The sequence below is a fragment of the Schistocerca americana genome, chromosome 4, assembly GCF_021461395.2.
Source record: "Schistocerca americana isolate TAMUIC-IGC-003095 chromosome 4, iqSchAmer2.1, whole genome shotgun sequence".
In the NCBI taxonomy this organism is placed as follows: Eukaryota; Metazoa; Arthropoda; class Insecta; order Orthoptera; family Acrididae; genus Schistocerca; species Schistocerca americana.
This window is the reverse complement of record NC_060122.1, coordinates 251,183,519-251,255,607: the sequence shown is the minus strand read 5'-3', so window position 1 is coordinate 251,255,607 and position 72,089 is coordinate 251,183,519. Positions and strand designations below refer to the sequence as shown.

Sequence of the window (72,089 nt, the reverse complement as noted above, 5' to 3'; positions counted from 1 at the left end):
CTTTTGACAATGTTGACTGGAACACTCTCTTTCAAATTCTAAAGGTGACAGGTGTAAAATACAGGGAGCGAAAGGCTATTTACAATTTGCACAGTAACCAGATGGCAGTTATAAGAGTCGACGGGCATGAAAGAGAAGCAGTGGTTGGGAAGGGAGTGAGACAGGGTTGTAGCATCTCCCCGATGTTATTCAATCTGTATATTGAGCAAGCATAAAGGAAACAAAAGAAAAATTCGGAGTAGGTATCAAAATCCATGGAGAAGAAATTAAAAACTATGAGGTTCGCCGACGACATTGTAATTCTGTCAGAGACAGCAAGGGAACTGGAAGAGCAGCTGAACGGAATGGACAGTGTCTTGAATGGAGGATATAAGATGAACATCAACACAAGCAAAACGAGGAAAATGGAATGTAGTCCAATTAAGTCGGATGATGCTGAGGAAATGAGACACTTAAAGTAGTAAAGGAGTTTTGCTATTTGGGGAGCAAAATAACTGATGATGGTCGAAGTAAAGAGGATATAAAATGTAGACTGGCAAAGGCAAGGAAAGCGTTTCTGAAGAAGAGAAATTTGTTAACATTGAGTATAGATTTAAGTGTCAGGAATTCGTTTCTGAAAGTGTTTGTATGGAGTGTAGCCATGTACGGAAGTGAAACATGGATGATAAATAGTTCGGTCAAGAAGAGAAGAAAAGCTTTCGAAATGTGGTGCTACAGAAGGCTTTTGAAGATTAGATGGGTAGATCACATAACTAATGAGGAGGTACTGAATAGAATTGGAGAGAAGAGGAGTTTGTGGCTTAACTTGACAAGAGGAAGGGACCGGTTGGTAGGACTTGTCCTGAGGCATCAAGGGATCACAAATTTAGCATTGGAGGGCAGCATGGATGGTAAAAATCGCAGAGGGAGACCAAGAGATGAAAACACTAAGCAGATTCAGATTGATGTAGGTTGCAGTAAGTACTAGGAGATGAAGAAGCTTGCAGAGGATAGAGCAGCATGGAGAGCTGCATCAAACCAGTCTCAAGACTGAAGACCACAACAACAACAAGACAGGGATGTAGTCTTTCGCCCGTAATGTTCAATCTGTACATTAAAGAAGTAATCATGTTAATAAAAGAAAGATTCAAGAGTGAAATTCAATTTCAAGGTGAAAGGGTATCAATTAGACGATTCGCTGATGAGATTGCTATCCTGAGTGAAAGTGAAGAAGAATTACATGATCCGCTGAATGGAATGAACAGTGTAATGAGAACAGAGTATGGATTGAGAGTAAATCGAATAAAGACGAGGGCAATGAGAAGCAGTCGAAATGAGAACAGCGAGAGAATTTATATCAGTATCGATAGTCACGAAGTAGTTGAAGTTAAGGAATTCTGGAACCTAGGCAGTAAAATAACGAGTGACGGACAGAGCATGGACGACATCAAAAGCAGGCTAGCAATTGCAAAAATGGCATTCCTGGCCAAGAGAAGTCTTCTAATATCAAATATAGGTCGTAATTTGAGGAAGAAATTTCTGAGAATGTACGTTTGGAGCACAGCATTGTATGGTAGCGAAACATGGCCTGTGGGAAAACCGGAACAGAAGAGAATCGAAGCATTTAAGATGTGGTGCGAGATGACAGGACGTCTGTTAAGATATCCGTGGTATTAAAAGGAGCTGTAGAGGAAAGAACTGTAGAGGGAAACAAAGACTGGAATTCATCCACCAAATAATTGAGGACGTAGGTTGCAGGTGCTACTTTGATATGAAGAGGTTGCATAGGGGAGGAATTCGTGGCGAGCCACATCAAACACGTCAGAAGACTGATGACTCGTATATAGATAGGGTAGATTGCCGCAGTAAAACTCCCAGAACTAGGACTGACTGGTGTGGAGAACTGCGTTAAAACATTCTTCAGACTACAGAAGGAGGAGGGGGAGATTGGTGTTTAACGCTCTATCGACACGATGTCTTTGGAGGTGAAGCACAAGCTAAGAGTAGGGAAGGATGGGGAAGGAAATCGGCTGTGCCCTTTGAAAGGAACCACCCCGGCATCTGCACGCAACAATTTAGGGAAATCCCGGAAAACATAAATCAGGATGACCGGACGTGCGTTGGAACCGTCGTCCTTCGGAATGTGAGTCGAGTTGTGTTGACTACTGCGTCACATCAGTCGGTTCTTCGGGCTGTAGGCCACAACAAAAACAACAACGTCCCCATTGCCAGCCGATAGTTAACTTACCTCTATATTTGAATTTGTATGCAGTTAAATTCAGTGTTCCATTGTAGTAAATAGAACTGGTATTAATAACTCACAGTAAACAAGTAGTTTTACACACGCTTTAATAACTATTTTGCTTACTAAAGGCACCCTGGCCACATGTACCCTTATGTTCATTTCTTTCGCTGCTCATCCGGATGCAGTGTTCAAAACTTGGAAAAAGTAATAAACTGCGTTATTAATTTTTTCCCTTATTGGATATACTGAGAAGTAAACTCGTAAATCCTGCCGTTACTTTCAGTGGATGATGGAATATTATCGCCTTGTGACACTGGAATCAAAGTGTAGTTCATTGAGTTCCCATAGAAGTAAAAAGGAACTGCTGATATTTTCACAAAAACTGTAGTATCAGAAAAATCTTAAGTATACCGGTTTCACTTTCTGCAACTTGCGGGTGGGAAGTGATGCTTTCGATTAGAGTATGAATGAAAACAAAGACAGGAAACTGCGTGAAATCAGATCTTGTGGTGTTATAATGCGCATTGTTTGACGCCAATCAGAAAATAGAAATTGTTGTTGGAAATAAGAAGTAACTACCGGGTTACGGTGAATTACGAAAGAAGTTCGAGACCAAAAAAGAAAGAGGCTTCGCCTGCTGAACTTTCTCTGAATGAATCTCATTATTATGACATTACATTTGATGTTCCCTACAGACCAAATTAAGGTGGAAAGCTATAGTTATTTCAAATACTAGTTGACAATAAACACTGATCACAGAATCCTGACTTAACCCTTAATGAATAAATACCGTTCCATTACTTTCTTTCTCTCTTTCTTTCTCTTTCACCGGCCGCGGTGGTCTCGCGGTTCTAGGCGCGCAGTCCGGAACCGTGCGACTGCTACGGTCGCAGGTTCGAATCCTGCCTCGGGTATGGATGTGTGTGATGTCCTTAGGTTAGTTAGGTTTAAGTAGTTCTAAGTTCTAGGGGACTGATGACCACAGCAGTTGGGTCCCATAGTGCTCAGAGCCATTTGAACCATTTTGAACTTTCTCTTTCGCCGTAGTCCCGCAGCGATCGCAGGGTCGGTGTGGTTACAACGGATTTGGCAGTGTTAGTGTTAGGGATGGCCGGATGCTCTTCCTGTCGCCAACCCGTACCCCCCAGGAAGGAATCAGTGTACCCCAACTGTCTGCGATTAGTGTAAACGTGAAATAGTGCGGACGTGTTTCAAATGTCTGCGACGCGTGTAACTGAGGCGGAACGTGGGGACCAGCCCGGTATTCACCTGGCGGGATGTGGAAAACCGCCTAGAAACCACATCCAGGCTGGCCGGCACACCGGCCCGCGTCGATAATCCGCCGGGCGGATTCGATCCGGGGCCGGCGCGGCTACCCGAGTCCAGGAAGCAGCGTGTTAGCGCGCTCGGCTACCCTGGCGGGTAAATACCGTTCCATTACTCACCCTTGCTAAATTGGCAGCATCCACTAATACTTATCTCATAACAAAACAATATACTTATTGCAAACAGTATAATTGTTTCTCATGACCTTTCTTCCCTCTCACTTCTCCCCTTTTTGCTTGCTTCCTACAGTCAACCATTTTATTTCCTTATAACGTGTTAGTCTGTGGCAGTAATCGCTAGTCTACTTTCTTGGCCTTGACATTTACGTACTTTTTGTCTTTGATTATAATGCAATACGAAGTCCATAACTTCTTTGCGTACTTCGTTACGGTTGTTTTTCTCACGTAGCTATGCCGTATAGTTGTTAAAAGTTACATAACGCTGGAAACTATTATCTTTGTGCCACTATAAACTATTTCTGATGTTATGTGGACTATCTGTTTAGTACTGTATGAAGACGATATAACAAGCCCGAAGCCACTTCACGACGTGCCATAAAATAAATAATACTGTACAAAATTAACATTATTTTTTCAGTTTTGAACATTATTTATTGATTTAATTGAAGAAAATGAGTTTTTGTTTGAGTGTTACCTACAGACCAAATTGAGGTGGAAAGCTATTTTCCACTTAATACTATTACTTTCTGTTCAGTTTAAAGTTAGTTAGGCGCTATACTTTGTGGAAGGTACTAGCTGACATGTGCATTCATTCACGTCTTATGGTATCAGGAATTTTGGTAACCATTGACGTAGAGGTAACTGCAATTTGCTAAACAGTGTAGGGCGTCCGAAAAGTAACTTCCGCTGTTGAGTCCTGTCATCTCTCGCGTGCGTCACACAAAGATTATTATTTTGTTTTAAAATACGCCCACTTACGTGACAGCAGTATACGAGTCGTGGCAGGTGACACACAGATGAAAAATGATCGAAACGATAAGCGGATGTGAGAGCACTACGATGTCGCGCAGTGACACGATGCAAGAACTAATCCGGGAAAACCGCAGTAAACAGCGTTTCGTGCTTACCGAGAAGTTTCTTCTGACTCACGATAATTGCTAACCGCAGCACGACGATGAAAATAGACTTTGATCGGTATGCTTTTTACACTTCTATCTGCTTCTTAACAGAGTAACATGTGTTTGTGACAAAATTCAGTTCTTATTTGACAACTCACCCATAATGATGATGAAGTGAAAGGTCACAACCATGGTGGCTTAAAGTCTAACTATGAAGTTGTGACGTTAGTGTAGAGCAAAAGCGGATTCGAAACATTAGAGCAAGTACTGACAGCTGTGCTCTAGACTTATTAGGCTCGTCTGTAACACCAGGTTTCCAGAAGTGCTGTCTTAGTGACGAAATATGCAACATTACTTGAAATATTTCTTTTCTAATTGCTATACAGTAACATTTATACTCCGGTTAATTAAACTAAGAAATACATGTTGAAATCAATAATGATCATAATAATAGTAATTAATTATAGATATGCTCTCACAATTAATGAATAGAGGTTACATTACTAACTTATGTTCGGCGTAACTCAGTATGATAACATTTAGGAAATTTTCAGTTACTCCTAATACACATATTTATGGGTCGAATATTATGTACGTGGTCAGAGGCGGTGTGCCGTGCTACGAATAGAAGAACGATGTGAACCTTGTTGTATATCACACCTCTTCTTGTTGCGACATCACTCTTCGCTTTGTTTCGTGGTTTTATGTAGCGTTTCCGTCTTTATTCTTCTGTGAAGGTGTCTTGTATTATCAACAATGTGCTCACTTTAGCAATTTTATCTCTGGTGCCGTCTTATTTCCTGATGTCTTGAAGTAAGTCAAAAAAGGTGTGGCAGGTGCTATTTGACTTCTCCTGGGATTTGTGAAACTGAGCAACTGCTAAGAGAACTAATTGCGAGTTTCAAAATATTTGGCTTGGACTACATTATTCTTTAACCCGTCTAACCACTTTACATTTATGTTCGAGAAGGACAAAGAAACAGACCACATCAGCCAGTCTCAGTCGCAGTAGAAAAACTTACACGAAAGCCTCCAGGGTGGCTTAAAGGAGAAAGCGAAATCAAATCCTTTACGAAAGTGAGCATAGTTTGGATCCTGCATTATACTCAGGGATGCTATACTAAATGGCCCGTCCAACTCGTCCCACTAGACTGCCGCCCATTACGAAACTCAAAAGTGGATTAAATCTGTATCCTGTACGAGTCTCGGAACTGTAACTCTGGATTTTGCAGTCAGTTCCCTTAGTAACTGAGCTACCTAAACGCGGAACACGGCATACTTTCCGCCATAACAGACTTACTTCCAAGTTCTGTGTTCTAGTGTCAGCCCAACACACTGTTTTGATTTGAGAGTAAGTTTCAAAACAACACATGCTCCGGTGGAGAGTGAAAAATGCATTCCACTCCCATTAGGTTCCTCAGTAATGTCCCGTTAGGATGTGGTAAGACTGTAAGGTAGGGCGTCATAAATGCAGTAAACAAGAGAAACTGAAGGATTGGTCGTATAAATTTGAAAACTTTTTTTATTACTGCATATCGGTTTTTGTTACAAACTGATCATCTTCTGTGCTAAAAAAAAAAAACACAAAGTCAAACCTAAACGATCGATGCACAAACATATGTGTCATTTTACAATAGACACAACCGAGATTTTCATCGTAATACAGTTAGGGAGGGCTATATCACCATGGAGGGAATCAGTAAACTGATGGCACCTCCGAAGTTCAGCATGGAACCAGCGATAGATGTTAAGCTCAGCGGCAATAATACAGGTTAAAACACTTTCGAGTGAGCGCTTGTATGGTGACATGGTAGTTGCTCACAATATGAGAACGCTTTCCATGCAGTTTATCTGTACGCTCTTCTTTTGCTAACGTGGTCCTCACTGTACTTCCAAGGATTCATAACATGAACTATGTTACTGTATTTTTCATGATGTACATATGTTTGTATAATAAGGTTAATAAATATAAGTATTTTAAATGTGTGGTACAGTTTTCTTGGTGATATCATGGTTTCAATAACACATTTTTCTAGAAAAGGCTATTCTATTGGTCCATAAGCAATTTGATATTGCTTGTAATTCCATTCAACGTCCTCCTTAGCGATATTAAATGCATATTTTCTTGCACTATGTTTTTATGGCAATATATTTTAACTCTACAATTCTCTATTCTATTTCATATAAAGCTCTATACAGCGTATTGTTTTCGTTTGTACAGAGAGGGCGTGTCCACCAGCAACATAAGTTTGTGTAGGCAGTTGGCTAAGGTTGAATCTTACCTGCTAGTTCGCATGTTCTTCACGATGAACACCTGCTTCAAGTTACATTTTGTGTATGATTATATGAGTCCACAGGAGTCAGTCTTGGTAGGTATGATACGTTGTAAAACTCAATGTCTTCTATTGTAAAATGTGTGTGCATTAATAGTTTAGGTTTGACTCTGTGTGTTTTTATTTTATCTTAGCACTGAATATGATCATTTTCTGTTGGAAATCGATAGGCAATAAGAAATAAAATAAAACAATTTCAGTTTCATACGACCAATACTACAGTTTTCCTTGTTTACAATACTCGCCGTGTGGCCGTGGTGTACAGACTTTCTAATGGAATCCCATTCCATAAATGTTGAATCGGAATACTGTGAAGCGTTGATGGCTGTGACTGTAGGAGAGTCATTACGGAGCGCCGCTACAAGAACACCTCTGGTGGCCTCTAACGTGAGCAACAGAGAATCTCCTTCAGTGGCTGCTCTTGAGGTAATATGACACTGTCCAGGCATGTATATGAGGCTAGAACACCACTAAATTTAATTCAGAAACACAAAACGCGAGCATGTGTCAGGCTGAAATATTCTATGACTGTGCTCTGTATTGGACTCGATGACGAAATGACACACCATAATTCCAGAGGCTTGCGATCTGGACTCCTGGTGGTTCGCTATGGCAAAATTATAACTGTCATAATATGGGATCCTAACATTATTATGAAAGATGACATACAATCTATATAACTGCTTCTTTCAACTCTGTCAATCATTAGTGCACATGAAAAATGCACAGCTGCACCATTATTCGAATTCCATGTTAAAGCTTAGGTACTGCTATAAATGATCCTGTATTCGCTGTTCTCTTGAACACAAGAGCATACCAGTTGCAGTAGGATCTTGCATTAAAAATTATGATAGCTATTGAGCATCGTGAGAAATTCATGGGAGGTTTTTCCACTACCCTAAAAGTACTGAGGTGGCAAAAACGGATTCTGTCATCGCGTGTCTCCTCTATGAAGAGAGACAGTAGACAAACGCGTTGTCAAGTTTAAACCTTGCTTTAGCATGGAGCAGTAAACTAGCATAACGGGCGACATAATAATTTCACTATAAAATGATGTACAAAAACAATACTTGTTTGGAAGTAGCATAATGGAATTTGCAGCTGCAGTCGCCCTAGAAATTCTGATTCAGAATTGAAAGGGACGTACATTATAAGTCTGATGACACTTCATTAACTCTGAAAATAAAATCAATGATAAAAACAAAGTCACAAGCAAGCTGCTTCTTATGAGAGAATGGTACTCATGTTGTCCGCTCCATTTTTTTCTTTTCTGTATAGCATTCGATGTCTAGTACAATGTACCGAGATCTATTATTCTAATATTCACCGAGCCAGTCGTATTTGTGGAGATTGTGTTTTAGCTGTTAATCGACGGTATGGTATAACACCAAACTGAAAATCATGAGTATATCCACATGAAATCATGAAATATCCAGTTGTGGTTGATATCGGACGAAGCCAAAGTAGTCTGCTTATGAGAAGCGACATCACTTCTTGTGTAATCCATAGTACTTGACGAAGGAGATATTGAAGATATTCGCAGCTTCTCTTTCCATGGGAATGGATAGATCACGACATCATGACACTGAAATTTCCTAAGGAGGGAGTGGTCGGGTCGTTGACCACAAATAATCTCGTATCGCCATCTAAGGTGTCTGTCAAACGTTGACGGAAACAATTCAACAGTTGTGTAACATGGAAATATAAGAAACAGGAGTCGATAAAGGGGTTATGCAAGGGCAGTGAGGTATCCGTCAGCCTGCATAGAATAAGAGCTTAGGAGACCAACCATGAAAAGTAAATTCTAATATCATGACTGGCTAGGAGTCCCTCAAAAGTGGTGTTTAGCCCCCTGTTTACAAGTTGTTTGAGCACCACTTCGGCGACTTGGGTACACGTTAGCTACCCCAGGGAGGCAAAGACCACACAATTTTCGTGGAATCGAAACCACACGTCGTTCCTAGACTATCTTCACATCCCTGAGACGTGAAGACTATCGTAAGGGCAGACTGAAAATTTTCAGTGTGTAATCGGGATTGGAATCCACGGCTTTACAATCTACAGGATTGCACTTTACCGCCGCACCAACAAGCCCGACCCCACGGTGGAGCATGTCTTTCGGAACATGAAAACGATTTCTCCAAGTTCACGAAATCGCTTTTGAAACTCAGTCAAAGAAATTACAACTTTGAATTTCTTTCATAATGCTTACAAGGGAATGATGAAACAATCGGAGATGGTTTGGATAATTTCTATTCGAATTTCTCATCTTCTACAAGATTTTAGTACGTACTTACATGTAAAAAACGCTGCTGAGGTGTAGTCAGTATATCTAGAGTCGAAGAATTAAAGATGTTGCTCAACATAAAGGAGCGCCAGGTGTCAATCATCTGTGACAGTATCGGCTGTGGCCATGGATTCGTAGTCTACCCGTACTGCATTCGAATCTCTTCATTTTCTGCATTCTTTATTCTAATATTCAGCCAAACTTCTATATCTCTTCAGTGAATTTGGTTTCCTAGATATAGAACAACCATAATAATTATAATCATAGTAGTATATTCGTGGCTCGGAATAGTCGAGATACAGTTAACTGTATATTGATTTAGCGATGCGTTCGTTCATGCATCGCTGTGTTGGATCACTGCGATACGCCATGAATATACCGATGACTTACTATACCTCGCCACGAATATACTACTATGATTATCATTATCATTAATGTCATTTTCCAAATAAAAAAAATTCTTTGAAAAGATAGCAGTGTTTGATGGAAGATCTTGGGAAAAAAGCTGTCGCTCTCGTACGTTATTCAACAGTCCTGTTTGGTTCCACATTGGACCTATGTTTCCCACATTAACTGAGCTGACGTAGTGGGTAGTGAGGAACATTAATAGTGGACCGAACGAGCGCATTGCCGCTTGAAGTGGCGTGGTTCAGTGGACAATGAGGAACAGAGGCCAAGAAATAGGCATATTTTAGGACGTTATGCACGATAGCACCAAACAGTATCACACTAGCAGACATTCTGCGTCCGGATGACATTCCGTATTCCAGTATGAAAAAAATGCAATGAATTACCGTAGTAGACATAGGATGCTTTACATCCTGACAGAAGATATCAGATGCAAGGAAGATTTTTTGAATAAATTTCCTTTACTTCACGTCTATGGCTCCAGTATATGAGGATATGATTTTATAGAACAGATCTGAAGATGGTCACTGTAGACCGAAACCGGTAATCTGAAGACAAAAAATTTGTGATCATTGACGTGAAGTAAAGGAAATTTATTCTATATTCGAGTCACTGTTCAATTCGCGACCATGTCGCTGCTTGGGAAGATTTTATGCTACATCCTGCCACACAGCATCACAATGTGAACATGATCAATAAAGATATACAGATTTTTGTCAATTTTTAAAAAATAGTGTTGAGTAAAGCACTAGCGACAAAGCCTGAAGTGACATTGTGGGGAATTTAGTGGACAGAGTATTTTATTGACTTTTTCGTTAATTTTGGATTCATTACAAACTCTGGAAAAAAGGCAGCGAATTCAATGATGACAAAGTAGAAGTAATTCAGTTGGGTGTTACAACATACAACGCAAAATAAAAAAAGGACAATGTAGACACAACATGTTGACCGATTTACTTTAAAACATTAGTTCATTTTATAATTTTTCAACCAAAAGGGTGGCACTTATTGGTTTTATGGAAAGACTTTTAATTGTTAATTTATTTATTTCTTGTAGTTCTTCTTCGCTTCCTAATTTACCGATTACAAGAACGCAGATATAAATTAGAAATCGTAAAGGATGGCGCACAGTAACCTTTATATTGCCTGGAACATGGAAGAAGATACTCCGCTTTCCAGGAAAGTTGAATCCAACGCGGTAGATGGTGAATCTGGAGAGGGAAAGAAGGATTGAAGACGAACAACGAGGTCATTAAAAAAACCGACACAGTAGTAGAAAATCGAGCTCGTATCCAGTAGAGCGTAGTTTAAATCTTATTGGGAACATGTATTAACGTTTACAAGGTGAGAAATTTGAAGTGAGCGCTCAGGATAGTTTCCTAACAAACGTCGAAGACTTCATCGCTATCGTTGTCAAGTTCTAGGATGCGTTCCCAAGTATTTATGCGGTGACAAGACTCAACGTTCTGTAATTTTTGGTGCTGAAATCCTGATAGTTTATGTTCCTACTTGTTCATCTGCGAATGAAACGTTTTGTACACTCTTCTACTCTTTCTACTAATGGCTTTTTGTTTTATGCCATCTCACCCCTACTTCTACATAGACGCTGCTTTAGCGACTCGTACTGACCCCGTTCGGGATTTTGTGTCCTGTGCCATCCGCGTTTTGCGCGAGGGAAAAATGATAGTCCATATGTGAACCAATTTTATTGCTACTATTAGCCCCAAGCGCCTTCGTCCCTAAGATTCACATTTAAAATCTTATCCCATGAGGGCACATAGTGAAATTTTCTTACCAAAAAGCCGATATGATCACGGCTCGAGGCTCGAAACAATAACTTTTACGGGGGCAGCGGCTGTACTGATGGTTGTGCATGGAAACGGGAATTAGATGCTGAACCATTACATGGCCTCTGTTGTAATCAACACCGTTTCCGATAGGCCTCCACTACAGACATCATATTGTCTAGGTTGGGGTTGTCTGGGGGAAGAGACCTAACTACGAGGTCATCGGTCTCGTCAGATTAGGGAAGGGGGGGGAAGGAATTAATCCATTCCCTTTCAAAGGAACCATCCCGGCAGTTGCCTGGAGTGATTTGGGGATATCACGGAAAATCTAAATCAGGATGGCCGGACGCGGGATTGAACCTCGTCCTCCTGAATGCGAGTCAAGTGTGCTAACCACTGCGCCACCTCGCTCGGTATAATGTCTAGGCATAAGTCATGTCCCCATGATATAATTCGGTCAGTTTCATGTATGGGAGTACAATACAAGCTATTAGTACGACAGTTAACCAATGACAATGACGAAAGAGGAGCGCATAGATGGCTTGAGTTAACAAACAAATCTGACAAGTTGTAAGAAACCTGAGAAACAAACACTCCAGAATGTTGCCGTGAAACACTGCGCTGTAGTTCTTTGATCTATTCTCGTGTTCCATATAATACAGAGAAGAAACATCACAAGGCCGGATGAATAGTATGAAATCTCTAACGAACACTATGGAAGGACTGAGTTTCAAAAATGACCGGTATATTTGCAACGGCAATAAAAACTAAACGAGCAGCGATAGAAATACACCGTTTGTTGCAATATGCTTGGGACAACAGTTCATTTTCAGGCAGATAAACTTTCGAAATTACAGTAGTTACAATTTTCAACAAGAGATGGCGCTGAGGTCTGGGAAACTCTATAGTACGATATTTTCCACATATCCACCATGCGTAGCAATAATATGGCGTATTCTCTGAATAAAATTACCCGAAACCTTTGACAACGTGTCTGGTGGAATGGCTTCACATGCAGATGAGATGTACTGCTTCAGCGGTTTAATTGTTTCTGGATTCTGGCGGTACACCTGGTCTTTCAAGTGTCCCCACAGAAAGAAGTCACAGGGGTTCATGTCTGGCGAATAGGGAGGCCAATTCACGCCACCTCCTGTATGTTTCGGATAGCCCAAAGCAATCACACGATCATCGAAATATTCATTCAGGAAATTAAAGACGTCGGCCGTGCGATGTGGCCGGGCACCATCTTGCATAAACCACGAGGTGTTCGCAGTGTCGTCTAAGGCAGTTTGTACCGCCACAAATTCACGAAGTGTGTCCAGATAGCGTGATGCAGTAATCGTTTCGGATCTGAAAAATGGGCTAATGATTCCTTTGGAAGAAATGGCGGCCCAGAACAGTACTTTTTGAGGATGCAGGGACGATGGGACTGCAACATGGGGCTTTTTGGTTCCCCGTATGCGCCAGTTCTGTTTATTGACGAAGCCGTCCAGGTAAAAATAAGCTTCGTCAGTAAACCAAATGTTGCCCACATGCATATCGCCGTCATCAATCATGTGCACTATATCGTTAGCTAATGACTTTCGTGCAGCAATGGTAGCGGCGCTGAGGGGTTGCCGCGTTTGAATTTTGTATGGATAGAGGTGTAACCTCTGGCGCATGAGACGATACGTGGACGTTGGCGTCATTTGGACCGCAGCTGCAACACGGCGAACGGAAACACGAGGCCGCTGTTAGATCACCTGCTGCACTAGCTGCGCGTTGCCCTCTGTGGTTGCCGTACGCAGACGCTCTACCTTTCCAGCACGTTCATCCATCACGTTCCCAGTCCGTTGAAATTTTTCAAACAGATCCTTTATTGTATCGCTTTTCGGTCCTTTGGTTACATTAAACCTCCGTTGAAAACTTCGTCTTGTTGCAACAACACTGTGTTCTAGGCGGTGAAATTCCAACACCAGAAAAATCCTCTGTTCTAAGGAATAAACCATGTTGTCTACAGCACACTTGCACGTTGTGAACAGCACACGCTTACAGCAGAAAGACGACGTACAGAATGGCGCACCCACAGACTGCGTTGTCTTCTATATCTTTCACGTCACTTGCAGCGCCATCTGTTGTTGAAAATTGTAACTACTGTAATTTTGAAAGATTGTCCGCCTGAAAATGTACTGTTGTCCCAAGCATATTGCAACAAACGGTGTATTTCTATCGCTGCTCGTTTAGTTTTTATTGCCGTTTCAAATATACCGGTCATTTTTGAAACACCCTGTATATATATATATATATATATATATATATATATATATATATATATATATATATATATATCGAAAGAGGAAACTACTGAACTGAACCAGAAAGTTAGTGATATAATAAACGTATAAACTGTGGACACCATACTACAGGATGTGAAGGACTTCAACCATACCTGAAGCACAATTACACTTGACGGATAAAGCAAGGAGTATATGAGATACAGACTAGGAGAGGTGAAATCAATATTGTTAACCAATACAGATTATCAAACATAAGCCATAATTTGAAAAAAGTGGTTTCTCAGAATGTATGTCTGTACCTAAGAATGAAGTGTAACTGGAAATCCCAAACAGAAGAAAATTTAAGGCTTTGATGTGTGTTATAGAAGGAATGCACTGGTAAAGTAAATGGAGAGTTTCTTGATAGAACAAGAGACCTACCTGCAAAGGACGTCCGTTGGTAGGTCGTATTCTAAGCCACCAGGCAATATTTTACAAGGTAGTACAGGGAGGAAAGAGATCAGCACTGTTATAGGAAAAAGACACAGATTGAGATTATACAATCAATAAGTGCGGAAGTTGGATGCAAATGTTAATGTGTTGTTAAAAGGTCCGCCGGGTACGGGGTAGAGCTGGTGCAAATCATATTCCAGAAAAGTCTGGTGTGAATGTGAACTCGGAGCAGCGAGTGCGCTTGTCCTTGATGCTAAATTGTTGAGTGGTCCGCGATCCCTTAATACAAACAGAATGTCTAATAGCTGCTGCCTGTGTGTGCTGGGCCAATGTACTTGTACTTCATTTCTCTCCTAACTAAAGCAATACAGTCAATAAGAGTGGTTAGGGCCGAACAGAAAATGATTAATTATATTCAGTCACGTGAGGAACTAAACTGTTTCAAAGCCAGTACAAGAACCAATGACATTTCTACTGTTCTTTTCAGAACTCTACCGTGATGTGGACACTGTAAGGCAACATTACCTAGTGTCCCCCAGAGGATACGGGACGCAGCCTACATAGACGTGCGCCGAGTTGCCGACGAGTCAGACACTGCGTAGTTAGACTCCAGGGAGGGCACACAAGACATTAATTACGTTACATATCCGTTTTACTTCATACAAATGGATCTCATGTGGAAATGTCAAACGTAAATATACACTGATAGGCCAAAATATTATGACCAATGCCCAGCGCAACGGTGGATGCCGCGTAGTGGCGTTGCGGGCAAGTGAGGCACTAACAAAAGTATGTAAGTGGAACAGACAGGGATGGGGGTCACTCTAGCGAAGATATGGGCTGCAAATGGGGAAAACAGTTGAGATAAGCGACTTTCGTAATGGACAGATTATTTTTTACGCAGAGCTTGGAAACGCGTATCTCTAAAGTGGTGAAAGTGGTCGAATGTTCAAGTGCTACTGCCGCGAGCATTTACGAAACGAGGCAGAAGGACAATGAAATTACCACTAGGCGCTAAATGGTTGGATGTCTACGACTCTTCGAGAACAGGAGGTTCGGAGACTTGTCTGTAAAGTAGGATAGATGGTGATGTGCGGCATCTGTGCCGAAAGAGCACAATGCTGGTCACGCACAAGTGTTTCGGAGCACACCTTTCATCGTACATTGTATAACCTGGAGATCAGCGGCACAGCACCCCTACGTGTTGACGTGTTGACCCGAGGACATCATCAGCTACGATTGGAGTGGGCACGGGCCATCAGGATTTGACCGTTGACCAGTTAGGACATGTCGGCTCTTCGGTTGAATCACATTTTTGTTACACTAGGTCTGTAGTCGTCTCCACAACGCCGTCATCGAGGTGAACAGCGATTAGAAACGTGTAGCGCCCCACGGACGCAGGCTGGTGGGAGCAGTATTATGCTGTGGAGGACATTCTCACGCTCTGACATGGGACCTGTAGTAGTAGTCGAAGACACTCTGACAGCTGCGAACCACCTGCATCCATTCGTGCTTTATGTCTTCGCCCACGGCGATGTCATATTTGAGAAATACAATTGTCCGTGTCTCAGAGGTAGAAGCGTGCTACAACCGCTTGAGCAGCATTATCGTGAACTAACGCTGATGTCTTGCTGACTAAATTCGCCTTATGTAAATCCCACGGAACCCATCTGTGTCCGTTATTGGTGGCATCCCTGCGTACGCAAATCAGCGGCCCGCTATTTACACGAATTACATGACCTGCGCCTAGATATCTAATGCCACATACCTTCACAAACCTACCAACAAACTTTAGGGATCTCTGATACACATAAGTAAGGTATTTCATTTCAAAGTCGGACAGTCAAGCTACTGATCAGGTGATCATAATGTTTTGGCTCATCAGTGTAATCAGATGGAGGATTCCACCTACCTGTTAGTGCATCTAGATGATCGTCAAAAAGTGTCAGGATAGTGTATCAGCGAGCATCTCAGCACTCAGCTACAGTTGCCATCAAAGAGGGTGACACGAGGGATAATAACAGTGATGTCAGTTATCATTCAGTGTACCAATAGTTAAAGACAAACCAATACAGTGAACACCACAGTCCTAAGAGTGTAGTTAAGTATTACGAAACTTCTAGCAATAAATCTCTGTAAACTGTTGCAAAACTTATGTGTCATTTGTTTTTGCCCTATGTATTGTCTAATCGTATTTGGTGCTTCAACGATCATCATACCAACTGTTACTGCGTGCATGGAACCACCACATAACAGTAATTATAGTAGCAGTGGTAGGAAGTTACCTTCGTGCCATATTTATACGTTTTACGCCAAGTGCGTTTCGTGAATACACCATTATCCAAACCCCTTTGCCTGTATGAAATTCGAGTGCCATAAATAATGTGGATTCGTCTTGAATTAAGTTGACGTTGCTTGCACGAGATGCTGCAACTGATGGCGAATATTAAGTTTGAACCAACGAATTACGAAATGAAAATAAACTTATACTAAACTGTGCAACGCCGTCTACTTCTTAAGCGACAGTGATACACATTTATGATAGCTGTAGCTAAAATGAAGCACTACCTACATGAAATAATGAAATAATGTTGTCATTTAGTGTCATAGATACACCTATTGCAACTGCGAAAACTTATTTCCCTCAACAGGACGTCAGCTGTCGAATTTTCACGCAGGCTACTTTCACACGACTATTTTCACGCAGAGTATCTGTTCACTAAATGTGTTATGTTTTGACAGCAGAGATACATGTTCAAGGTGACAGCAGCTGGGTTTGGGGAATACCTTTGCAACTGCTTGTTAATATCCTGTAGGACATGCACAAAGTACACACAGATAAAAAGAAACACTCTTGCAGTACTAGGTTCCCTCATTTGCAGTATTAACACGGCAAGATTGGTAGTTAAATCGTTAGTTTATGTGAAGAAAGTAATTATTCTAATTGTGTGGACTTCTCTTAATTAAATATTGCATAATTGTGCCACTCTATTACTCACCTTCTTTAGACACAGTACGGTTCGCTGAAGTGGCTTGGTGGGTATGAGGATGAATTATTGCTTCTGCTCTGGCCGCCACAGACTCCGGATCTTAACATTATTATGGCGTTTGTGGACGGCTGTGAGGAGAAGTGTCCGAGGTCGCCCTCCACCTCCATAATTGTTTTCCAAACTTGTCACTACTTTCGAGGAAGAATGAGAAAGGATTGTCATGAAAACCATAGAGGAACTGCTTTTATCCGTTCCGAGAAGACTGGAAGCTGTCTTGAGGGCCAATGGGTTCCCTACAGGTACTATGCGTGGTAATGTGTCGTGTTTTCGGTTTTCGAAATTTCTGTCCATTCCCTACAGTAGCTCATATAGAAAACTGTGATACTAGCAAAGAGAGAAGCGCAAAATTTATGACAGTCTGAGAATAAAAGTGAAAAAATTGTTGCTTCGTATCTGGTAAATCAGACACTATTTTGCACTGTTGTAATGTATCTTAGTACCGGAAAAAGATAATAATGATAGAAGGGTATGTATACACAAGATTGAACACACAGACCTTGTGGTAATATCGAAACCCAAAAAACGCAATATGAAGGCCTACAGAAACAAAAACTACATCTTTCAAACCTTTGGCAACTCTAGAAAGGCAGTTGTGCTGAATATACGTAGGAGAGTTCGTCGTAGTCTCGAGGAAGACGGTTAACTTAGTGATAAACCATTATCATTATTCACACAATATGTAAAGAAAGACAAAATGAGTAATTAATAAAAAGAAACTAGAATTGCGAGATTTAGTAGACAATAGTTTATTTCAGTTTATTGGCTACAGGTGATCCTGTAGAATATGAATACATGTATAAGAATGTCGTGTCTCTGTCTTCAAAGAAGAGTTGTGTTTCAGTCCACGGACAGTTTTTTAAACGAGCCTGCGATGCCGTAGATGTCGCCATAGCGGTTCTCGGCGGGGCGTTTGCTCTCATCTGACATGTACTTGTCTTTCTCCAGCAGCCACTCACGGCTGACCATCTCCCTAAGTTTGTCTGAAACACAGGGAGCAGTTTAGCTTTCAAACTTATACAACCATTTCGGGTTTCAGCAGCATTCCTGTATGTACCTAAAAAGTTATTTGAGACATTGTTCTTATCAAAGTCGTTACGTAGCACTGTTCTTCTATGTGATATCAGAAATACTAAAAATACTGAATAATACATATTTACATGAAAGAGGCTCTCTAACAAAGGGTTACAGTAATTGTTCTTGAATAGTTACATTCATTTCGCATTTTGCGGTGTTCGAGTAGATGGTTAACTCAAGTCCAACGGACATGGGTTTCAGTGCTCTAACACTATTCTAACGGTCAAGCTACTTGTATTTTTACTACCCACTAAAATATTAATTCCAAATTTAAAAAATACTACTTTCAAATTAAAACTAGGATAATGAATATCAAAGTGTTGTGAGTGATGGAATTATGAAGAGAAGTGGGAAATATTCATTTTAATTAAAATTTCGAAAAAAAATTGTTTTTTGTCTCAACAGCCAGTGATATGACGGCAGTGGAGAATCACTTCACGCACGACCGCCGTTGTGTAAGAAAAATGGAGGAAAAATTAACAGCCCAACGTTCAACCCTTGAATTGTATTCATTCTGGATTGACTGATAACTAATTGTGGCAGGTTGTTGCAGATACCATTAATATGTCTTAAAGACAGTTAGACAACTATTTCTGACAGGTGCAGTGCCTATAACATTATTTTAAAAATTTGTTTGCTTTTAATTCAGTGATGAATGGTTTAATTTATATAATCCATTGGTATGACAGTGTTAGTATTTAATTTCTGTATCTCTGTGTAGTGTGCGGTTACAAATTCACTGTGTAAATCAGGCTTTTACTATTTGAATTCCGTGATCAGTTGATTTATGAAAGATGACCGTAGAGAGCGAGGTATGTTTTAAAATTCACTGGTATCATTTTTACACCGATTTGATGTGGATGAATTTAAAAAGAATGTCGCGTTGCTCAAAGGACAAATTCTGAGTAACACAGTCCAGTTCCCTAAGCTTACTAACGTCAGGTCAGAAGAATTTATTACGGCCATGTAATAATTACCAAATGTTTTTAAGACCCTGCCAACCTCACATCTGTTTCAGAGACGGTTTGCCATTTGGGTCGAAAGCGATCCTGTGCATGTGAAGATTTAGCTCATTGATCTTAAAAGTGATTCCGGATTCAAAGACAAATTCCTTCACGTTAAAACTGTCCAGGGGGCCTACAATCTTTTCCTCAGGTAGAGTTTCCAAGTTTCGATAATGGGGCGTGCAAAAGTGCTATGCTGTTTCTATAAGCATATGTATGTGAAATATGTTTTTTCGATTACGACGCTATGTAGGTCACTATTACGTGGAAAACCTGAGTGCGAATATTTGTAAAATTTTCCGCATCTGTTGGTATGCCTGCAGATCGTATTTGATAAATATTGTATTACGTCTTTAGTGTGCCGAACATAATTCAATAATACTGGATAACTATTTCGTTTGTGATCTGTGTTGTTGAGAAATATCTAATATTGATCCAAGCCGCATGCAATGCGACTTCATCGCTATCTAAATACTTAGCGTTTGCTTGTGTCCCCCTCTTCCCCCTCCTCACACTCAGACGTCGTGGCGTGGATGTGTGGGAAGTGTGGATCCACGCTGATACTCTATGGCTTGCGAGCAAGTGCGTGGATTGCGAGATGAATTTTAGGCTGCCCCTGAAGTAGACGTTCCATGAGACGAACAAACGTAAGAATATGTTTTCTACGATGTGAGAAAATTAAAATTATGCCTTCTGTACATTTACTACAACGCATAGTGCATTAGAAAGCTATACTTTTTGTTTAGTATGTGAAAGCAGTGTTGGCAAAGATACTGTTGAACAAGAAATCAGAAACCTGTACGTAATCTCTTCCACACCCTGAAACAACTTAAGGTTATCTGAAATAATTAGGGTAATCAGTGAGATGGTCACTGATGAATTTGCTCGGGGAACTTTTAGAGGAGCAGCTTACAGGAAAAGTTATCAACAGGTCCAGCAGTGCCCCCCAGCTCGTCTGGTATGCAGTCACGCTGCACGTAGTCGAACAGAGTCGTCGATCCTGGAAGGTGCGCGAACACCTGCAACAGACAGGCGGTATGACACGAAACAGTCCCAACACTGGTATGTTTTTTTCTAATGTACTCCTGAGACATTACCACACAGTCACCTCCATAAACAAACTTCTCGTTAAACTGAAATTAATGAGCACTACATTATGCAATGGAGAAACAGAAATTAAAATAATGTTCTTAATAGCCACATTTTTAGCAGCAGAAACTTATCTACGTATAATTCATTTAATATCACTTTAAAAATAGTATTGCGAAGACTAAGCTAAATAATAAGTGGGTGAAGCAGATGTTGCCAATTACGTCATATCAGTAGAAAATGCCACATATTAACCTCGAAACATGTGCAAAAACTTATGTTATACATCAAGATCAGTTAGCAAGTCCGATTGTCGCTACAAAAACAGTATTTTCCTGCTTCGCTTCACTCTTAACATGTATATATAATTCGACCTGAAACTACCCTGCTGCTGACCGTACCTCGGATGTCATTAGAAGCCCGGAATGCACAAATTTGTTTAAAGCATCAGTTATCGAAAACGCAATAAGCTAAGATTCCGGGCAGAGAATTAGTCATCCCAGGAAACTTCACACTAAGACAGTCTACCACAGCCTATAGTCTCTGTCATGGTTGCAGTTCGATGAGGAACAGAGTCCAAAAACTTCTGCACTTTTGCCTCACGCAGCTGAAGCTGCTCAAAGATGATCACATCCCGCTAAGACACCAAACTGTGGCGATGATGTTTCCTACGTTTCATGCGCTGTTCTAAATAACCCTGACATTTTAATGGGAATGAGGTCGGATGATATAGTTCCGCTGTCAATGGGCGTTACGGGGCTTGAGTGGTCGTCAAACCCGCTACGTAGGCGTGCAGTCTGTGAACACGGGAGATGGGGATGTCCAAAGCGGTAATTACGATGTCACAGAAGAAAGGGCAAGACTTGGTTGACGAGAATGTTCAAATGAACTCGTTCATACTCACGATAAAATGAATGAGCGGACCCAAGTCATAGCACCAACAACACCAAGAAAATACCACAAAACCAGCCTCCACCCTGAAATACAGCCTCCGCATACGCTGGGCTGCACGTGCGCTCTACGCAGTCTATCAATTGAGAAGAGGCCAACAGCAGCTCAGCAGCTCATTGAGCTAAATGTTTTGTATCTCGCCAGGAAGGCGGCGCGTGGGTCTGATCCTGTGATCTGCAAAATAGGCCGAATAAAGGAAGCGGGTAGGAGCAGGTGAGATAAAGTACTTCATTACTGCATGTTAAGTAAAAGCACATTTAATAGACAATATTAGCCAAAGACTTACACCTAGCACGTAGGTGCGAAGCTGTTCATGTATCAAAGCTAACAGTTACTAGTTGTTGGACAAACCATCATCGAAGTAACAAAGGCTAAGTCTGTAATGGCTAGCCCCCTACGAAGTAAAAGCTAAGTTGCTTGGTCGTCTACTCTTGATCAACTGCACAGAAAGCAGAGCAGTGCTCGTAGAGCTCCACAGCGTCGGCTAGAGGGTGCTGTGGTCGGCGTAGATCGTCCGCTCTCGTAGTGACAACCTACGAACGTACACCTACGCTATGGAATCGGAACTATCGATACCACAAAATGCTCCGTAAAATCGTCAAATTTGGCAGCTCTAAAATGCTGTGGTCTTCAGTCCAGAGACTGGTTTGATGCAGCTCTCCATGCTGCTCTATCCTGCGGAAGCTTTTTCATCTCCAAATACCTACTGCAGCCTACTCCCTTCTGAATCTGTTTAGTGTATTCATCTCTTGGTCTCCCTCTACGATTTTTACCCTCCACGTTGCCCTCCAACACTAAATTGGTGTCCCTTTAATGCCTCAGAATATGCCCTACCAACCGGTACCGTCTTCTAGTCAAGGCGTGTCACAAATGTCTCTTCTCCCCAATTCTGTTCAATACCTCCTCATTAGTTATGTGATCTACCCATTCTTCTGTAGCACCACATTTCGAAAGCTACTATTCTCTTTTTGCCCAAACTATTTATCGTCCACGTTTCACTTCCATACATGGCTACACTCCATACAAATACTTTCCGAAACGACTTCCTGACACTTAAATCTATACTTGATCTTAACAAATTTCTCTTCTTCAGAAACGCTTTCCTTCCCATTGCCAGTCTACATTTTATACCCTCTCTACTTCGACCATCATCAGTTATTTTGCTCCCCAAATAGCAAAACTCATTTCCTACTTTAAGTGTCTCATTTACTAATCTAATTCCCTCAGCATCACCCGATTTAATTCGACTACATTCCATTATACTCGTTTTGCTTTTGTTGATGTTCATCTTATATCCTCCTTTCAAGGCACTGTCCATTCCGTTCAGCTGCTCTTCCAAGTTTTTTGCTGTCTCTGACAGAATTACAATGTCGTCGGCGAACCTCAAAGTATTTATTTTTTGTATTTATAACTATGTGTTCACCTGACTAGAAGTCTTCGAACTTTAACCTATCCATTTCCCGTTTTAAATTTTCTAACCTACATGCCCGATTAAGGGATCTGACATTCCACGCACCGTTCCGTAGAATGCCAGTTTTCTTTCTCCTGATAACAACGTCCTCCACCTAAAAAAAAAAAAAAAAATAAAATAAAAACCATTGGCACAGTAAATGTAACGGGTGCCTTCGGTGGCCAGTAAGTTTCTACGTATGTGCTGTGCTGGTAGCTATTGTACTGTGTTGTACAGTAGTACCTTAACTCACACCGAGCGAGGTGTCGCAGCGGTCGGGAAGATGACTGTTCAGCCGGCCCGAGTGGCCGAGCGATTCTGGGCGCTACAGTCTGGAAACGCGCGACCGCTACGGTCGCAGGTTCGAATCCCGCCTCGGGTATGGATGTGTGTGATGTCCTTAGGTTAGTTAGGTTTAAGTAGTTCTAAGTTCTAGGGGACTGATGACCTCAGAAGTTAAGTCCCATAGTGCTCAGAGCCAAGACGACCGTTCGAAACCAGTCCGGGCATTCAGATTTACGTTTTCCGTGATTTCCTTGATACGCTCCAGGCAAATGACAGGATGGTTCCTTTGAAGGGTCACTGCCGATTTCCTTCCCAATCCTTAACACAATCAGAGCTTGTGCTCCGCCTCTAATGACCTCGATGTCGACGGGACGTTAAGCATTAATCTCCTCGTCCTCCTCCTTAACACAAGTCCATAAAACATTTAAAATATTTTCAGCATGATTCGGGTGTATAAAATGATAAATCGAAACGAACACACACAACAGAAATTACATTGATAACATCACATCATTCACAAGGAATCTTTACATGGTACTTCAAATAAGGAGTGGGAATTTTTTACCCTTTTGCTACCATGAAATAATTTGAGTAAGTACGAAATAACATTGAAATTTATAAATAATTGACTGACGATTAAAGCAGTACAACATGTTCTTAAATACAGGTGTTAAAACTATTAAAATATAACTGAATGAACAGGCCAGTATTCCCCTGTAGCTGTACGTATATAAGTCAATTAGAGATCCACATAACATGCTTCGCAACTTTTAATTTGCGTCTTCTGCTGAGTATAAACTCTATGTCATATGGTATAGGGAGTTGTTACAGAATGCCGCATAGTAAGGCAAAGTTGGCTAGGCAAAGTTCTTATCCCTCGTCAACTGATAAAGACCATCATCAATGATGAATGTCCAGTCTGTGTTAAAATAACGAACTGCCTTCACTTTATTGACTAGAGTATGTTCCTGTCGTCCTATGTCAAGCATAGGTCCACCTATACCATATGACATAGCATTTACATACACCTGAAGATGCAACTTAAAAGTTGTTTGGGTCTGTAATAGACCTAAATAAATACAACTACAGCGGAGTATTGGAATTTTCATCCAGTTTTATATTTTAATAATTTTAACACCTGTATTTAAACACCTGTTGTACTGGATGACTGATTTTAGCTGTGTCTGCTCCAGTTCTAAAAGTATCTGTAACTTTTAAAGTTGTTCATTACAGGCAATTTAATGGAACATTGAACGCGAAGCTAATGTGTAACTAGGCTAGCATTAAAAGTACAATAGCCATATCTTGACACTTAATATCGGGAAAAAAAGTATTATGTCTACTGTTAACATTGTTTGTCGTACACAAATTAGTCTATTGCAACAGTTCTTCATTCTTGCTGAGATCAGTTGCATTTTTAGCAGTAAGGCGCTTTGATCCCCTTTCGAACGCCAGCGTACTTCTCATGAACCCACTCATGAACCCGCTGTTTACATGTTAGATTCTGAATCATGACTTTCTTAACGTCATCACAATATATAGTTCAGAACCGGCTATCCTCGTTGCAACTGATAGGTCTATTTACTGAAGCCAATGAATGTTTAGCTTTGCTGTCTTCTTCGGTCTAGAACCTTGGAGTGATTTTGTCATAGCTGTACTTCTTCTCCCTTTTGTTTTTGTCGCAGTATCTTCCAGGATCTCATTGTGTTAACCACTTGTTATTAGAATTGTTTTCTGAACTTTATATTCGCATATTCCAGCTGAGATTGTGGGCGGTGTCGGGGATGTTTCAATCAAGGAAGTTTGAATTTTTTACTTAAACGTTGAGATATCAGCCTCAGGCCTTCCTGATTTGGTTCCTCTGGTGGTTATAACATGTTTTCACGCTGAAACCTGCGTGTCGTGTGACAGTTCCCTAGTAGTAGCAGTTAGGCTTGTGTCTCAAACCTCTAAAACAAGACACGACTAGTTTCAAACTGAAGTGCTGCTACAGAATTACAGTCTTGAAACACATCTCTGTTCAATGGCCAAACTCTTGTTTTAGGAAAGCCATACATTGCCGTACCCACTATTGCTGCGTGTCCATATGCTTTCTCAAACAAAATTACTACATGGAACTGGGTGACAGCTTCTAGTCTCTCTTCGCTCCTTGTCGTAGGAACTTCATTGATCTAATAACTATTCAGTGGCTTGAAGAACGAAACGTCAGTGGCTGCAATCTCTGTGTTGTGTAAACTAGTAGCGAGAGCATAGTTACACCATTTTCTCGAGCAACCGCTAATGCTTTGAGAATTCTGGTGTGTGTACAATGTACATGTAGAGGGCGTAAAACTCATGTTTCCTTCGAAAGGTGGACTACTTCGATGAAATGTTTTAGCCACCGCACAAATATGTCTTTATTTCGGGACTGTACGCAGAAATTGTTCCAGGTGGAGCGCTGTCTTGCAATCCGTCTTTAGAGTGCATACTTTTGTAAAGTAGAAGTGTCTGGACATATAATTCAGTGGAAGATGCACCGCAATCTGCTATTGTATTAGAGACCCTTTCTTCACTGGCAAAAAGGTCTTACAGCCTTTATAAACTTCAGGCAAGAACTTTTAGAGGCTCTTTTTGGACTGTTGACAAGCCTGCATAGCCCGCGATGAAAACTCGAGTAGCAACCAGTTTATTCTCGTCAACGACCCACTCCAGTACGTCAAAAAATGATTAACGTTCTCTTTTTGAAACCTTTGGCCTGCGAAAAGGATGTCGGCTGTGGCTGAGGAAACTTGATCTCTGGACATCTAATAAACAACACCACTTCTAACCAGCATTTTTTTTTTCTTTTGACTCAAGCTGTCTCCAAAGCTAGGATGAGCAACTCCCGAGCTGTTATCCCAAACAGATATTCCTCTAGGTTAGGTGATGTGGCACTAACTCTTTTTCCACTTCTTGGGCAACTCACCCGTGCTACCTGTAATTTTATTCTGCTCCACTGGAAAACCGTTTATTCAATTTAAAGTCTGTGCAACGTAGCCCTTGGAACACCGTATGTCCTGGCAACCTCATTCACCCCCATGTCAACATTTCGCACTGATTCAAGTGCACGACACATATTATCTTCCTCCCCTTTGCGATATTTCCTTCCTAGCGGCATCTAGAACAAAACAATAACGGTATAGCCTGCACTAACACTGTTTTCCAGTCTATTTATTGACCAGGTATAATTTTAAAACTACAAGTAGGTGTTAATTACAAATGAAATAATGGGAACATACATTTAATAAAATTATAATTTTACTCACAAATTAGATTTAAAGATTTATTTCTGCAATAAAGGATGTCAGATTTTGTCAAATTATTCCAGTGGTCACCTCCAAGGTGACGGGTGGCTGCGGAAAAGTTTTTATAGGCGAAACGGGAAGGACTTTTAAAGAACGAATGAATGAACACGAACGCCAACGCGCCTAAAACAAAGCGAAATACTTGGTGGCGGAATGACAACTGTCGGCTTGGCAATGATTTCAGTAACGTATGTTGCGACTGAAATTTCTAACAACATATGTAACGTCAATAGAGAGGACGGCTGTAGGTTTCCGACATCGTGAATACGCTGACGCGGCATGCGAGCAATACGTACAACGTACGACCTTGCAGCCACCTCTGTGGACAGTAATATTTTGGATAAACATTTGTAAATAGGCTGTTTAGGTTTTTATGTTGGTAACGCCACGTAGCGCTCTGTATGAAAATCACTGACTGTGCTGTGTACAGTCTCTGGCTGGTTGGCATCGTTGGAATATTCACTATTGTAGTGTTGGGCAGTTGGATGTGAACAGCGCGTAGCGTTGCGCAGTTGGGGGTGAGCCCCCAGCAGTAGTGGATGTGGGGAGAGAGATGACAGAGTTTGTAGAGCGGACGATCTGGACGTGTGTCCGTCATAAAAAGGAAATTTGTCAAGACTGGATGTCATGAACTGATATGTATATTATGGCTTTTGAACACTATTAAGGTAAATACATTGTTTGTTCTCCATCAAATCTTTCATTTGCTGACTATGCCTATCAGTAGTTAGCGCTTTCAGTAGATAGAATCTTTTATTTAGCTGGCAGTAGTGAGTGGCGCTCGCTTTATTGCAGTAGTTCGAGTAACGAAGATTTTTGTGAGCTAAGTGATTTGTGAAAGGTATAGGTTAGTGTTAGTCAGGGCCATTCTTTTGTAGGGATTATTGAAAGTCAGATTGCGTTGCGCTAAAAATATTGTGTGTCAGTTTAGTGTTGATCAGAATATGTAAAGATAGGAATGTCTGAGTACGTTCAGTTTTGCTCAGCTGTTTGAAAATCAAATAACGTAGAGGTGTTCCAGCACTGTCATTTATAAATTTTTCTAAGGGGATGTTTCATATTCTCCCTCTCTTGATCTGCCAGTTTCGCTTCTAGCCAATGATCATGGCCAACCAGACATATTATTTCCTCCCACATGCGTTTCGCAAAATGACACAACGAGGAAACTCCAGAAGTTTAAGTTGGTGCAGAGGCTCACCGACCGACGTTTTTCCCATTCGCCATTCACGAATGGGAAAGGTAAGGTGCGATAAGACAGTGATATCAGGATTATTCCCCGCCACACACCGTCAGTTATGTAGATACAGATGTAGAGGGTCCAAAATCATCAATTCAAGGTATTCCACTAACACCAAAGAAAACAGGTTAATAATCCTCTTTGAACTAATAACTAGGTAGGCTACTATGGTCATATTTCGGACAGTCGCTGAAATCGGACGATGTTAAGTTTGTAATTCATTTAATTGAATGTGGGTGGAAAAGACGTCCCGTATTTTTATAGTGCTGGGATTATCTGACAGTGATCACACGACAGACTTTGCCGGAGATTATGGACGTTTTTGGACACTACAGTCCAATACAATTTGAATATTTATGATCTCTGCACCCAGTGACACAACGTGGACATCACGTCTGAGAGTGGTGGTTGACTGAGAAGACACAACAGATGACAGTATTCTCCTCCAATTGCGACAATATTCTGTGGGCACCCACTTACATAGGGAGAAATGATCATCACGATAAAACAAGCGAAATCAGGGCTCGCACAGAGAAATTTAATTGCTCATTCGAGAGTGGAACGGTAGGGAGACAGCTTGAAAGTGGTTCATTGAACCCTCTGTAAGGCACTTTATTGTGAATAGCAGAGTGGTCACGTAGATTGAGACGAACGGATAAGAGCATCTTAATGAAGGCGGATGCCGCCTGAAGTCTACACGACATAATACTGATGTGTGGAACAGTTTCCATGTACTCACGGGAAGGATGTCTGTTACGATCACAACACATAGAAATAGGACAGTGTCCTGGTTGGTCAGGTGAAGACGTCTAGAGAGCCGAACGGCTCCAACACGATGCTAAAGTTGCACCATGGCGACCTTTGATTAGGGCGTGAGAGGGCACGTGGATCACATGCGTTGCATGTTAGAAAAATTCTGTTCTTCACCCTTATCCAATTTGCCTGGATGATGTGAGATGTTTTACATCAGAAACGTTGCCGGATAATAAAAACGTTTTAGAGTCATAAACAGTGTGCCACAGCGGTACTTTTATCTGACACTGTTTGGAAAATATGTGTAAACACAAGTACTTCGTGACAAGCGATAATACGAAGCAGCTGTTACGCAGTCGTATTGCGTAGCCATTTATGCTGTTTACGTGTAGTTTGTATCGTGCAGTGCAGCACTCGAGTCATGAGGCTAAACATGGCGAGAGGCTGCATATTGCCCGATATGTACGAGGTGCATTCAAGTTCTAAGGCCTCCGATTTTTTTTTTTTCTAATTAACTACTCACCCGCAATCGATGAAACTGGCGTTACTTCTCGACGTAATTGCCCTGCAGACATACACATTTTTCACAACGCTGACGCCATGATTCCATGGCAGCGGCGAAGGCGTCTTTAGGAGTCTATTTTGACCACTGGAAAATCGCTGAGGTAATAGCAGCACGGCTGGTGAATGTGCGGCCACGAGAGTGTCTTTCATTGTTGGAAAAAGCCAAAAGTCACTAGGAGCCAGGTCAGGTGAGTAGGGAATATGAGGAATCACTTCAAAGTTGTTATCACGAAGAAACTGTTGCGTACGTTAGCTCGATGTGCGGGTGCGTTGTCTTGGTGAAACAGCACATGCGCAGCCCTTCCCGGACGTTTTTGTTGCAGTGCAGGAAGGAATTTGTTCTTCAAAACATTTTCGTAGGATGCACCTGTTACCGTAGTGCCCTTTGGAACGCAATGGGTAAGGGTTACACCCTCGCTGTCCCAGAACATGGACACCATCATTTTTTCAGCACTGGCGGTTACCCGAAATTTTTTTGATGGTGGTGAATCTGTGTGCTTCCATTGAGCTGACTGGCGCTTTGTTTCTGGATTTAAAAATGGCATCCACGTCTCATCCATTGTCACAACCGACGAACGAAAGTCCCATTCATGCTGTCGCTGCACGTCAACATTGCTTGGCAACATGCCACACGGGCAGCCGTGTGGTCGTCCGTCAGCATTTGTGGCACCCACCTGGATGACACTTTTCGCATTTTCAGGTCGTCATGCAGGATTGTGTACACAGAACCCACAGAAATGCCAACTCTGGAGGCGATCTGTTCAACAGTCATTTGGCGATCCCCCAAAACAATTCTCTCCACTTTCTCGATTATGTCGTCAGACCAGCTTGTGCGAGCCCGAGGTTGTTTCGGTTTGTTGTCACACGATGTTCTGCCTTCATTAAACTGTCGCACCCACGAACGCACTTTCGATACATCCATAACTCCATCACCACATGTCTCCTTCAACTGTCGATGAGTTTCAATTGGTTTCACACCACGCAAATTCAGAAAACGAATGATTGCACGTTGTTCAAGTAAGGAAAACGTCGCCATTTTAAGTATTTAAAACAGTTCTCATTCACGCCGCTGGAGGTAAAATTCCATCTGCCGTATGGTGCTGCCATCTCTGGGACGTATTGACAATGAACGCGGCCTCATTTTAAAACAATGCGCATGTTTCTATCTCTTTCCAGTCCGGAGAAAAAAAAATCGGAGGCCTTAGAACTTGAATGTACCTCGTAAAGCGTACCAGTGCGTATGGCTTTATATCCAAGCGAATTCCACTTTATAGATAAGAAGGAGAAAAAACACTGAAAGATATGCATGACTTACCCTCTTTTGCAACTTTTCAGACAACGCCACCTTCACTATTTTCATGGCTGAATGTATGATCTTCGACGCATTCACCAAGTGCAGTCCTTTTAACCTCCGGCGGTAAGCAGTCTATAAATAGCAAATTAAATACTTAGATTACTGCTAAGTTTTTTTTAAAGCTGAAAATTTCAATATACAATGATTTGAAAGAATTTTCAATTGTTATTAACTAAACTGGATTTTAAACATTAACAGAAGTGGAACAAAAATTTAAATTTGTCATGTTTTAATAACTAAACTGCTATCGAAAATTCTGTTACCATGACTTCTCCAGAATTCATGACGGCATTCAGCAACAAACTGTACGCACTATACCGCATAAAACGAAGGTAGCACCAAATCGATGAGAAAATATGTGCGAAGAGAAGTGGCATCAAACTCAAATAAGGTAATGCTAGAGCCAGGCAACTTATGTAAACATATATAATTTTAGACTAGTTTTGAGGAATAGTATTACAGATGTATAAAAGCAAAAATAATTTCAGGGATTGCTACTAAATGAAAACAATGAATGGTTTACGCAAATGATAACACTAACAGCTGAATACAAAGCCGATGTAGAAGAAATCGTGAGGGAGTTGAGGCGGAGAGCAATATTGACTTACCTGAATATTAGGATTAAATATTAGTATTAAATTTTGAAGAAAGGCAGATAACAGTCGAAGAATTGAAAATGGGTTGGTGAAAACTTCACAGGACGCACAAATTCATTTACTTAAGAACTTGTTTAATAAGTATAAAAAGTTGTTATTACGTAAAGGGATGTATCGAGGATGGATCGCGATGCTACTACAGTTTCAAGATATAATTAAGTTTACTGCGATAAAGTTAAGAGCTTACAACACTATAACACGACTACGTGAGAGATGGACAACTGAGAATATGAAGGTAGATGAGATGGCTAGTGGCACACAGCAAGAATGAGATAGAAGAGAGGACAGGGGCACTAATGGGACTCGATCGCTATGCTCAAAAGTACGAGATTCCCCAAAACAAGACAATAGATAAAGTAATTATAGATTGGAGAAAAGTGGGAGCGGAACACAACATCGATAGGAGCAGTACAGAGCAGGTATAGCCGAAGCAATGATTTACCCAGCTATAGGGAGTTAGTAGTCCGAAGAACATTTACTGTCATTTGCGCTAGGATGCGTATATAATGAGGACTGGTAAAGGAAAGGAAGCTGAAGGGGGAGTATAATTAAACCGAATATTTTTATGAGAAATAAATTCGGAAGCCCGTAGCAAAAAAACGCAGTACAGCAAATTACTTTCAACTTAAGGTGACACTAACTTTTTATACTGTGATATTAAATATAAACCCGCAACGAAAGAGAGACAAAAGAATCGTTTACGTTAAAGTTTTTTGTTGGGGAACTGTTTTGATTGTCACCTACAAAAACTGAAACTGTCTAGTAAACATTTTGTTTATTGCAGGCACATGTCATGTTTCACAGTGAAACTCCACGCCACACCTCCGCAGCACAGCCCTGGAGTAACCAATTTCGGCCACTCTCTTTGTCGCCTCTAAAGGCGTGCTGCGGTACTGTGAAGAGCGAATTGCACTGTTTACTCGGGCTGCAGACGTGTAACTATAAACAAATACGAAATCAGTTACGTAACTTTATTTTCATAAAGTGATAATGAAAACTGTATGATTATCCCATGTATGTACACCACTTTATGTGCGAACCGTTTCGGCGTCATAAGCTCCTGTTTCACCAGTGGTATAAAGTGGCTTAACATTAGGTTGGCTGTAAGTAGGGTGGCACTGTAGGAATCTTATAATATACTCGTTGCAGCGGTGCCATTGTGACATCTCACATTTTTCCCACCTTTCATTGCGGATAGGAATTACATTCGTCAAGTTTTTAATAAAATTTCAAATAATTATTCGTCGATTACCATCCGCTTGAGATAATGTTAGCCAGAGATAAGAGAGTGTGCATGTCGTTGCCTACCTTCTTATGTTCTCGTTTCTGATGAGTAAGCCAAAAATTATGACTGATATGCCTGATTAGTCTTGAGTTATCTCTCTCGATTAACAATGATCGTGTGGCTAAAAAGAGTACTGATCCGCCTTTAGCAAAAGCAGACTCAAATAAACGGAAGATACTATTGTGATAATTTATTTTCAAGAGCGTTTCCAATTACCATAACTGATTATATAGACCACGAGAAATGAGAAATCTTAGATACCATTTACTCAATCATATTGTGCTAGTCAAGTTGAGCGAAAAATAAAAAAGGAATGCCGAAAATGTTATTAGATGATTCTTCAGTTTCTCGAGAGGTTTTTGTTGTTCGAGCAGTCCACGAGTTTGCTGCCAATCCGCAGTGTCCAAAGGACACAATATTTCGGCGAGCAGACGTGTTGCCATTGTCAGCTCCACTGATAATTGAGATTCTGGGGGCTCGCGGCTGGCTTAATTCCCCTCCACTGCAAACCGTTCCCTCCGCGGTCCCGGCTGTGGTAACGTCGATGCAGTTGCTCGGTCTGCCCTGCTCGCCAGATTGTCTTCCAAATTATAGCCAGTGTTTGGTGCCAAGCATTGCTGACTATGACTGTACGTGTGGAAGATGGAGGTATTGTCTTTGACTTCTCCTTCTCCGCTTGTGCTGAATGGTGTTGAGGAGGTTGCAGTGGGTGCAATAGACGCTATGCTATTGCCTACTGTAGCCTTCATATCTGGCCATCAGGACCCACTGTAGTTTTCAGATACTGAAGCACACATACATAAAAAAAGCGTCGCCAAAGTGACGCAATTACTGTCGGCTTACTCCATCATAAACCTGCCTGCAACTACCCATGCCGGCCGGTGTGGCCGAGCGGTTTTAGGCGCTACAATCTGGAACCACGCGACAGCTACGGTCGCAGGTTCGAATCCTGCCTCGGGCATGGATGTGTGTAATGTCCTTAGGTTAGTTAGGTTTAAGTAGTTTAAAGTTCTAGGGGACTGATGACCTCAGCAGTTTAGTCCCATAGTGCTCAGAGCCATTTGAACCATTTTTGAACTACCCATGGACAATAATGATCCTCTTTGCCAAGACCTTCTCTCTTTGGATGATTCCATGTCAGAACATCATGCCCGTCTCCTGTTGGATACAGAACAATCGTAGCACCCATGTAACATCGTTCCTCCCATCCATGGAGATGAATCTGGCTATTACCATTCTTCCCCCAAAGCTACACCGTCAAACTCTGGCGCTACAAAGGCTATGTTCTAATATCTGAGACCAGCCCATGCAACACTGCGTGGGCTGATGATGTTGCAGATGGATCAATGATCATTGTCGTAGCTGTACTTGCTATAGCAACAACCAATGTCTGTTAATTGCATGGGGGTTTGGATGGAGTCGCACTATTGGAGAGTTTCTTACGGAAGCTGCTGGTCTTCTTACTTCATTGAGTGTCCCCGATACTACGCTACCACTGCGGGAGTCGGCTTCGATATTGCCCACCTCCAAGAAGTGCGCTTTGACAAGGTACCGGTTTTTAATGGATATCATGTCTATGTTACCCCATGCGCTGAAGGCGGTGGAGCGAAGGCGATATTCGTACTTTAAGTGATCGCGGTTGAAGATATTATTTATCTGCCATCGGACAAAGGTCTTCCGGTGACTTTCCATGGTTTTCGGGTCATCAATGTTTACGCTCCCTCTGGCTTGCGAAAGCGGCAGGCCGGTGGGGCTTTATTCGGAAGAAGTCGTGCCTTTTGTTGCGGACCGTTATGACCATTTTAATCTTAATAGAGTCTTCCACTTTATGACAACCCAGAAGATTCAATTCCCATCATACGACATACAAGGAACTACAACTGCTGGTGCAGCAGAAGAATCTTGCTGGCACGTGGCAACGTGTGTATGTAGATCGAAGTGGATTTACCTACGTTACGAGCCATTCGTCGTGTCGGCTTGAGAGCGTGTACGTTTCATCCGATCTCTCAGCTGCGGCAATTGGCACTGAGTTGTGGTCCACGGCTTCCTCTGACCACATCGTAGTCATAATCACCGTCTCTCCAACGGCAGAGCGTGTGCCACAGTCGAGGCACATAGAAATTTAATGCCAATCATTTCCATGATCCAGAGGGCAAGCAGTTAAGAGAGATGACGTGAGTCACCTCGATGAAGTCTGGTGCTTTGAAAAATGGCAGGGGGCTTTCGGAAGGGAGGGCGGCTCCAGTGCGGTCGACGAACACGCTGAAATGTTTGGTAATTGCCTTCACGCATCACATGCAGAGAACGGCGACAGCTAACTATAAAGGCCTCCTTCAAGTGATCCGCACAGGCATGCACAATAATCTGCTGAGAGCTTTGGACGTGGTACAAAGAGTTGATTTTGTCAATTCTCATCTGGCTTCTAGGAAAAATCATTTGGCCCTCATCTTACCAGCGATGAAGGCAGTAGCGAACTGGTTGCAAGCAGGGTTTGGCTATTTCGTGAGCGTGGGTCTTACCGTTACAGTTCGATATGACACACTTTCTTATCCCCCTCTGGAAGGATGCCCTGGGGTTGTCAGAGTGGCTGCCCTACTCCTGCACGATGGCTAAGCTTTGAACACTCCATCACAATGGTTTGTAGGGAACTCTGAGTCAGAAACTTGCTCATCTTTGACGAGTGTTGCCCATTCCAACAGCGCCTATTTCTCCTTCACTCTAACACCTCAAGAACTTTTTCATGGAATAAAGTTATGTCCATACAGACTTCCCATGTACCAGGACTCCTATGGCATGTGACGTATATGGCCTAATGATTGGGGTCACTAACGGAACTTGGTGGGGCGCCGCCATTCAGAGATCGCACATCCCTTCGAGTGCTGATCCGTGCACCATGTTGTCGTCGACACGGAGGCTCGTCCAAACTGATATCTGGTTCTCAATGAGAGACACATTACGTGTTTGCAATTACATACCATTAACATGGCAGAATTTCTGCTTTCCCCTAGTGTCATACTTTTAACAGGGATGAACATTAACTGATGCAGAGGTGTGGGTGTGCAGAGGTAAGGAAAAATACTTACTTTTCTTCTTTATGTGGCTTCAAACGCTGTGATGCCACTTTCGATTCTGTTCCAAGATGATACTTTTTCCGAAACACGAACACAAAAAAATGTCCAGATGTGTGTGAAATCTTATAGGACTTAACTGCTAAGGTCAACAGTCCCTAATTTTACACACTACTTAACCTAAATTATCTCCTAAGGACAAACACACACACACCCATTATTGAAGGAGGACTCGAACCTCCGCCGGGACCAGCCGCACAGCCTACGACTGCAGCGCCTCAGACCACTCGGCTAATACCGCGCGGCCCACGAACGCTAACGCACTGAATTGGGTCTCTTCAAGTTTTCAGCAAGATCATCCTTGATTTTTTGGGTATTTCTCAAACATTGTCTTCCTCATCAGTTCACCATTCAAGGTATCACCAATATTATGGCAGTGCTTTTGGGTGGACTATTCCTGAATCCTCCCCATAGCTGCGGTGTGCCTGGTATGAGAAGGCGAGAATTTGATTGGTGTTCGTACTGGAACTTGACCGATTTGACCCATGTCTTAGGACTATGGAATGTTTATCGAGAAGAAATGCCTACGTTATCCCTGATGGGGCTTGGGGATCAATGTGAATCTATCTGTCTCCAACCGAGCGAGGTGGTGCAGTGGCTAGCACACTCGACTCGCATTAGGGAGGACGACGGTTCAATCCCGCGTCCGGCCATCCTGATTTAGGTTTTACGTGAATTCCCTAAATCGCTCCAGGCAAATGCCGTGATGGTTCCTTTGAAAGGGCACAACCGACTTCCTTCCCCTTCCTTCCCTAATCCGATGAGACCGATGACCTCGCCGTCTGCTACCCTCACCCAGAAACAGCCCCCACCCCCCCCCCCCCATTTCTGTCTCCAGCTGGTATGCGGTCGCTGTTTTGTTTTGTTCCGCCAGGAGGGCGTCCTATATTAATTTTTGTTGTATGTTATTTTGATCATGTCCCCAGATCTTAAATGAAGCTTGTAAGAGATCCATCACTAAGAAATTTATTGCTAGCGCACTCGAGTAGATTAACTTTGATGGATTGCTCACGCAATGCCTGCGATATTTAAGCTACAATAGAATCGCAGACCAGAGAGCAGTGTCGCCAGCAGTAGTATTAGTAGCTCGCGGTTTGGCGCCTGTATCAGATCGCTCGTAGAGAGCAGTTGTCGAGTTGTATAGCTCACGCAGAGCACTTGCGTGCTGGAGTTCGGACAATGCAGTCCAGTAGTGTTTTGTAGCTCAAGAAGAGCAGTAGAGTTATGGAATTACCAACGTCGGTAGCTGGAAACGATGGCGTTGCCTGAACGATGTAGTATAAGATAAACGAAAAAGATTATTGTTCTTTATTGCTGCGCGCATGTGTTAATTGCTACAACTGATTTTTGGACTATTGTTACATCAAAGTCACATGTAAATATTCTCAAAAATCTTTCAATAATAATCTTTCTTATAAAGATAACTTTTGACAGTCATTCATGGCTCAAATGGCTCTGAGCACTATGGGACTCAACTGCTGAGGTCATTAGTCCCCTAGAACTTAGAACTAGTTACACCTAACTAACCTAAGGACATCACAAACATCCATGCCCGAGGCAGGATTCGAACCTGCGACCGTAGCGGTCTTGCGGTTCCAGACTGCAGCGCCTTTAACCGCACGGCCACTTCGGCCGGCAACAGTCATTCATCTGAATTTAAAGTTTGTACTAATTTCTCCTGTACATAGTCATGCCGATTATCGTAAATAAAATCAGTTGTTTTTCATTCATAACAAAATGTAGTTGCCAGCATTGCACTGGGCTGTGCCAAAAATTTTTTTTATAGGAGCAGATATATACATATCATCCAGCGACATCATTGAGGTAAAAATTTTCAGTTTATTCAGAATGATTTTTCAGGGCCATGATGCAGCACTGCTGACGTCCATAGTTACTTGTTTAGATTCGCAGTCAGTTAATTATTGAAAGGTTACATTAAGAGATTTCTTCTGAAAGGTTATATAAGAGTCACATGTTTATTGAGAGGTTAGTCACTTTTTTACTAGGAGGTTATGGAATTTATCTGTTGGGAGGTTACAAGCTACTGCATTTTCGTACCCTGATTTTAAAAAAAACCTCATTAAGGCAAGTGTTCGGGATAAGCGGCAAATTCGGGTTCGAGGCCCGGTCCAGCGCAGTTTTTCGTAGGTCGCCAATGAATTCGAGAATGGAAGTCACACCGAACAGTTTCTTTGAGCATAACTGTTGCTGCAGTTTTGACCATTAGTTCCTTACCTCTAAGTACCCAGTTCAGGAATCTTTACCACTGTCACATGCACAATTTTTTACTTTATAATTTTTGAGACTCTTTGAGTGTATTGTGAATATAGTGAGATTTATTACGAACCAACGAAATTAGTTTCTGTTAGAAATGAATAGGTAGGCCGTGCAAACACGAAAACGCGTAAAATATTTCCTCATTTTTTGTTAAAGTGAAACTAGGAAATTAATGCAGCAATTTGGAACTAACCTTTTTCGTTGGGCAGGTAAGCTGGTACGATACTCTCCAAGTCAGGAGTCGAACTGTGCATGCTGAGCCCACAGTTAAATACCGCACAAAGCGATGCACACAGATGGCACCACTCGCCAGGCGGTCTCCAGCACGGGATCAAATGGTATCGCTCATCACGAAAGAGGTGCACATAACAGGAACCGCATCATGTTTCCACCACAAGGCATTAAAATAGTCCTGTCCATTTGCCAAGAGTTGTGTAGGCCGCTATAGAATGCACTGAAAGTAGAACCTCCGTCCTGCTTTCGAGTGATGTCAGGCAAATAGCTCTCTTGTTCGCAGTTATAAGTGGCAGCAAGGCTTCATTCGGCCAGTTATTGATTCGGTTGCCAGCAGTTAGCAGTTTCAGTTATCAGCAAGCCACCACCAGCCGCCGCAAAATTTATCCAGTAATTGGCTTTGCTGGCACCAACAGTAGCCGGGACTGAACTACAATTATATTAAGTAACTATAGTTCACTGAGTTAGATATAGACCAGAGTTCAGAACTTTTAATTCATTTCCACGCTCTCTCGTCAACCTAAAGCTGAATATTTGTGCACATATTATTTTAATAAATGCCTTCAAGAGCGGTACTCTGGCACCCACCGATCCTATACCACATACTCGTCCATCCCTGCATAACTCTTGCATCCCACCTCTTGCCTCATGGTTCATATCCTTGTAATAGACTATATGTAAGACCTGTCCATTGGATTCTTCCACCAGCACCTGCTCCAGTGTGGTCACAGGCTTTACCTGTCCCATCAAAGGTAAGAGTACCTTTGAAATCAGTCATGTGATCTAGTATCTAAGCTGCAGCTACTGTGCAGCATTCTACATGGGCGTGAATACCAACAGACCGTCTGTCCACGTCAATGGCCTCTGACAATCTGTGGCCAAGGAGCAGCTGGACCACCCCATTGCTGAGCACGTTGTCCAAGACGACGTTCTTCATTTCAATAGCTGCTTCACAGCCAGTGCCATCTGGGTCTTTCCTCCAGAACAGCTTTGTTCCCGTAACCCTTCTCCCCTCAACCTTCGATAGTCATTGTTATTATCCATCTACTGACTTAACTTTTCCCAACATTACACAGGCCTCTATTCCACCAATGCACTCAGTCTTTTTTACTTCTCTCCTTTTGCGTTACGACCTTTCCCTCCCCCATCCACCCGCCATCTAACCACCAAACTGCATCTAGCTGCCCTGCCCTCTCTCCACCTCGTCCCTGTATGCTCCCACAAGTAACACTTTACCATCCCCCATCCCAGTCTCCTCCGTCACCCATCACCCAGCTGCCTCTCTTATCATGCGCTGCTGCTCGCAGTCTGGATTCAACTGCAAGAGGCTATGGTCAGGTGTGCATGAGTTCAGTTTGTGTGAGTGTATGTTTATGTTGTCTTAGTTTCTGACAGTCTTTTAGTTATGCCGATCTGCGACTCAGTATCTCCCCTGTATGGTGAGCAGCAACTATCTTTTCATAATATTGCTAATGATTCTTAATAGTTATTCATCCTGCTACCGTCATACTTTTTATTGTAATAATACACTCCTGGAAATTGAAATAAGAACACCGTGAATTCATTGTCCCAGGAAGGGGAAACTTTATTGACACATTCCTGGGGTCAGATACATCACATGATCACACTGACAGAACCACAGGCACATAGACACAGGCAACAAAGCATGCACAATGTCGGCACTAGTACAGTGTATATCCACCTTTCGCAGCAATGCAGGCTGCTATTCTCCCATGGAGACGATCGTAGAGATGCTGGATGTAGTCCTGTGGAACAGCTTGCCATGCCATTTCCACCTGGCGCCTCAGTTGGACCAGCGTTCGTGCTGGACGTGCAGACCGCGTGAGACGACGCTTCATCCAGTCCCTAACATGCTCAATGGGGGACAGATCCGGAGATCTTGCTGGCCAGGGTAGTTGACTTACACCTTCTAGAGCACGTTGGGTGGCACGGGATACATGCAGACGTGCATTGTCCTGTTGGAACAGCAAGTTCCCTTGCCGGTCTAGTAATGGTAGAACGATGGGTCCGATGACGGTTTGGATGTACCGTGCACTATTCAGTGTCCCCTCGACGATCACCAGTGGTGTACGGCCAGTGTAGGAGATCGCTCCCCACACCATGATGCCGGGTGTTGGCCCTGTGTGCCTCGGTCGTATGCAGTCCTGGTTGTGGCGCTCACCTGCACGGCGCCAAACACGCATACGACCATCATTGGCACCAAGGCAGAAGCGACTCTCATCGCTGAAGACGACACGTCTCCATTCGTCCCTCCATTCACGCCTGTCGCAACACCACTGGAGGCGGGCTGCACGATGTTGGGGCGTGAGTGGACGACGGCCTAACGGTGTGCGGGACCGTAGCCCAGCTTCGTGGAGACGGTTGCGAATGGTCCTCGCCGATACCCCAGGAGCAACAGTGTCCCTAATTTGCTGGGAAGTGGCGGTGCGGTCCCCTACGGCACTGCGTGGGATCCTACGGTCTTGGCGTGCATCCGTGGTTCGCTGCGGTCCGGTCCCAGGTCGACGGGCACGTGCACCTTCCGCCGACCACTGGCGACAACATCGATGTACTGTGGAGACCTCACGCCCCACGTGTTGAGCAATTCGGCGGTACGTCCACCCGGCCTCCCGCATGCCCACTATACGCCCTCGCTCAAAGTCCGTCAACTGCACATACGGTTCACGTCCACGCTGTCGCGGCATGCTACCAGTGGTAAAGACTGCGATGGAGCTCCGTATGCCACGGCAAACTGGCTGACACTGACGGCGGCGGTGCACAAATGCTGCGCAGCTAGCGCCATTCGACGGCCAACACCGCGGTTCCTGGTGTGCCCGCTGTGCCGTGCGTGTGATCATTGCTTGCACAGCCCTCTCGCAGTGTCCGGAGCAAGTATGGTGGGTCTGACACACCGGTGTCAATGTGTTCTTTTTTCCATTTCCAGGAGTGTAGTTTTAATGGCGGAAAGTTCCGTATGTGCTACACTTTTAATCGGTTACACCAGAATGGAATATTTTTTCTAAATTACCTTGTAGCAGACTTCGAGATTGCGGATGAGGTTGATATCCGTGCGCACGATGTGTCCACCATTCACGTTTGCCAAGTCGAAGACGATCACATCTCCAAGAGAGTAGTCTTCGACCAACATAATTTCCAATGCGCAGGTCATTGTCTTGCCATACAGCGGCCAAATTATATTTGTCGGGTCTTCGTCCACTGCAGTCCAGACGTGCACGCGATATGCGTCCTTTGTGAGTCGTGGCATCGTCATCATTTTTCTGTAGCAGACACAATACTCCTGTTGGTAAATGCTTATGAGAAATAGGATAGTATATGCGGTTGACATAAAGTTACAATCTACGAAGTAGAGGAACAAACAATAACTCATGCATCCAGAATGAATCCTTCACCCTACCGTGGAGTGTGCACTCTTTGGAAATATCCTAGTTCGTTAAAACTATGACTCGCATCGGGATACAAATTCGGAACTTTGCTGGCGGCGCCCTCCTGAGGTATCTAGGTACTGTAATATTATTGGGATTTCCGTAGTATGAAAGCTGTGAAGACCTTTGGAAAGACATTCACCTATCTGTATGTTAAATGATCAACTTATGAAATGAGACCTATTCTTTGAAAGACATTTGTTTTATATAATTTACGAACTGTAAAGATGCGCATCTAGCGCGGACGCTAATACATCGATTGTGCAGTCAAAGAAACATTTTAACAGAAGCTGAACTGACGTTCCGCTTCGATCTACATAAAAGATGACAGTAAAAAAAACTTTTGTAGATCTTCAGATTTTAATGTACTTCTGCTTGTAATGTGAACACGTAAAAGAAGGTCGACTTTAAGCTAAAAAAGTGAGCGGTCTTGCCAGCGTGCAGACAACATTATTAATTAATAACATTCAAGTAATTTATGTTCGAAACTGTAAATCGGCAAGTTATTGTTATCGGAGGTGTTGAACAGTGCAAGAATTGTCTTTAACGAAGCAGAAAAGTAATGACTGTAATTTGTGACGAAAACGTGAACGTAGGAGCTAGTACAGGACAGGCTGAAATCTGATTGCACCATAGAGTTAGAAAATTACTTATGTAAGTTATGCTGTTTATAAAGTAGCTCTAATTGCTTGTGAGAATTATTAGAATAAATATCGTGTTTACCAGATTTCTTATTCTGTTCTTTTCCTTTATACTTTTTTAACCTCCAAGCCATATAATTTTTAGAAATGTCAAACACCCTTTACTACAGCAGAAAATACTGCGGCATCCTGGTCGTGTACAGAAGGCCGCCCCTTGTCTTCTATACAACTCATAGCTGCCCCATTTATTAATGATTTCATTTGCAAATGCAATTTTTTTTACTGTTCATTGTTAAAGGTCCCTTAGGTAATTATAAAATTCATACTGATTGCGTAAAGAAATCCGGGTTGTTCTTTTCCAAATAATAAATGTCTTTGCGCAATCAAAAACTAGCCTCCTTCTGACAACGATCAGGAGCCGACCAGAAGACGGACGTCTTCGACCGCTTTCGTGTCTCCTGTGGCAAAGCTGTGCCAAACTGGGAACACGACATTCTAGTATGAAACACAGATTTAAATTGAAAGGATTGAAATATATTTAACCTAATAAAAATAATAATAATTTTTTTTATCATACTAGAGTACCAATGACAACCCTCCCTCAGTCTGCGAGTTTAGGAATTCCTTCTGAAGTAGCAGACCCGCAAGGTATGCAGGAGAGCTTCTTTGAATCAGTAAGTGTAAAATATCCGTGAGTAGAATTCATTGTTGTACCACATAATACTTTAACAAGCTGTGGAATAGAACTTTAATAAATATTCTGATTCCATTTTGAAATGGTGGCATGCACTTTATGTGAACTGCAGTCGGCACTCGTTTTCTGAAACTGCAAAAATTACTTCTCATCAGCAGGCTTCATTCCAAATGTGAAAAAATGCTCCAAGGAACTAACGTTCCACTGCAACTGAAAATATTGAAATGTTAGATAATCTTGTCAGTAAAGTATTTAATATCTACGTGTTACAGTATCACTCTACAACAAGGCCTTATTATTAAGTTAAATCAAACTAAGAGGAAATATTATCAAATACCAGTTACAAGTTAAAAAAGATTTCAAATAGAGGCTTTTGGGAAATAATGAAAGTTTCCATTTTAAAACAGGTAAAGTTCTTGAAACATTACAGAAACTCAGTTAACGTGCGAACATCACGTATTCACGAATTTTATCGAAAAAAGGCATTTACTCTCAACGTTCAAATTGGTGCACGGCTGAAGAACTATGGCTTAAGCGTTCACACGTTACGTAATTATTTACAAAGTATGCGAAGTATCTTTCTCCTCGTAAAACTCATTAACTGAAGAATTTACACTACCTTCAAAATAGCTTCCATATACTATACAACACTTAAATATATAGAACAAGTAACATTTATAAGCGCTGGGCAAAACACAACCTGAAGTCTCACAACAACAAAAATAGTAGAAAATGACTGAAACTCCTTATCGAACGGTCCTGCATGCGATTCCAACATTTGTCACTAAAAAGACGCACTGACCAGAAATTATCATGTGTTGATAGACACACTATTCTCCAGATACAACACTTCACCCCATTTGTCCGTAGCAATGCAACGTGGTAAAACTTCAAAAATATTGTAGCAGGAAAAGGAGTCACTAAGCACAACTAATTGGAAGCAAATGTAATTCCTCCACTAAAGAAGCTTCTCAGTCACTCCTCTGACCAATTTCTCAGTATTATTCGTCAGTTAGGCACCATCACAAGATTGAAACAACAGAAAAGACAGAGAAGACCAAACACACAGCGGTGCATTTTCTCACAGTTTCGATTAGAGAGCGACAGAATGTTACGGAGATGCTCATCAAACTCCATTGGCAGACGCTGGGAGGGATGCATTGTACATAAAATTGATCTTGCGAGGGCGTACATTCCACAAAGAGTCGAGTAACAAATTACCTCCTCCCAAAACCGCCACTCGAAATGAAACGACAAGTAAATCAGATGTAATAGAGTTCATATGGAGGTTTCAGTCAGATTACATCTTGTTCAGGCAAAGATCCCGAAATAAGATATTGGAATGTAAAGCTTACCCTGGAGCAGATACAAACTCAGATCAGAATTTTGTAGTGGTGAAGAGCAGACTTAAGTTTAAAGAGACTACTCAGGTAGAATCAATGCGCAAGTAATGTAACACGGAGATACTAAGGAATGAAGAGACAAACTTCAAGTTCTCTAATGCTAGAGATACTGCGATAATGAATAGCTCAGTGCTCAGTACAGTTGTAGTGGACAAAAGGGCATTCATAAAGTTGGAAAGAAAACCACAGGAACAAGGGAAGTAACTGTGAGAAAACAACGGATGATAGATCGAACACTTCCGCTGATCGACGAAAGAAGGAAGTAAAAAACTTCGGGTATACAGAAATACAAGTCACTCAGGAATGAAATCAGTATGAAATGCACAGAAGCTAAGGCGAAACGGCTGCATGAATGAAGTGAAGAAATAGAAAAAGAAATGACTGTCGGAAATACAGATTCCGTGTACAGCAAAGTCAAAACGAACTACGGTGAAATTAAAGGCAAGATTTTTAACATTAAGAGTGCAAAGGGAATTCCACTGCTAAATTACGAGAAGAGAGGGGATGGATGGAAAGGGCACACTGAAGGCCTCCATGAGGAGGAAGACTTGCTGATGAAGTGATAGAAAAAGAAATGGGGGTCAACACTGAAGAAATAGAGGATCCATTATTAGAATCAGAATTTAATGGTGCTTTGGAAAGATTTAGATCACATAAGGCAGACGGAATGGATAACATTCCATCGGAATTTCTAAAATCATTGGGGTGAAGTGGCAACAAAATGACTATTCACGTTGGGGTGTCGTATGTTTGTGAGTCCGCTGATATATCCCTGACTTTACCAAAACCATCATCCATACACTTCCGAGGATTGCAAGTGCTGACAAACGCTAGAATTATCGCACAATCAGCTTAAAAGCTCATGCACACAAGGTAGTGACAAGAATAATTTACAGAAGAATGGAAAAGAAAATTCAGGGTGTTTTGGAAGACGATCAGCTTGGCTTTAGGAAACGTGAAGGCACCAGAGAGTCAGTTCTGTCATTGTAATTGATAATGGAAGGCAGACTAAAGAAAGACACGTTCATAGGATTTGTCGACCCAGAAAAAGCGTTCGACAATGTGAAATGGAGCAAGACGTCGTAAATTCTCAGAAAAATAGGGGTAAGCTGTATGGAGAGACGGGAAATATACAATATGTACAAGGGGGAACAATAAGATTTTAAAATCAAGAACGATGTGCTTCGATATAAAATGATGTAAGACAGTCTTTCGCCCATATTGTTCAAGCTATACATAGGAGAAGGACACAAAAAAAATAAGAGGTTAAAGAATTAGGTCAAAATTCTGGGTGAAAGGATATCAGTGATAAGATTTGCTGTTGAAACTGCCACCGTCAATAAAAGAGAAGAAGAATTACAGGATCTGTTGAATGGAGTGAACAGTTTAATGAGTACAGAATATGGATTGAGAATATAATCAAGAAAGAGGAAAGTGTTGCGAAGTAGTGGAAATGTAACATCGAGAAACGTAATATCAGAATTGGTGTTCACGAAGTAGAGGAAGTTAAGGAATTCCCCAACGTAGGCAGTAAAACAACACATGAGGAACGGAGCAATGATACCATAAGAAAACAGTCTAACACTGGAAAATAGGTCATTCCTGACCAAGGAAAGACTACTGGTATTAAATTTAGGCCTTAAGTTGAGGAAGAATTTCTGAGGATGTACGTTTGGAGGAAAAACATCGTGTGGTAGTGAAACATTGACTGTGGGAAAACTAGAACAGAAGAAAATCAAAGCGTTTGAGGACTGCTGCTACAGAAGAATATTGAAAATTAGGTGGACTGATAAAGTAAGGATTATGGTGTTTCTCTGCTGAAAGGGATGTATGGAAATCACTGACAAGAAGAAGGGACAATGTGATAGCACATCGTCAGGGAGTAATTTCCATCAAACTAGAGGGAGCTGCAAAGGGTAAAAACTGAGGAGGGTAACAGAAATTGTGATACATCCAGGAAATAATTGATAATGTAGGTTGCAAGTGCCACTCTGAGATAAGTTTGTCAACAGAGAGAAATTTGTGGTGGGACGTCTCAAACCGATGGTAAATTTTGGCTATGTTACATTGTCTGAAATATAGCTCAACCTTATTATTATCATTCAACATCACGTAAGGCTAACGTTAATTGTATAGAGGGTAACATGTACTACTGCAGCATTTCAAGTAAGTGAAGATCCACCATGGAATATATGAAGAAGCTGATGATGTAAAATATTCTCCATCTGTTACACCTTTGAAGAAGATGAGGATGTTCAGAGTCAAACAGCACAGTATTGCCACGATTTTGTTTTGTAGTGGACATTTTGGAAATGATCGATAAAACACATGAGAAATGCGTACCACATCACTTTGAATCTTGATTTTAGAGTTCGAAGAACCTGACTTAGAATGAATTGTATTAGATCTTCTCCCACTGTTTCGTCCGACTAGATTATAAGATAATTTGCATGGGACATTGGATTCGATTTTTCGAATCATAGGTGAGTAGATGATATATGGAAGAACTTAAAGCGAGAATAACGTTAACAACATTGAAAGTTTTTTCATCTGATTAAGTGCTTTGCCAGTACTTCATTTCGCACAGGGGAGAAAACAGAGACGTAGGGAAAAAAACATGGGTGCCTAGTTCTCTTCAAAAACTATATTAGCTTTTCGTGTGCGAGTACGAGGACATTGGAAAAACTTGTATTTGGAGAGTGCAGTATCCATATTCTGCTCTTAGCGTCTCATTACACATAAAGTGGAGTGTACAATTCGGCATTTTTCTGATACTGGTCTAATGCCAAAGTATTTCTTCAGTAAACTAGGAGACGATAACAATTTGAGGGTAACGCTGACTATCACACAGGAAAGTACTTGATGGTAAAAAAAATTACGACTGGTGAATCATCTTTTGGAAAATAAACTGTCATTTGATGGAACAAAAATTTAAAAAACCGTGTCATCTGAGCACAAACACAATAGGAAAGTTTCTACACAGAACGACATTATTTTAGCGTAACATATGAATTTAAATCGTGAGTAGAATACAACACATGCAACTGAAAAATGAAACTGAAAGAGATATTTCAATATGTATTAGGGTACACTATTAAGTGATCCCTACTTTTCAGTTTGATAACGAGAGTTCACTATCTGTTTTCCACCACACACCACGCATTTGGTTTACACAGAAAAAATGCAGCCGAGGATGCAGTGAGCATATATGTTTTTTGGTTCTGTGAGTTGATGCTAGCGGATCCATAGTTGTCATACGGTTTTACACAACAATGTCGAGATAGGCACTGAAATGAAGTACGAAGAGGGCGCTGTCACTTTGTGGGTTGTCACCAATGTTTAGGAATAAAAGTACAAACAACGGAAGTGCTGGTCATGTTGTTAACATATGTAGTGGCAACAAAACTGTTGAAATCTAGATCACAGGAATAAAGTCTTCTGCGTTGAAATGATGATACGACCGCACATTTTAAAGATGCGTTTCACTAAACGAGTTTTTAAAAAGGGATACCATTTCAAGCAGCCTAACAAAACTATCGAACGCTGTGAGATCGAAACAGTCATTAAAAGAACTGTCGAATTTTAAAGCAGAATGACTGATAAAACTTATAACTGATTTTTCAAAGACATAATAAATAAATTTGCATAACCAGTTACACTGCTATGAGTATTATTTTATATTTTAACTACAGCCCTATTTCAGTTATACAACCATCATCACATTATCTGTAATAAATCTTGGTAAATTTGTTGTTTAACGTGTGAGTTACGAACAACGAGATTTTACATTCGTTTTCAAGTCCTGACTTCCATGCAACATCGTTGCTTCTGCTCTCTATTTGTTACTGACTGTATTTTACGGCCGGCCGGGGTGGCCGAGCGGTTGTAGGCGCTACAGTCTGGAACCGCGCGACCGCTGCGGTCGCAGGTTAGAATCCTGCCTCGGGCATGGATGTGTGTGTTGTCCTTAGGTTAGTTAGGTTTAAGTAGTTCCAAGCTATAGGAAACTGATTATCTCAGAAGTTAAGTCCCATAGTACTCAGAGCCATTTGAACCATATATTTTACGTTAGTGTAACAGAAATAATCATTTTCGTAGTTTGGTCTGACTCTTCGTTTATTAGACGTCAGAAATAAAACTGTCTGTAGTTGACGTTTAGTGACGGCAGTTGTGACAGATTTCAACATCATACTGAAGTTTATTTCTGACTACTACTGAACGAAAAGTCAGGACAAACTGAAAAACTAATCATCGTTGTTACATTAACTCAAAATATAATCAGTAACAAACAGATAGCAACAGGAACAACGATACTGCAGGGAAGTCAGGACTGGAAACGTATGTAAAACCATATTATTCATAATTCACATGTAATACAAGAAATGTACCACATATTTATACAATGTTCAATTACAGCTATCCTGATGATGGCTGTGTAGCTGAAATAGGACCATAGTTCAAATAAAAAGTAATACTCACAACAGCGTATCTGGTTATACGAATTTATATGTGCTTGAAAGACATTCGCTATGCAGCAGTCCCAGAGGATCCAAAAATGATTTTCCATTTGATCGTAGACGTAAATATTTAAATACTGTTTTAGTAACATAAAAGATTCTACTGTTTTTCCAAGAAATGTAATATTTTCATTTCACGAAGAAGTGACAAGATAACGTATGCCTATACTTGGTTAGACAAGAGTCCAAACATTGGTACATGTGCCCTTCACAATCATATATCCATTACAATACAGCATGAAAAGCTACTGAACAAATAACAACTCTTTATTAATTTAAAAATACTAAAGATAGGTCAGAACTCACAAGTGCTTCATTAAAAACTGGAAGTCGCTTCCTCCAATATCTCTGTTCATTAGTAACTCGGGAAATCTGTGTTTGAGGGAGAAGTATGCGTCTAATCCCAGTTTCACCTTCTCCATGCTGCACTTGGAGTTGATGTACATTCGCTCAATGAGGGAGTCGTCTGGAACACAGATTTCCTGTAGTGAATATAAAGGTAGATGTTCAGAAGGATACTAAGGAAACAGTAAACAGAAAGGATTCTTATATGGACAGCTGTTTTGCTATAAAGAATTTCGTACGATAGAACTGGTAAGAAATGTACTTTTTCAGTTTTTTACTATATATGTGTCATTAAAACTGTCGTATGGTCCCACAATCATATACTGCACATAGGCATACGCTTTCACATTGCTGATTTACGTAGTATGCATAATATTAAACAGTGTAATAGCATATCAAAGCAATCCTAATCACTGAACAGGTAACCAAGATAACCAGCTGAAAGAGGTACATAAAATTTGAGGTTAAGGTGTAAAGTTGATCATAGTAATGCAGTATTTTACATAAGCCAAGATGGAGACAATGAAGTAGTAATAGAGAAGTAAATTTAAAATGAACATAGGCAGTGACTACTTCCTTGTTGAGTCGCAACCACAAATTACTATACAAAACTATAAGTTTTTGTTTCACAGATATCAATAAAAAATCTGATCATCAGTAACGAGATAGGGTGGATTTATTTCTGCACTTGTAAAATTTGTAACAAATTGGAGTGAATTTCAGATGCAACAATGATAAGACAGTGCTGCTCCAGAACTGCTAATGAAAGAGATAAATAATATTTAAATGTACAAAGCATTACATGTGAGTGGCTACACCAATTATGATGATGGTATACACATTAGTAGGGGTAATATATGGCCTCTAGTGTGACAAATGTACCGACCTACGGCGTCAGGTAAGTGTGGCTGCATCCTAAGCCACTCTCGCAGTGACGTCACAGCCGTCTTGATGTCATCCTCGTTGGTGCCCACCTCCCTCCTGACGTATGCCATCTCCTCAGCCGTGATCACCAAGTATTTGCCGGTGTCAGTCATTGCTCTAAAGCAGAAAGTAGACACAGTCGCTTGAAGCAGAATACCAGTTCACTAATAGTAAAAGCCAAAGGTGTATGAGACACACAACCACAGATTGCTTAGAAGGAATCGAAGAAGAAGGATTGGTGTTTATAAAGTCTCGCCAAAAGGTTGGGTTGTTTCAAGGATCGGGGTGGAAATCGGCCCATTCCTTTCAAAGGCATTTGCTTGGAGTGAGTTAGGAAAATCACAGAAAACCTAAATCAGAATGGTCGGACGCGGGCTTTACGAGTCCATTGAGCTAACCACTCCGCTTCCTCGCTCAGTACAGGAGTAGAATTCCTCAAGAATAGGAAGGCAGGGCAGAGAGTAAGCTACTCCGAATAGTTAGTGACAGGATTTTCCTCGTCAGAATCGACATCAAACTAACGCCAATAACGGAAAGGAAAGACAATTATCCCAAAGAATCAATGTGGAAGAGGCAGGGTACTGAAATAATTTCTCTAAGTGAGTAATGTTGCTGTAGTGAATATCACAGTAGGCTGTTCAGTTGAAGAGGAAGTCACACATCTAAATAAGGCAATCACAGTAACTGATCAGTCAGGTATAGGTAAAAGAGAAGGAACTGTGAAGACACCTTGGGTAACGACAGATGTATTTCAGTTGATGGACAAAAGGAGGAAGTACAGATATCTCAGATTATGACAGAAATATAGTAGTCAAAGTCGCTAAGGCATAAGATATGTAGAAAGCGCAGAGAAGCTAAGACGAAATGGCTACAGCAAAAATGCGAGTCAGTCGAGAGAGAAATGGTCCTCATAAGGACAGATTCAGCGCATAGGAAAAGTAAACATCGTTGAAATTAGGTGGAATGATTGCACTGAAGGCCTCTACGATGGGGGGAGCTGCATGGTGTCATAGAAGAAGAACAAATGGGAGACAACATGAAAGACAGGGTTAAACAGAGCTTTGGAGGAACTGAGATCAAGTAATGTGGAAGCCGCAGATAACACTCCTACGGAGTTTGTAAATTTTCGGGGAAGTGACGTCCAAATTACAGCTCAAGTTGCTATCTAAAATCTATGTGTCTGGAGACATACCATCAGCTATTGTGAGTAAACTGAATAAAGACGAGTAGTACAAATGAGATTAACGTTAAATCTAACACCAGGACTTGGGGGACCAGGAATTAGACAAAGCGAAGGGATTCTACTAGCTTAGAAGGAAAATGATACATGACGATGAAGAAAGGACTTAAAAAAGCAGAGTATCAGAGGCAACCAGGACACCCCTGCTTAGAGAGGTCTACTAGTATCAAACGTCGGACCTAATTTAAGGAATAAAATTTTGAGAACGCAGTTTTGCTGCATTGCATTGTACAGAAATAAATCACAGATAGTTTCAAAGCCAGAAAAGAAGAGAATCGAAATATCTGTGTTCTGGTGCTACAGAATCATCTTGAAAATTAGTTGGACTGATAGGGAATGAGTTTTCCTGCAGAATAGATGAGGAGAGAAATATGTGAAAATCACTGACAAGAAGAAGGGACAAGGAGATGGGACATCATGGAATAACATCCATAGTAGCTGGAGGAGATGTGGAGATTATTAATAGCACAGGACTATATCGACTGTAAAACTCTCTAACACAGAAAGAAAAAATGGGAGATGTGATGTACATACACAGACAAGCAAATGATTACAGGTTTTCCTAAGCTGGATTATTTATTCAACAGAAAGAGGTTCGCAATCTGGGTAAACCAAAAACGCTTTTTTCAGCTTTTTGCTTGCCTGTACATGCACTTCACATCTACCGATTCTTGTCCCTCTCGGATGATTCCTTTTTGGCGCGTCGCTTTTGTTTTCTTCGTTTTGTCTTAGAATGTATTTCGAAGAAATACTTGCAGATGTTAATTTTGTTACACTGTGCTGAAGAGTTTGACGCAGGAGAGGAATTCGTGACGGGCTGCGTCAGACCATCCAGAAGACTGATGAGAGAGAAAAAAGCCCAATGAAATTAAATTTTCCTCTAACTGTATATTTTAACCTCATTTCGTCGACAACTTCAGAGACGGTACGTAAATTCTACGAAAGGCGAACTGGGATATAAAATGTGTTTAACAAGGAACTGTAACTTTTATGTAAGCCAACTCCCAATGACGCAAAAAATTAAATGACTTCGAGTAACTAATTGAACGAAATGTACAGAATAATTTTATGTGTAATGCAGTCATAAGTTCTTCTTTTGAGAGGCAAACTCTGTCATAAAGGTTATGAAAAATATCAGATCATTGTTATCAGGGGCTCAGCATTCGTTTTACGGGTACGTGCTTAGCGGCCGCGGAGTTCATGAGGACGAGCCTCGCAAGCATCTAAGACTTCTGTTACCATAAACTATGGGAATGCTTCGGCGGCCACTGTACAATGCGGCAGTCGAACACTGTGTGCCACAGGGAACTGGAATCTTGGTTTGATCCAGCTCAGCGTGGGACCAAGTGGAACCTCAAATCCGAGCGGACTGGATGTACCGCTGGTGGCTTTCAATAATCAGTCTAACAAGAACATGGTTCAAATGGCTCTGAGCACTAAGGAACTTAACATCTGAGGTCATCAGTCCCCTCCAACTTAGAACTACTTGAACCTAACTAGCCTATGGACATGACACACATCCATGCCCGAGGCAGGATTCGAACATGAGACCGTAGCGGTCGCGCGGTTCCAGACTGAAGCGCCTAGAACCGCTCGTCCACAGCGGCCGGCGTCTAACAAGAGAGCCTGAATAACCAGTTCTCCTGATTCAGGTATTTTTCAAGAGTTCTTATGATAACAGCAACAGAATGCGTGCTGTCGGTCATAATGTTCTTCAACAGCTACAAAAAGGAAAAAAAAAGAATGGGATAGAGGGCAACTTTGAGTACGTTTCCGCTTTCTAAATTCAAAAGCGTGTTATTGGGTCTCACTGGCACTTTGAAATCCATCAAGCGATTTTTCATAGAAAGTTCTAGTTCCCTACAACTAAGAACCTCTATGAAGGTAAACGCATGAGGGGAAATAAAGTCGAAAGTGAGCTACACAATAGCTTGAAGTACAGCTAAAATGTTGTGTCATTCAGATATCTACATATTCCCAAGGAGGAACTGAAAGCTGAGTGGGCCTAGAAGGCATTGTGTCGTGCAAAATACAATGAAATGGTTGGCGACCTGATCAAAATCAGACAAGTTTACTCTATCTTTCAACAGCTGAAGCGTGCAGTCGTTCGTCCCTACCATAGTGCGCTTTTTCAAATGCCAGCGCTTTACATACACTATTCTCGGACTTAAGGGAGAATCCACTTGCGGCAAATGTGGTAAGGCCATTCACGAGGGGGTCAGTTGTTCATCGCCTCTGAAGTGTGTTAATTTGTCTGGGCATCACTGTGCGTATTAAGGACTGCAGCAATATATTTCTTGGAGATCGTAAGAAGTACTCATAAATGATAAACAAGTAACTGAATTTACATTTATGACTGGAGCAGAACAAAAAAGTACAATTTTGAATACACTTTCTGGCTTAAAAGAATTATTGTTTTTAATAAGATTTAATATGTGATGATATTCACATCACTGTAAGTGTGGCCGATAAACTATACGAAATAAACAGTAGTAATCAATCAATAATGGTAAACAACTCAAATTTTCTCAACATAGGTTTAAAAGATTCTGTTCAAACTGTTCCTGTTGATGTAAAGTTAATTACATTTGGTGAAATATTTTAAATCTTACTAACTTTTATTCTATATAAATGAATAATCATAGTCACATCCACCATTTGACACGAAAATCCTCACAGATTAACAACTAAAAACGGATGACAAAGAATTGAAGGTCTTTGTACAGTATGTAAAAACAGAAAGAGTAATTTGTCAAAAAATTTGTGGGTTAAGTGCATAGTAAATCATTACTCCCTAATATTCATAACGAAATCATTAAAGAATTACATAAACCAATAAGAAAAAAAATTTCAGACGAATACATGTAATTTCTCTCAGTATTGATGATCTATGTCAAGCCAATCTAGTCGAAATGGGTTTCAGCAAATCGAAAGGAATTTTGAAAATAAATTGAGCATATAAATTTTTATTGACTGTTATTGATGTCTTTTCTAAATTTGCTTGGGGTAACCAAGTTAAACATAAAACAGTTAATAATGTTGTTGATACTTTTGAAATAAATATTCAAGTCGAGACAACCAAAAAATTTACAGACAGGAAATGGTAAAGAATTCTATTATCAAGATTTTCAAGAACTGACGAAGAAATATAACAATCATTATTCAATTTTCACAGAATGAAAAGCATCTGTTGTTGAAAGATTTAACAGAACACTTAAAGAAAAGATGTGGAAGAAATGTAGCTTTGAAGGAAATAAAATAGGTCTATATAGACTCGAAATTAGTTGATGAGTACAACAACACAAAACATTCTACTATAAAAATGAAACCAACAGAAGTTAATAAAATGAATTTAAGACCCAACTCCCAGATGCGGTTAAAAATAGTGAAAAAGCTAGAATTTAGAAAAGGGGATAAAATTGGAGTCGGTAAATTAAAAGGACATTTTGAAAAAGGATTTTCTGCTAACTGATCAGCAGAAATTTTTTAAATTGAATTTTTTATTCTAACTAATCCAATCACGTATAAATTGAAATATATCAAAGGAAATTTTTATGAGCGAGAGCTACAGAAAACAAAACATTCTGATTTATATCTTGTTTGAAAAATGTTTGAGACTAAAGGAGGTAAAGTGTATGTCAAATGGCTAGATTCTGATAATTGGCATAACAGTAGGGTAAATAAAAATAACATAATTATTCAATGATTTTGGTTGCATATTTAAAGGTACACTATTGAATAACACTCAGTTGATTTAATAAATTTTCTAAGGAAATACAATCATCTTCACCAACATTAATTCTGATGCTTACACTAGAATTCTTTATAATTTTTAGACGTAGAAATTTGTCATGTTAGCAGGAAAAGATATTTCCATTAATAAAAAATTTTCTTTATAAATGGCTACCCTAAGAATGAAAAAAATTGCATTTTCAATTTTCCCAGCTGTATGTTACCAGAATGAAGCGACCTCTACACTCATAAATCAATTAACTGATGAATGCGTGAATTACTTGTTCAATCTCAAAGGACACGAAATTTGTAATGTTTATGAATATTTAAAAAACAGACATTAATTCAGTCTGAGTAAGATTCTTTATTTAATTATAGGTTATATTTTACTAAATATCTAATTAAAAATCATTCGATATTTTTTAAAGATTTGAGTGTTAATGTTACACACCTCTGAAATTCCATAATGAATAAAGCACAAAATATCATTAGGTATTAAACAGTGGAACCCAAATATCTTTAAACCAAGAACCCAGTTTAACTGATTCTTTTCCTCAATAAATTCAGAAATATTCATCACAGTATTAGATGTCACTGGAATTCACTTCATTTATATATAATAAAAATATATGAAATAAATTAAGATTCTATAGTGGGCACATGCTAAATTTCTTCATAAACATTTTTTCTCTTCTCATTTATTTCATCAACGATATCGTTTGATTGACCAGATTATTTATCAACAAAATAAGACAGACTGTTGAAATGCATTTTGTATATTTCTTTTCTGTTGTCTACTCTGTGTATAGCAAAACAAGTGTTAAGCATATTCTCTACTAATTTGTAATCTGTACATGTCTATTTTCTGACATAACATATTTTATCATCTTTAGGTCTTCCACTATTATAACTGTATAATCTTCTTGAAAGATGATTTTCAGATAATACACCACCAACTCTGAAATACTTTTTCTTGGCATATTGCTTGGCTGTGGCAATGTAAACAATTTGCTCTTTCTTCATTTCTGCCACATCACGTATTATATCATTTAAATATAGACATTCTTTTTCCTTTTCTTTTAATTCTTTAACCTGTTGTTCAATAATTTTCTGAGACTGAATGGCTTTATATTCTTTCACATAGTCAGCATAATCACGAAATATTACTTCCAAAGCAATATAGTAATCTTTAAATTGCGTTAGCTACTTTGGTTCTCAAACTTATTACACGATTTTTTATTTAAATTATTTGGTGTTATATTTTTTATTTCTTTTGGATATATTCATATTCTAAGGCTAACAGATCATTGAGTTTTATTTCAGTATAATCTAAATTATATTTGATGAACGATTCAATAAAATTCTTCTTATATTGTGTTAATTTTTCAGCCACTGAGGCTCCAACTTTAATAAAGCATAAAATATCATTCGTAATCAAAATATCTTTTTTGTTAAATCATGGAAACGATATATCCTTGAACCTTGTTACTAAACTTAATTCATACTTCTTCTCTTGAATGAATTCAAAACTGTTCATCATGGACGAAGTTCATGTTGATAGAATTGTCTCCATTGGTATAGAAATAAAATGTAGTAGATAAATTTCAACTCTATAGCACTCTGCATATGGAATATCATTTTGTTTCAGAAATTCGAGATAATGGCCTTCATTTCTTCTTAATGTTGCATCAGTCAAATATTTGATCTCTGTAATTCCTTTTAAAAATGCAGGGATTAAGTTATTAATACCTGGAAAGCCATAGAGAAAAGCTAAGATATCATTTGCAATTAAAACATTTCTCTCTTCAGATAAAGGAACCCAAATATCTGTAAACCATGAGTCCAAATTTAGCTGATAGTTATTGTGGTTAATAAATGGAGATATATTCATGATGTACAATTCAACAACAGCAGTCAGTGTATTTGATGTCGATGGAATCAATTCCATTTATATAAAATAAAATATGTTTAAATTCTTTAGCACTCTGTTAATTCTTCAGGGTTCACAATCATCGATCCTGTAATTCCATACATAATAAAAGACAAAATTTTTCAAGCAGTAGATATTTACCACCTGAAATTCATAAAATTATATTTTTCTGGAGTGTACAAACAGTTGAGGTTCAGCGCAAATGCAGCCACTCTAACAATTTCCTTTTGAGTGTGTCATTATGGATTACAATTTCTTTTTCATGAAATGTGTATTGTACAGCGGACACTCACACGAGTAATAGTACTAGTGATAGGAAGAAAATGAAGAGTGTAGATACTTTATCTATACAACTATCTATACCACAGCAACAAATAATAGGATTCATTTACTGCCCGCATCTCGTGGTCGTGCGGTAGCGTTCTCGCATCCCACGCGCGGGTTCCCGGGTTCGATTCCTGGTGGGGTCAGGGATTTTCTCTGCCTTGTGACGGCTGGGTGTTGTGCGATGTCCTTAGGTTAGTTAGGTTTAAGTAGTTCTAAGTTCTAGGGGACTGATGACCATAGATGTTAAGTCCCATAGTGCTCAGAGCCATTTGAACCATTTTGATTCATTTACTGAGGAATAATTTTAGTTAGTCTAATGAAAGAATTGTCTCAATGAATGAAAGTTTTGAAGAAGCATAAAAAAAGGGAAGTGGAAAAGTCAAGTGATAACTTCCATGCACATAAACATAAAAAGGATAAACATTCACATTTTTGTATAGAATGTTATAAAATGTTTAGAAGAAATACATATAATAATAGAAAAGAACGTTTTAAACAGTTTATATCTAATTATGAGAATACTTCAGAAAAATTTAAGGGCATGAAAGATTTTCTTTGTTTTTACAATGTACAGGAGTTAAATAGAGAACAAAGAGAAGCCTATCGTAAAAAATGAATTGGATAGTCTTTTCTTACTTCAGTTACACATCTAGGGACAAACTCTCAAGTAGATAGAAGATTTGTCAATTATAAGATATGCAAAGAAAGAAAATAATGTCTACATGTTTAAAAGAAATAGTTAAAAGTGCTCTCACAAAATATTTACAGACAAATAGACACATCAAAATAATTAAAAATGAAATCACTACATTTTTGTAAAGCTAATGTTTTCTCTCCTTAATAAATGGAAGCCTCCTTGAGAGAGTTTACAGTCACTCAACTTCGTGATTATTGCAAAAGGAATAATATCCGAGTTTTTGGCAGATTTAGAAACATGGTTTAATTAATTTAATCGTTTCAAATAATTTACCTCATCCTAAAAGAACTCAATAGTTGGAAGCAAGAGAACTCAAAGCAAGAGTTGTAAAACTTGGTCTTAGCAGGTACATTAAATTAAAGAAATCAAAGTTAGTTCATGCAATTATGCTACAGGAGCTCCAATTTCATTCAGTACTATTCCAAGTAACTAGATCATGACCAAAATAAGTACAAAATATAAATTATTTTTACAGATTTTATGATGATATTATTAAAAAACCTTGACCACCGAGACAAGAAACAATAGTTAGATTAGATCAAATTTATCCATTCAGTAGCAAACAGTTTGAGCAAGGAAAAGAGACTAAGCCATGTAAAAAGCATTTATTTGAGATAAAAGATATATGATGAAGATATAATGAATAATTTAAAGCATGGTCTGTTGACTATCAAATCGTTTTTAATGATTTCAATATCTCCACACTCGGTACTGTCGGTAATAAAACAGACTATATAGCGAAAGCACACAGTTCTATGGTAGATATAGCTAAAAAGAGAACTAATTTCAGGAAAAGAGATAAGCTGAATATAACAACCAGCAATCCAAAAATGTTTTTATACAATTTGCACAGGATATAAAGCATCTAATAATACTCGAGAATCTCTTCAAGCTTTGTGCAATAAAATCAGAGATATATTAACATCTGATGAGACTAATGGTACAGCAGTATACTGAATATACTAAGTGTACCGCAATCCCACGCACACGGACCGTTATTTGCACCGGGATTCGAACCACCACCCACAACAGAAGCGGGGTGTTATCAAGACGTTAGCGTACAGAGCTAGAAATATTTGTGAACCTGAGTTGCTCGACACGGAGATGGAACACCTCCACAATGCACTAATGAAAAACGGATATTCGTCCGCCGAAATAAAACGTGCGTTGAGACAGCCACACAGAAATCATAGTGACGTGCAGGCTACTGCAAAATCTAAGGTTTTCCTGCCGTTTGTTAAAAATGTAACGGAAAGAATAGGGAGGATCTCGACGAATCGGAATATTACCATAATTTATAAGCCCACCAGGAAGATACAGGAATACCTTAAGCTTGCCAAGGACGCTTGCAAACCATTGGAAAAAGCTGGAGCGTATAGGATTCCATGAAGCTGTGGAGATGTATATGTGGGTACCAGTAAAAGATCTGTTTCAAAACGTTTGGAAGAGCACAAGGGCAATTGTAGAAGAGGAGAAACGGGACGATCAGCTGTTGCGGAGCAGGCTTTCCAGCCATGGAACTACCATATTCTTTTCGAGGAGACGCAAGTACTAGCTACCACAAGCGTATATTACGCAAGGCTCTACAGGGAAGCAATCTAAATCGCTTAACACCCCAATAATTTCAATCGAAAGGAGGAGGGCGTGAAATTAAACGGTATACAGATGCCGGTGTTAAAGAAGATGTGTACCACCCGTCCACTACTGCGTGATGGCAACGGTGATCGACGGCAGCGGACAGCGGCCAATTGCACTGACGTTTTCAAAACAATTGACGTCACGCCGCGGCGTGGGAGCGATCGGACACGGAATTTAGCGGCAGTCAGTAGCGAGCCAGCGGGTGTGTTGGACCTTCCATCGAGCTACAGATCCCCTTGAAGATGTCTCCGGCACACGGGGACGAAACGTTGGGGATTGAGACAAAATTCATCAACCGACCACGGCATAACAGCCCGGATAATCGTAATGGACATGAGATTTCCGGCCATGAAAGCCTACATTTTAGTAGAAGGTACACACAAATGCAAAATAGAAAGAAAAATCTGCATTGTGCAAAGGTCCAGAACATCAGTTCATTGAAAAAAAATCACCTAAAGCTTGTAATACAGCTTATAAATTTAAATACTGTTTTAGATCCAAAGAACATAAATGCAGCTTTGAAATACGCAGGAATAGTAAACAAGCAGCGAAAATTGGAAATCATACATGTTTAATGCAGTATAATTTTCAAAAATAAGTTATTTGGGAAAGAAAATTTGGTGATAATTTTATAGTGCAAGGTTGCTAAAATGTGATAAGGATGGCTGATATCTTTATGGAGAATTCAAAAAATGTTTATGTATAGCAATTGTTCATATGCTGTAAAATAATTCCTGGTAAACAGTTTAAATGCGGTGAAGATGGATTTGCTAAGAGAGTGTATTGTACCCACACAGAAAGATACATGTGTTTTGATTATGAAACTCAACAAGGAACTGGTATACATATTCCAGATTTCATAATTTTTCACAGTTTCAATGGAGATACTGTTTATAAATTTAAGACCAATAAAGAATTCTGTAGGTGGCTCATATCTGAAAAGAAAACAGTTATTTTACATTCATAGCTCACTATGCTAAAGGTTATGATTCCCAGTTCATTTTGAAGTGCTGCAGCTGTAATACAATAATGCCATATATCATCTACACAGGAACAAAAATAATGTTATTGGAGATAAAATAGTTAGGCCTAAAAATTATAGGGCAGCAATAACTTTGTACAAGGCCCTGTTGATAGTTTTCCAATGGCTATTTACAGATCTAAATATTTACCTGAAAAGAAAATTGCTTTATTGGGTGACGGATAGAAAGAGAATTCGATTAAAGAGTCCATAGCTTGGTTAGACAGTTTAAACAATAATAATATCTGACATACTCTTAATGGGGGTGAAGTAAGAATGGCTGGTGCAAAGCAGATGAATTTGACAAAGAAACTAATACTGTCTATCAATACCATGGTTCTTATTGGCATGGTTGTGAAAAATGTTTTAAAAGTGAGACAATTAAAAAAAAAGAAACAATGGATTATCTTTATCAAAAGACCTTAACAAGAAGCGCAGAAATACGAAACGCAGGAAATAATTTAGTAGAGACGTAGGAATATAATTCGCTTTACTCAGCAGATTGTAAAAAGCTTTAGAAATTGAAATATTTACCTGAAATTGTTGACCCATTCAATCCAAGAAATCTTTTTATGGTAGTCAAACAAATGCAATAAAGTTCAGAACTAAAGCTGATGGCGTTAACACAAACATAAAATATATTGACATATGTAGTCTTTATTCTACTGTACAATTTTATCTTCAACAATATCACAGAAAAATATATAGACCAATATACTGTTCTCAAAATTGGTTTGGTTTAATAAAATGTAAAGTATTGTATCACCCAGTTTTGCCTGTGCAGTTTAAACTGTAATAGATAAAAATGAGAAACTTTTGTTTCCTTTTTGTGTCAAATGTACTCAAGAAAAAATAGATAAATGCAATCACAGTGATGATGAAACAAGTTTTATTGGTACTTGGACGACTGATGAAGTGAAGAAAGCTGTAGAAACAGGCTATGAAATTTTAAATGTGTATGAAGCTTTAGATTTTAAAAGTAATAGCAATATGCCATTTAAAAATTATATGAAAGATTTTTTGAAAATACCATCCATATAATTTTGAAAGTGGTGAAGAGTATGCCAAAACAGTTAAAGAGAAATAAGATATTGACTTAGATACTAAAACCATAAAGGAAAATCCAGGACACAGATCTGTTCCTAAGATGTGACCTAATTCATTATGGGAGAAATTCGGGCAAAGGCAAAATATGAGTCGAACAGAATATATAGCAAATTTACAGCGTTGTTATGAGAGGCTACTGTATGATCAATCAGACAATATAGATATAAATTTTCTTAATGACAGTATGGTTCAGAAGAAGTTCAATTTAAAGGGTTATTGTGAGGAAAATAATACAGCTATAATTATAGGTTTTGTTAGATAAACTAGGAGGATATATTATATATTTAGATACCGATTCTGTGGTATACAGGGTGTTACAAAAAGGTACGGCCAAACTTTCAGGAAACATTTCTCATACACAAATAAAGAAAAGACGTTATGTGGACAAGTGTCCGGAAACGCTTAATTTCTATGCTAGAGCTCATTTTAGTTTCGCCATTTGGCCCAACTGAAGGAAGGTAATGTTGACTTCGGTGCTTGTGCTGACATGCGAGTCATTGCTGTACAGTACTAGCATCAAGTACATCAGTACCTCGCATCAACAGGTTAGTGTTCATCACGAACGTGCTTTTGCAGTCAGTGCAATGTTTACAAATGCGGAGTTGGCAGATGCCCATTTGATGTATGGATTAGCACAGAGCAATAGCCGTGGTGCGGTACGTTTGTATCAAGACAAATTTCCAGAACGAAGGTGTCCCGACAGGAAGACCTCGAAACAATTGATCGGCGTCGTAGGGAGCACGGATCATTCCAGCATATGACTCGCAACTGTGGAAGACCTAGAACGACGAGGACACCTGCAATGGACGAGGCAATTCTTCGTGGAGTTGACGATAACCCTAATGTCAGCGTCAGAGATGTTGCTGCTGTACAAGGTAACGTTGACCAAGTCACTGTATGGAGAGTGCTACGGGAGAACCAGTTGTTTTACGTACCATGTACAGCGTGTGCAGGCACTGTCAGCAGCTGATTGGCCTCCAAGGGTACACTTCTGCGAGTGGTTCATCCAACAATGTGTCAATCCTCATTTCAGTGCAAATGTTCTCTTTACGGATGAGGCTTCATTCCAACGTGATCAAATTGTAAATTTTCACAATCACCATGTGTGGGCTGACGAGAAGCCGCATGCACTTGTGCAACCACGTCATCAACACAGATTTTCTGTAAACGTTCGGGTAGGCATTGTTGGTGATGTCTTGATTGGGCCCCATGTTCTTCCACCTACGCTCAATGGAGCACGTTATCATGATTTCATACGGGATACTCTACCTGTGATGCTAGAACATGTGCCTTTACAAGTACGACACAACATCTGGTTCATGCTCGATGGAGCTCCTGCACATTTCAGTCGAATTGTTCGTACGCTTCTCAACAACAGATTCAGTGACCGATGTATTGGTAGAGGCAGCCCAATTCCATGGCCTCCACGCTGTCCTGACCTCAACCCTCTTGACTTTCATTTATGGGGGCATTTGAAAGCTATTGTGTAAGCAACCCAGGAACCAAATGTAGAGACTCTTCGTGCTCGTATTGTGGACGGCTGTGATACAACACGCCATTCTCCAGGGCTGCATCAGCCCATCAAGGATTCCATGCGATGGAGGGTGGATGCATGTACCCTCGCTAATGGAGGACATTTTGAACATTACCTGTAACAAAGTGTTTGAAGCCACGCTGGTACATTCTGTTGCTGTGTGTTTCCATTCCGTGATTAATGTGATTTGAAGAGAAGTAATAAAATGAGCTCTAACATAGAAGGTAAGCGTTTCCGAACACATGTCCACATACCATATTTTCTTTCTTTGTGTGTGAGGAATGTTTCCTGAAAGTTTGGTCGTATCTTTTTGTAACACCCTATATATTGATGATGGTGAAAGTACTGTGGAAACAGGTTTTATGTTAGGCAAATGGACTGATGAATTAGGAAATAACTGGTTTACAGATTGGGCATCAACTGGCCTGTAAAGTTATTATTGTGAGAAAAATGATATAAAAACAGGCATGGTAGCAAAGGGTTTCACTTTAAACTATAAGAATATTCGATATCTGAAAGGTGAATATATGATAAGGTTAAGCAAGAGCGAAGTGAAGGAAAAGATACAGCTAGAATACAGTTAAATCGCTAGAGATATTGATACAAAAAATCTAGTCAACAAACAGACTAAGAAAGAATTTTCATTAGAGTATCATAAAAGAGTGGTTCTAGAAAATTATGATAAGTGCGTTATGCATATTAAAAATTGCATAATTTATTTTTATCTTTTCATGTAAAGAAAAAATTCATAACACATTACTTATACAAACAGAATATATTAATTAGTTGCCTGTTGTATTCCCTGATGACTAACTTTTTGGTTATTGTGTGAAAAGCTTTTAAAACTAATGAATAGGCTTAAATGTAATTGTGTAATTTTTTGTAAATTATTTATAGGTAAATTATGATTTTCTATTATTTTTACAGTAATGAAAAACAGAGAATCTGAGTTTCCTATTTCATCCCATTTTTCTATGTCACTTATGTTTACATCATGGTTTTGCCTTCTCAAGTGTACTATACTTAAAGATGGTTTAAAATATTTGTTGCAAATATTATGTTCATCTTGTCTCTCTAATGGTTTATTATTTGTTTCAACAAAAAATGCCAAACTTTATTTCATTCCATGCATTAGTATATTTATAAGATTAAAAAATTTAATACATTATTAAAATTTTAATTCAATGTAAGTGGATACTCTACTCAAGAATCTAAATAATTGTAGCTATTCTAATTTGTTTAAAAAGATTAGAGAACTAAAAGTAAATGAATGGTACTACATTATGGGTTGTGAACGTTTAAAAACTAGATTTCAGATAGAAAATTTCGATGGAGTTTGACAATAAATTTAAATTATTTTTCCAAATAAGTTTAATATAGTAATAATTAATGGGGACATTCAATTTTTGTAGAGAATGTGATATTAAACTAAAGTATAATGTTAAGGAGAGAACTAAAAGTTATGATAACGGCTTTCACGATCTAGAGTTCAATGTGTGATTATTTCTTTAATTTAATTTTTTATATCTTATTTTTGTGGAAGGGTTGGGTTTGCTCAGTAAATTATCCCTGTGTGTACCCAACCTGCCCACTTACTACTGACAACTCTTTTCATTCACTGTGCTAAATATTCCATAAATCTTTGTGGAGTTCCTGCATTTTATGTGTTGCCTCAAGCATCACCTGCTTAGAAAGTGCAGAGAAGTTTAAACATATTCTACTTATGTATCGAAGCGTATTACTTGTAGAAAACAAAGAGGGAAAAGTCAGAAACGACTATCTGATACTCACTGGAATGGTCATTAATTCAGTTGAAATCATAACAGAAACAATTGTGGACACTTTGGAAGATACGTAGGATCCATCTCAGGCAATCTTTGATACTAGATCTGCAGCAAGCTTACTCCTTGCAGCTACATGTGATTTTACCTTTCTTGATCTATGTCAACTTTTGACACTTGATGCTGGTAAAAGTAAATTTAGTCCTACAATATCTACAATCTCCAGAAATGACATTGGATAAAAGACTACAGTAATTAAAAACCCTGAATGAGATTTTTATTTTGGAACGAACCACAATTATAGAAAATGCTGTTACTTTTGGCACAAAAAGTACAGTGATATGGACATTAACACTGTCTGCAGAGGAAGAGAAATGGTAAATAAAACAATGCTGGATTATCGATTCAAGGTCCACCCCCGTTATCTTAGTGGTCGGAGCGACAGAATGTCAGTCCTAAGGGTCCAGGTTCGATTCCCGGCTGGGTCAGAGATTTTCTCTGCTCAGGTACTGGGTGATGTCGTAATCATCATAATCTCATCCCCATCGACGCGAAAGTCGACGAAGTGGCGTCAAATCGAAAGACTTGCTCCTGGCGAACGGTCTACCCGACGGGAGGCCCTAGGGAAAGACTTGCTCCTGGCGAACGGTCTACCCGACGGGAGGCCCTAGGCACACGACATCGATTCAAGAAGTTCGTCGATCAATGTTTGAATGCGTAGAGGGATTTATACAAGAAGTGTCAGGACGATACACAGCTTTCGTGGTTGACGTACACGGGTTGTAACATCAACAGGCAGTAATTTTAGAAGTTGTAACCAACGTCAAGTTTGTTTATTTCAGATTTGAGGCCGTTACATGTCCCAATATTTTTTACAAATACTTCCTCTAACAGTATGACATGAGCAACGGGAGTGCCTGTTAGGACTGCAACTTATTTCTGCCGTTAAATAACTATTACACTGCTGAACAGCAGATAACTGAAAGGGACTTAGGTGATCCTTATGACATCATAGGAAGCACTCTCGCTTGGAGGATTCGATGTACTTAGTGACTACTTTGAATACTGCGTCACTGTGCGTAGAATCGTAGTTAATCAGCTGACTGTAACTGTGCGATTAAGTCGCTTTTAGTCTAAAAACAACATAATTGCAAGTTATACGAGTTTGTTATCACTGCATTTATAGCTGTAGCCGTAAGACGAAATACTGCTCAAGCGTTTCACTCACCGCGCAAAGCGAATTCAGCAGCAAACCCACACCTCTTCTCTGCAGAAACTACGTGAACAGACTACCGGCTCTGCCCTAGCAAAAACTAGAACTCTAGCAGACGCCTGAAGTCGTTAGTAACAGATCCGGTTTCACAGGTTTTAATGACGCAATAGGCGGCAGTGGTCATTATAGTGTGGCTTGACTTCACGGCAGGCTCAAATTCGCAACAATTATGTTTTCCGATTTTTTTACGTAAAAAATGATGTAAGTGAAGCAAAACTCTATGAACTCGTGTCTTTCCGATTTGTGCGTTTCTTCAACGTGTGTACTTCTCATTCGATTTTTAAGATACTAAATGGCACATGAAATTGATTTTTCAGTGCCTTACAGTTTCATAACACATCTTTACGTATAAGTCAATGGCTTTTTCGATACTGTACTGGTTAAGGTGATTTGTCATTTTAGTGACTACGATACCGAGTCAAATCTACAGTGAAGTTGGCAGTATGACATTACACCGGCTCTGGTCTGGATGCGTGCACTAGTTGGGTTAGGGTGTCACAAAGTGTTTGTATCCATTCCTGATGCAAACTGGCACACAACTCTTGTGACTGGTGCTTCTATCCTGAGTAACGCTAGAATTGACGTCCGAGCTGGTTGCACACGTGTTCTGTTGCGGATAGACAGGGGATCCTCCTGTCCTTGGGAGTACCTGAGCGTTATACTATCGTTCACTGAGACACAGGCGGTGTGTGGACGAGAGTTGTCCAGCTTGAAACGGCACCACGCTGCTATCGCGTGAGAGGTAACACAGGACGGCGTGGGATGTCCGTGACTGAACCGTGAATTTACTTTCAAAATCTTTTCTTAGTGAATTTACTTTATTTACTAGCGATTCATCAAGAACATCAACACATTTAATCATACTAGGTGAGCGTGGAAGTAGTTGCCACAGAGTAGCTGTAAAAATGATATTACCTTTAACAAATGGGAACTTTAGTCATAAAAGGCTTTTCAAAAACAGATTTAAAATTTATATGCAGAAAAGAACCCTCGAAATATTAAGTTACAATTTTATTTAGAGGCAGAAAGAACAATATTGACAGTATGAGCCTTCGGACTGTAGTCACGACCGCTCACAACAACCTCTGAAAGACTACACTGGTGCAAATCTGCAACACACCATATTACTTTAAACTAAAAATTTTAACAACTCACAAAAAGCACATTAACTATGCACCCCGTAAGAGGGACTTTTCAAGCAATAAATTCGTTAACACTGAATCCGACAAACATGACAGAGGCAGCTATTAACGTACAGCAGACCGACAGACAAACAGACATACACTAACTGCCTAACAAATGCGGACGGAAGACAGACGAGCAAGCTGGGGACGAGAGACTGACCAAAATAACAAGTAAATGAAACAACATATCTCGAATCACAAAACTTTTAATAAACTGCTATGACTGGCGAAGACCTAGCGCAGCACCCCCAAAACGCTCTCCCGAACCGTTCGCAGCCAGCCGCTTCCACGAACGCAGGAAGGCGCGCAGATCTCCTGTCTCACGGCGTCGCAGCTCGCCCCGGCCAGACCGACGTCGTGGGTTGACTCCTGTTACTCTCGTGTCGGCCGTGAAGCCACTACCCCTTTCTATACGGAACAACCCAATGGAATCACGTCGGGACCTCACATGCGCTGACGCTCAAGGCGGACAAGTCATCTATGTCACAGTGCGTGACAGACCAACCGATCGATCCAACCGCCAATGCCCATTGCCTGAGCCAACTGCAGCAGACTGGAGGCCTAACACATACTAGCACTCCGGAAGACAGACAGAGACCATCCACCTCACCAATGTAGACGAGAGACAGACCCAGGCTACCTTGGCTGATAAACTGACTAGACTCGTCGACCAGACTCCTCCACTAGCGAGCTCATAGCGCCCCTTAAATGCAGGTGAAGAGGCTACCTTTTCCCCTTTCCCACCAGAGGTAGACACCAAAGCTCCCATAGCCAAAGCGACGCCACCGCCAGAAACGGAGGGCGACTGCTTTACACTACGCGCTGCGGCGCGCTCTTCAAAACAGCAAATTTTACCACGGCTCAGTGACATTCCGTTGTGCCGTCAAGTTGGCTTATTCACTACCAACTGTGACCTGGAATCGTACCGGATAGCTCCCCACACCATAACGCGAGGAGTAACACCGCTGTGCCTGTCCAAGTCTTTCGATGAATGAGACCTTTCCCAAGGTCGCCTACACACACGACGATGGTTGTCACAAGGAGTAGTGGAACCCGCGACTCATCGCTGAAAACAGTGTAAAGCAGTCCGTCAGGAGTCCACGTTTCCCGGTCACACCACTCCAAATGCTACCATTTGTACAGACTGTGTTGCTACTGTCAGCCTACGCGTGGTACGGTAATTCCCTAGTCCTGCTGCCGCCAGCCTCCGTCCTATGCAACAGGACACAGAATTTTGCAGGCAGTCCGTTACTCGTTCCCGGTTTGCAGGCGCAGGTGTGAAGGGGTTACTGTGTGCTTCACGAGCAATACGGCGGTTCTCACTTCCGATGGACAAGGGGGGTGGGGGGGGTCTACCGAGGTGTACGCCTGCCCTCACGTCCCAACAGAGTCCAACATCAGGCTAGTGTCACAGCCGAATGACCCACAAATCTTAATGTTGCACGATCTGACAAGCCGACAAAATGAAGACCCACAAGAGGCCCCTTTCAAATTCCGTCGGATGCTCGTAATGCGGTCTCAGTCGATTACGTGGTGCGTCCTTCACGGTGATTATTCACTTCGTGACACCGTTCACGTCTCATATGCTATTAGATCTGTTAACTGCACGAAACAAGAACTCTAATTCACTCTGATGGCTGTCCTCTCACAGAGAACTGCGAATCTGACCATACACATGCACGTTTCTCAGGCTGAGTGATAGCGATTTACTGCTGTGTTTTCTGCTGGAAGCAGACAGCGAAGAAAAAGGCATTCTACTCCAACAGTTATATAATGGAAAAGTAGAGAGACGTTACATATTTATGCCAAGGTTTGACACAGGTTTCTTTACGTCACTTACCAATCATTATATCCTGAATGGAGGGAAACATCCCCTGTTTGTTTCAGGTTAAATATCTCCTAGTTTAACTATGTCGTAGATTTCATGAAAAAAACATCACGATAATGGTTCGTTAAATAGATATTAACAATAATATATAATGTAAGAAAACCCACAATTGTTCGTTAACTGTATTTTGACATTTATTTGTAGTGAAACTTTGAAAACTATTAAAAGGAACTGAAAATTATTTTCCTACAAATTTGCGTTTGATTAGTTACGTACAGTTCCATGGTTGTGAACAATATTCATATTTGGTGCTTTGAAGCTGTGGCAGTATTAGTAGTTGGGTATTCTGAACACGCTGGTTGAAAACTCTGAAGAAGTTCGTAGCAAATTTCCAAACTGAAGAATATTTACAATGACATCATTTACGATTCTTTGGTCGTGTGGTCTTTTAGTAGGACGAATACAGCGTTATTCTTATTTGATCTCTAGAGAATTTCTCCAGTTTCATCGACGTTTTCATCTTCATGATATCGAGTAGCGCCAAGGGTCCCGCTGAGATTAACAGCTCTATCCGGAAGACGGGTCACCATCAATTGTGACACATGCTCTCATTTCATGACTGTGGAGCAGTTCGGAATAAATTCATGGCACTGTCGCAAAGACTGGCGACCAGGATCCTTACGACATTGCTTGTCCTCTATTTTCCGGGAAACACTGGCAGCTGAAATTTCATCCACCACCAGGATTCTAAGTGGTCTACTTTCGAGTCGAGCGCCACAGCACTAGAGGTCGTTAACAGCTTCTGCTACAGAGGCGGGTATTGATAATGAAGATATGGTGACTAGGACAACACCGGGTCATCCAAGGCGCTGAAGCAAATCTTGTTGTTCACAGTCGCGGGAGTCTGAAGAAGTGGGGCCAAGCGAATGCATACAAAACAGTTCCCCGAAAGGACACTAACCTCCGACCTGAGCATTAACCTCCACACATTTGTGCGCTCGACGCCTTGCGTGATTTGAGAAGAGACAAAATGGCTGACTGTCGGATCACCTCACCTACTTCCAAGCTGTACAGCTTCTGTATTTCTTGGTCGCCTGAAATTGCGCAGTTCGTATTGCCTTGTGAGTAAAGGCTTTTTGCGAGGTACGTGAGTCCAGATATACAGTGCATGTAGTTCACTACGTACTTCCTGTCCTGTTTTCAACTGATTGCCACTGACGAGAAGTGACGGACGTCGATGGTTCTTGTCAGTTAGGCTGCGAGTGGTCCAGCATTCCTTGCACGAACGTTGGACGGTCTGCATTTATACGCCAACATATAAAGCATGTTAGTCCACATTGTGGTTATGGGGAAACATGGCAGCTCCTTTCTGCGATTTTGCCACGTTTAGAAATCGGCGTAGTAAGCTAATTTACTGAGATGTATATCGCCAAAATTTGCAATTACTTAATAGCATAAGTAGCTGAACTCAAACGTTTCAGCAGATCGTCATTGCGTTTTTTCCAGTTCAACCCATAATCAATACATACGAAACCTGAAATTTCGAATGTTCTACATTAGCTACTGACTTCTGATCGAAGTGTGTATTTATTAATGGTGTCATTCCATTTACTATGTGGAACAAGTCGTGTCAAAACCAGCTTACTGCAGTGATTCAACATGGCACATACACACAGTTCACTGCCACGGATTCCTTCAGAGATTGAGGATCACATAAATGCCTGACACCAGTTCTGCACAATCCACAGCTCTCTCTTAAGTGAAAGACTAATACTGTGTCCTGCTAGTCGGAAACAACGAATAAGTAGAGCTGTAGAGAACTACTAGAGTGTAGTGTGCTATGGTACAGGTATTCCTACGTTAAGCAGTCAGCAGAGACTTTTTAACTGCTAATTGTTTTGTTACAGTGCTTATACCCAATATGACTCTACGTTTAGGACAAAGAATGTTACAGACAACTAGGAAAGTGTGAATCTGATAGGCGTCAATGGTTAGTTTTGTGTGGCATATTTTTCCTAAGTCACAGCCGACTTGATCCACCTATTTGGTTCAACTTAGCTGGTGACATCTCTGCAGTGACCTGGATACTGATTACACATTATGCTCAAACCACCAGGTTCTCACAATTTGAAGGTGACAGTTTGTCAGTTTCTCCTGCTGTTGGTGGTTGGGCCTGTCTCACCGTATAAATTTGAAGCGGAAGCCATAGTTACTTATTACTTTACTACTCATCCGAGAAAAAACCGGGCTCATGTCACTAAAGGTCTCCGAACTCCGAATACATAATGCTATAAGGCATACCCCATGCCCCTCTCCCCCGTGCCCCTGTTTGGCAGCCAACCATGTATCTGAACTACCGAAATTTATTTCAAACATATATGTTCGCATTAATGATTTTTTTTCTTTATTGTTATCTCAACACCTTTACATGAAAGGTAGGCCGGCAGCGGCCTATCTATGTCGCTCTTCGGCTACATATAATACATATAGCATAAAGAGAGACGAAAAAACAAAACAAACACGGTGGATAAGAAACGGTAGTCAGACACTTTAAAATACATGTAATCGTTCACAGGCGCAACGTCCGAATAAAAAACGTGCAGCACTTGTTCACAAACAGAGAAGACAGAAATTACACATGTGAACAGTCGAGCACGAACATAGAGATGCTTAAGCACTAACACGAAGACACACACTAACACTGGTGAAGGTCTCCAGCGCATGAAGAGTCACTGTTCACACACAAAGCCAGGGACCTGCCAAATGAAAAGGTGAGGGTAGGAGGCAGTGGGGCAGGGTGTAGATGCCAGTGGCAGAGGAGAAGGGAGGGGAGGAAAGGATGTATGGGGTTGGGAAAGCCCAGGGGGAGAGAAGAGAGGAAGGAGAGAAGGGAGAGAGGGTGCCCTAGGGGAAAGACACAACAGGAGAAGGGGTAGGATCAAAGTTGGTAGGAGGGGTAGATGGA

The 72,089-nt window shown here is 40.6% G+C and overlaps 1 protein-coding gene across 1 annotated transcript; it reads right to left on the bottom strand.

Annotated features, from left to right (window-relative positions):
* Window positions 1-17,969: 17,969 nt before the first annotated feature.
* On the bottom strand, window positions 17,970-66,120 carry LOC124612311 (clavesin-1-like). Its single transcript, XM_047140434.1, has 7 exons — window positions 66,068-66,120; window positions 49,795-49,949; window positions 48,870-49,029; window positions 40,894-41,143; window positions 30,247-30,357; window positions 20,193-20,298; window positions 17,970-18,181 (listed from the first exon to the last, which is right to left on the bottom strand). Exons 2-7 carry the CDS (start codon window positions 49,943-49,945, stop codon window positions 18,039-18,041), a joined length of 921 nt encoding a protein of 306 aa, XP_046996390.1. The 5' UTR covers window positions 49,946-49,949; window positions 66,068-66,120; the 3' UTR covers window positions 17,970-18,038.
* Window positions 66,121-72,089: the final 5,969 nt, after the last annotated feature.

Bases quoted from the DNA above. Each gene is read 5' to 3' on its own strand.
- LOC124612311 (XM_047140434.1), bottom strand. From the start codon at position 49,945: ATGACTGACACCGGCAAATACTTGGTGATCACGGCTGAGGAGATGGCA. The intron at 49,030-49,794 runs GTCGGTACATTT...TCTGTGTTCCAG, and splicing joins ACACTTACCTGACGCCGTAG to ACGACTCCCTCATTGAGCGA. The intron at 18,182-20,192 runs GTAAGCTGCTCC...CCTGTGTTTCAG, and splicing joins ACCTGTTGATAACTTTTCCT to ACAAACTTAGGGAGATGGTC.